Here is a 60948-nt window from a genome sequence, read left to right as displayed (position 1 = left end):
CATTAATTTTTTTAGCATCTTAACGGACTTCAAATGAAAAAACTCAAAACTAAAAAGTTGTAGATCTCATCGAGATCTATAATTTTATATAAAAATTATCTTCATTTAATTCTGCAAAAAAATGATTTGATATGATTAATATATCTTAGAAAAATCATTTTTTTGCGAAATTAAATGAAGATAATTTTTATATGAAAATTATAGATCTCGACGAGATCTACACGAGATCTACAACTTTCGAGTTTTGAGTTTTTTCATTTGAAGTCGTTAAGATGCTCAAAAAATTAATGACATATTTAGACTTAAGGATATTTTTGACTTTTTACACCTGCAGTTTGACAGGGAGCTCAAACTGACGGCAGTGGCATGGATGGCACAAAAAAGTTGGAGCTGTGGCGCTGAAGACCGCTGAACTTTTCTAGAGACACATGGAACATTACGATCTTTTTTAACGATATACGAAGAATTTCCCGAAACAAATTTAGTTTCACTACTAGTCCGTACATCTAAGCATCTGTTACGGCACGATCCTTCTTTTCTTTTTATTGTTCTTTTTACAAAGAACAAGAAATGTCAGCTGCTCCATGTTCATGTGACGTGGAATAGCATTCTTTGGGAGGTAGGATGAGACTGAGGCTGAGGCAGAGGCAAATGCAGTCAGGGGCGGAGCATAGGGCTCATATGCCCCCCTCCCACAAATTGTTAGAAATTTAGGTATTTTATGGTTCATTTAATCTAGAAATATAACATCAGCAGGTTTGTGATGGCATATATGTGCTTGTGTATATTTTTAATGAACGCTACAGCATGCAGACATGACATACAGATCGATACAGTAAGAACGCAAAGTACAGTAATCACAGAGATTAGATTGTACCCAGCGGAGGGTCACATGCCGAGGGCATCGGATGCTCTATTCGCACTAGTCGACAGAGTGCGTTGCTCAAAGTCGTGGACCGCAGTCGATGCAGGAAGGTGTTCGCAGTGCAATCCCACGAACGGTCACTAGAAAGAAGACGCTTTGCTGTTCCGCAAGCAATCACCGGGAAGAGGATGGGTTTCGAGAGCGATCACCACCAGGAAGAAGATGTACGTGGACGAGCAGTCGCGGATCACTCCTAAAAAACCTAATTGCCGCTCACCCCATGCAAGGTTCTCAGGCGGACGAGGGTTCCGGAGGCACCTGCTCTCCCGCTACTCTGTGCGCCAGAGGTACGGGACGGGGAAGCCAGAGGGCTGCTAAGATGTGGTCTCTCTTGGGAGCGGTTGCGGATTAGGGAAGGCCTGACGGAGGACTGCAGATATATGGCTGCGACGGGAAGGAAGAAAGACAGCGGAGAATCCCAGGAGACGGAAAGCGGAAGGGACGGTAACTGGCGCAATCAATTCGTCTCCACCATCAAGGAGAGAAACTACCATGATTATGTGGATTTAAGTGGTAAAAGACTGGCCACGCCCGCCCGCCCGCTCGCCGCCCGCCTGCCTCGCCATGGCCTCGGCCCGTGCCCACACCCATGCCCACGGCCCGGCCCGGCCGACGGCGGCGCACGCGCGCGTGTGGCACGCCTTTGTCCTTTTCTCAGCTTCTCAATTAAGATGGATAATTTTTAACCATATAAGCTGAGTGAACGTTCAGTCAAAATCTCATTCAGTATTAAACCATACAACGCTTAATGTTATGTACCATAGAGTTTTGTTTGATTTATTAAATATTATACGGGCCATGCCCATAATATATCCAACAATCCCCACCAAACTCTAGGGTTTGTAACAAAGTAGTCTCAGAACCATATTTCTTTTATATACCAGTGTTTCGATGGAGACTGTTAAGTTTAACATCCATCTAGAGCAATAGTTTCATTCAGTCACAACTGAACAATGGACTAAGTCTTAAATTGACAGTTTTATGTGGGGTGAATGTCACTAAAGTCCTTAGCTGATACTTAGCTGCAAAAGACATTCCCTCTATTTGAAGCATATAAGTCATACTTCAGTGTCTTTCATGAGTATTTAGAGATCACTCAAATCTCATAGACTGTGACCAGCAGTTTGACTCATATAGGTGTGCTCCTCAAAAGATGTTCTGTAGGACAACATCTTTCCTTTAACAAGCCACTTAGAACACATTAAGATAAAAACCAACATGCCTTACAGAAAGGAAAGATATGCATCAGAAATGAGTCTTACTAAGAATCTTTCCTCATAATTTGCTACTAGCTTGTTTCACCATCATATTTCATGGGATCTCCGATCACATAAAACAGGTTATCATTATAGTAAATTTCAAGTGGGTCTCAAACCCATCTCTCTCGATGCACTTTCTATCACATTGCGTGACACATCTTTAGTGAATTGATCTGTCAAATTGTTAGACGTATGAACATAGTCCAACGCTATTACTCTAGAGTTTCTCAATTTTCTGATAGACTTTAGTCGTCTTTTAACATGTCTTGTGGACTTCATGTTATCCTTAAAATTGTTAACCTTCCTAATCATAGTCTGGTTATCACAGTTCATAGAAATAGCCGGTATAGGTTTTTCAACAACCGGTAAATCCATAAGGAGATCACGAAGCCACTCAGCCTCAGCGCCAGCGGTGTCTAATGCTGTGAGTTATGCTTCCATTGTAGACTTCGTTAAGATAGTCTGCTTGCAAGACTTTTAGGAAACAGCGCCACCTCCAAGCGAAAACACATATCCACTTGTGGCATAAAGCTCATCAGCATCAGAGATCCAGTTGGCATCACAATAGCCTTCCAACACCTTTGGGTGTCTGGTATAACGAATACCGTAGCTCATAGTGCCCTTTAGATAGCGCATCACTCTCTTAAGAGCATGTAAGTTATCATCTTCCGGGTTTGACACAAACCGGCTCAGCTTGCACACAGCAAATGAGATGATAGGCCTTGTTGCACTAGCAAGATACATGAATGAACCAATGATCTAGGAATATCTCAACTGATCCCTTGCTATTCTTTGATTTTTCCTCAATAGCACACTAGGGTCATAAGGTGTAGGAGCAGGCGTATAGTCACTAAACTCAAAGCAACTCAGCACCTTTTCTACATAGTGGGATTGTAACAGAGTTACCCCACCATCACCTTCTCTCAGAAGCTTGATATTAAGAATAACATCAGCCTTTCCGAAATCTTTCATCTCAAAATTTTTAGATCAAAATTCCTTTCACCTCCTCAATCACTTTGAGGCTGGATCCAAAGATCAGTATGTCATCAACATATAAGCACAAAATAACTGCATCACCCCTACCATACCGATAGTACACACATTTATCAGCTTCATTCACAACAAAGCCAGCAGATGTTAAAGTTCTGTCGAACTTCTCATGCCACTACTTAGGAGCTTGTTTCAGGCCATATAATGACTTTAATAATTTACACACCTTGTCTTCTTGACCATTTGCTACAAATCTATCTGGCTGATCCATATAGATCTCCTCCTCTAACTCTCTATTTAGGAAAGCTGTCTTAACGTCCATTTGATGAACGATGAGACCATAAGAGGCTGCTAGAAAAAGCAAAACTCAAATTGTGGTCAATCGGGCAACCGGTGAATAAGTATCGAAGAAATCCTCACCTTCCTTTTGAGTATAACCATTGGCCACAAGCCTTGCCTTGTACCTCTTGATAGTACCATCAGGCCTAAGCTTTTTCTTGAACACCCATTTGCACCGTATAGGCTTGTACCCATAGGGACGATCAGCTATTTCCCATGTTCCATTAGACATAACAGAATCCATCTCACTCCGTACTGCTTCATTCCATAAGTCAGTATCAGGAGAGGAATATGCCTCTTCAATGATCATTGGTGTATCATCCACAAGGTATACAATATAGTCATCACCAAAAGACTTTGTGGTCCTCTGTCTCTTACTATTTCTAGTGACTATAGTGTCATCCTCCTAAGGATTTTGCATATAGGATTCCTCAATTTGTTCTATTGGAGTAAAATTTCTATGCTCATGGGGAATTATAAATTCATGACCAGTCATGCTAGGTGCATTTTTTATGGGAAACTCATTCTCAAAAAATATAGCGTCTCTAAATTCCATGATTGTATCAACAGCCATCTCAGGAACACTAGAATTTATAATTAAAAATCTATAACCCACGCTGTGAATAGCATAACAAAAAAACATAATCAATAGTCTTTGGTCCAAGCTTTTGCTTTTTGTTTATTGGCACATTCACCTTTGCCAAACAACCCCAAGTTTGCAGGTAAGAGAGATTTAATCTCTTCTTCTCCCATTCCTTTAATGGTGTAATTTTTTTATTCTTTGTGGGCACTCTATTCAGGACATGGCATGCTGTTAATATAGCCTCACCCCACTATTCCTTAGATAGTCTTATAGTCTCTAACATGGCATTAACCAAATCAGTTAGAGTGCGGTTCTTTCTCTCTGTAATCCCATTAGACTGTGGTGAGTATGGTGGCGTCCTCTCATGAATAATTCCATGCACCGCGTAAAACTCAGAAAAATCATTTGAGAAATATTCTCTCCCGCGATCCGACCGCAAACACTTGATTTTCTTCTCAAATTGATTTTCTACCTCAGCTTTATAGACTTTAAAATAATGCAACGCTTCATCTTTAGTTTTCAATAAATACACGTAGCAAGATCTAGTACAATCATCTATAAATGTCATGAAGTACCGTCTACCGCCTTTAGTCAATTCACCATTTATTTTGCATAAATCAGAATGAGCGAGTTCTAATGGTGCCAAGTTCCTCGCCTCAACAGCCTTGTGAGGCTTGCGTGGTTGCTTCGATTGCACACACACCTGGCACTTAGAATCTTTGACTAAGTTAAATTTTAGAATTAAATTCGGATTTGCAAGCCACGTGAGACAGCCAAAATTAATGTGACAAAGTCGTGAATGTCATATATTCGACTCATCTGAAATATTAACATTGTTCACCACTTTATTACACACATCATCAAGCAAAGATAAGCGGAACAAGCCTCCACAATCATAATATTTTCCGATAAATGTTCCATGTCTCGACACAACACACTTATTGGACTCAAGCACAATTTTAAAGTCATCGCGACACATCTGAGAACAACTAACAAGATTCTTCTTGATGGAGGAAACATGCTGCACGTTCTTTAATAGCACCATCTTTCCCAAAGTAAACTTCAGAACGACCATACCAGCACCAAGAACACGCACATGCGAACCGTTTCTCATCAGCAAGGCTCCAATCCTGACGGCCCAGATGTTCCTCCTCCAGTCTCGCTAATCACCACGTTTGTTGATTTTTTTTCTTGCTTATATTTGCGGTCTAGGCACGCACTTGCCCAATGCTCATCACTCCCACAATCAAAGCAACCTCCACATTTCTTGTTGTTTTTCTTCTCAAACTGTGCAGTTTGCTTAGGCTTTGCATTGTTGTTCTCTTGCATGTTCTTCTTCTTTTTATTATGAGATGCAAATGAGTTTTTCTTCTGCACCATATTGGCAGCGAAAGACTCAACTCATTTTCCACCGTTGTCTTTTGCTCTCACCCTCTCCTCAACATCAAGAGATCCAATAAGTTCAGCCACGCTAAACTGTTGTCTCTCGTGTTTTAGAGAAGTAGCAAAATCCTTTCAAGAAGGTGGCAGCTTAGCGATTATACCGCCGGCCATAAACTTGTCGGGCAACAAACATGGGAAACGTTCTAGTTCCTTTGCTAGCACATGTATCTCATGAGCCTGTTCGACTACATAACGGTTTTCAACCATTTTATAGTCATACAGCTGCTCTATAAGGTATAGCTCACTACCAGCATTAGAAACTCCAAACTTTGCCTCAAGAGCATCCCATAACTCTTTGCCTGATGTGCAAGATATGTAGTTTTTCTCATACTTAGGATAAAATGCACTATTCACGACGCTTCGAAACAGGTTATCGGCAGCCAAGAACTTTTGCTCCTCAGGAGTAAACTGTTCAGGCTTTCCCTGTGCAGGATGATAGCAGTTCATCACAGTCAACCACAATAGCATCTTGGCACGCCATATCATGAAATTCTTGCCATCAAAATTATTTGACTTCAAAGCAGCAGCAAAACCACCAACAGAAAATTATCTAAAATTAGGTTTTTGGATTGTTAGAAATTTAGGCATTTTCATAGTTAATTGAATCCAGAAATATAACATCAGCAGGTTCGTGATGGCATATATGTACATGTGTATATCTCTAATGAATGCTACAACATGCAGACATGACATACAGATCGATACAGTAAGAACGCAAAGTACAGTAATCGCAGAGATTAGATTGTACCCAGCGAAGGGTCCCATGACGAGGGCATCGGGGGCTCTATTCGCACTAGTCGACATAGTGCGTTGCTCAAAGTCGTGGACCGCAGTCGATGCAGAAAGATGTTCGTAGTGCAGTCCCACGAACGATCACTAGGAAGAAGACGCTTTGCTGTTCCGCAAGCAATCACTTGGAAGAGGATGGGTTCCGAGAGCGATCACCACCAGGAAGAAGACGTACGTGGACGAGCAGTTACGGATTGCTCCCCAAAAACCTAATCGCCGCTCACCCCGTGTAAGGTTCTCAGGCGGACGAGGGTTTCGGAGGCACCTGCTCTCCCGCTACTCCGTGCGCGCAGAGGTACGGGACGGAAAAGCCAGAGGGCTGCTGAGATGTGGTCTCTCTAGGGAGCGGTTGCGGATTAGGGAAGGACTGACGGAGGACTATGGATATATGGCTGCGACGGGAAGGGAGAAAGGCAGCGGAGAATCCCAAGAGACGGAAAGCGGAAAATGGATTTAAGTGGCAAAAGACTGGCCACGCCCGCCTCGGCCCCGCCGGCGGCGGCGCGTGCGTGTGTCACCCCTCTGTCATTTTCTCAGCTTCTCAATTAAGATGGATAATTTCTAACCATATAAGCTGAGTAAACGTTCAGTCAAAATCTCATACGGTATTAAACCATACAACGCTTAATGTTATGTACCATAGAATTTTATTTGATTTATTAAATATTATACGGGCCAAGCCCATAATATATCCAATAAATAAACATAATTTTCTACTTAATATATAATTTAATATCTATATTTATATCAAGAAAAATACAAATAATAAAATCTCCAAAACACATTAGAATAAAATATTTTGTTTAATCTAAACTTGATTGCCTATCGTATTGGAACACATTTATTAAAATTTAGGTTTTGCTAAATACATACTTACATTTCTTTATATTTTATATTACTGAACGCTGTACTTAACTAGTAATAACAACTTGGGTGCGAGGTTTCTAAGGAAGGTCCCCTTCAAGATTTGGCCATGAGTGCAGAAAAATGAATGAAAGAGGTAGTCTTAACAAAGCCCACACTAGCAGTGTTGGCCGCAAACCAAGGTCAAGCACGGCCAGCTTCCATATATTTTCCTCCCCTCTATTTTCTTCTTCCCATTGGGCTATAGTCTCTGTGTGTGTGTGAAGTGATATGTCTGTGTAGTTGAAACTCACCTTTTACCAGCTGTAGGCAAACGTGTGTCGTAGTGTAGTGGGAGGGGAGGGGCTTAAACCCTCGAGCTGTTCTAGTGGATGCACTCGTGGCTCATGTTGACAATGGATGAGAGCGCGCGGTTTTGTTTTTCGGGTGCGCCTAGAGCGCCCCTGACGGTGAACATACTTTTCGCTTCAGGTCTCGCATACGCGTCAGGGAACACGTAGCGCCCGTGACGGGAGGGCGGGACCGAGAGGAGTACTCAAGGCCGTAGGGAGAAAATTGATTTGGGGTAGTGACAGTGTGGCTGACTGTGCCATCGTGACGGAAAACTAGTTGAAGAATGGATAGTGTGTGCTGATAAAAGCAGGGGCCCGCTATCGTCGAAGCATGGAGCCCTACAAATTCATTCCTATGGAAGCATGGAAGGAGGAGCTAGAGATGAAAGACAATGGGAGAAGACCCTCCTAACTTATTTTTTCTAGATCCACCACTGGACAAAAGCCATGATGTAATCTCATTGATGATGGGTAGGATAACAAAAGAAAAAAAATAAAGATGAATGGGTAGAGCCAAAAAGAAAAGAAAGAAAAAGAGGAATGATGACTAGGGCCCTGTTTGGAACTGGTAAGACTCGAATTCTCGGTTGCCCCACCGTGAGAATTGGAAAAATCTTACCAAACGCCTCGCGGTATCGATGACTCTGTTCACCGTGCAAGACTTACCCACCGTAAGAATGAACTAAGTTCGATTTCTCATACCACAGGTCTCGGACCGCGACTCCACTATCGCATCGTGTAGTCACAGAATGTGTATCCAGCAGGGCCTAGAGCCCTTGATATAGGAATAATGGGAAATACTACAATAGCTTGAACATAAAATCAATTTGCAGTGACCAAACTTCAGAGTCTGGCCTCAGTTTGATTATGTATATTTATTCCTTCTGCCACTTTATAATGATAGTGTTTTCCATCTTCCGTTTTTCACCATCACTCTTCCTAACCTACCACAGTTTTCGCATCCGCTGCCGTCGGCAATGTCCAATGGCTTCTTCCCATGACCACCTGCAAGTTGGTGGCAGCTTGCCTCATTTGCCATGCTCGACGTCTACCATCCCAAAGATCGCTTAAACCCACGAAAGCACATCAGCATCTCTGGTAATCCCACCCTAGAGCGACATTCAAACCTCAGTCCATAGTTCAAAATTTCAGCGAAATTTCGTGAATTTCGATATTTTCATGGGTGGCTGAAAAGGAAAAAAATCTGAAATTTCGTATTACACTAATTCACATGCTATATAATATAACTCTAGACTTATATTTTACACTCCCTTCATTTTAAATTATAAGAAGTTTTAGCTTTTTTTAAATACATAGCTTTATGCTATGCACTCAAATACACACTATTCTAGATATATAGTAAAAGCATTGTATCTAAAAAAATTGTCTTATAATTTGAAACAGAGAGAGTATTATAATTTGGAACAGAAGAAGTATTGTTTATGTTGCACATAGATGTATAGTCATAGATCATTCTAATATTTTGTTTAGATTTAATTTTTAGAAAAATATACTTTGGAAATTCTGGTGACTTCATGGGTGGTCGAATTTTTTTTATAATACCGAAATTAAAAACCCCGCCTCCAGTCAATTAAAAACTTCTTCGGCTCCATTCGACTTACCCAGAAACTGGCTTGTTTGACTTGTTTTTTCAATCAGAACAGTATTTTTCTCTCACAATAATTCAGTCAGAACAATGTTTTTTAGCCGGTTTCAGCCAAGATTCAGCGAGCAGAATAGGGCCTTCGTTTTTATTCGAGTCAGCTATACATAGGAGATTAGGTGTGGATGGCCACATCAAAATGTCTAGAACTTTAGTTTAAAAAATGGCTAGATTTAGTATTTCCCACTGCAGACTTTAATAGATTTTTGTTTGCATTCGAGAACAAAATAAAGACACGCTGACCATTCATATAGTAGTATCTTTATGTTTTTTTTCACACAGGACTCCAGACAGACACCGAGGTCAAAGGCCTAGATTTCCAGCACAACGCAAGCCTGCCCTCGCCATGGACAACCCCAAACCCTCTGCTGAAGAGCCCAGCCAGCATCCTGCCCTGCGCGACGCTGAAGCTGCTCATCTCGCAAGCCCTAAACCCCGCCAGCTCCACGCTGCAGGCCCCACCTGTCACAGGCCCGCACAGGTACTGCCCCACGGCGTCCTGGATCCTCGGCCCCAGCGCCTCCTTCTCCACGAGCGCCAGGCACGCGCCGTAGCCGCCGTCGCGGAAGCAGCTCGCCAGGGACTCCAGCACCGCGCCAAAGTGGAGCAGCGCCTCCCGGAAGAACTCCGTGAAGGAGGCGGGGTTTCGGCCCATCCTGAAGAGCTCCTCCTCTGTCGTGATCACCAGCTTTGGCCGGAGGATCCTGGCGACGCTGCCGGCGAGCAGCAGCTGCAGCCTGGTCAGCGAGCTGTAAGGCTGATCCGTCATGTCGCACGAGACGATCACTGAGGACGAGGCGCCACCGTTGCAGCAGCTCGTCGCGAAGCCGTGCAGGTCCTCGTCGCTGCGTACGTGGAGGGAGCTGTACTGGAAGGGGACGCCGAGCGACGCGGCGAACTCCGAGAGCCGCCGTGCGGTGGCCGCCATGCGGTGCGCGCCGGCGCCGGCGTCGGCCGTGACGAAAGCTTCCGTGAGGCGGAACGGCTTTGCGGCTGCCGTGGCCGGCGAGGTCCGACATGAGCGACGCCCACTGGACGCCCTCGCCGACGTTGAGGTCCACCACGTGGACGGCCGGGTCGTCCGCGGTGGCTTCCAGGATGGCCTGGTTGGCGGTGAAGTGCGCGAACTTGATGAACGGCGACAGCTCCTGCAGCATCCGGTACGCCGGCATCCGGTTCCCCGGCGCTGGTGCATCAAGAGTCGGCCGGCATTCGATGGAGATCCGGGACCGCAGGCCCCGGGCGAAGTAGCAAGCCAGATGGTCAGATGAGCTGACCGGTGCTGCATCGATCCTCGACAAGATGGCAGAGGCGCTGATCGAGTCCCTGGACTCGACTGCCCTGGCCCCGGCGACGAGAAGGTCGCCTAAACTGCTCTCCTCCATGAACTCCTCCTGGACTCCCAACAGCAAGCTGCCATTTTCTTGCCGTCCCAGCCTCTGATCGGAACCGTCCAATGATGGATCACCATTGGAGAACTCATCTTGAAGCAGCAAGACATTGGCTTCTTGGATCAGCATGTTCATTAGCTCATGATCTTGCTGCTGATGATGATCAGGGGAAGGATCGGCATCGGTATTGCACATGTTGCCATTCTCAAGGGGGATCAGTACCTGAGGAGACCACAGGAGGTAGCTGCTCTCCTCATGATGTGTGGGGAAGGGGATGAGAGGTGAGCAAAGGTATGAGTATGACATGGTCTCCATCTGGTTGCTGTCCTCAGGAAGAACTCCTGTGGTTTCATACAGCTTATGTACACAATGAGGACAGAAGAGGGTTAGGACCATTTCTCAAGAGGATGGAATTTTATATGTGGACCTTCATGGATTGTGTAAGCTAATTTGTCTCACCTTGGAACCCCCCAAATTGGGGCATTGATCTACACAAGATGTGTGGTTTTTGTACAACTCTGTAGCGACTGTTGGAGGTAACACAGACTTGATTAGCCAGAGGCCTCACGCCCCAGGCCGTCTCCTTGATTATATATAGAGATAGACATTGCATTGATTACAAACAGCTCACTAGAGCATAGCTAAACAGATAGGTGCCTTGGCAGCTGTACACACCTCTTGGGCTGCCCAAGGTCTTTAATGACTGTAATTAACTAGCATAGTTATCTAGAAAGTGCTTAGGAAGCAGGGCTTATTAACTACATTTCTCCCCCTAAGACCTGCTTCAACTAATCTTGATCTCCTTGATCCCAATCCTGCTCCTCATCTCTTCCAGCTTGGTTTTGCCCAAGGCTTTAGTCAGTATATCAGCGAGCTGATCTGCAGTGGGAATGAACTCTGTCTTGATGCTACCTTCCTCCACACAATCTCTGATGAAATGATGCTTGATTCTAATATGCTTGCTCCTGTCATGGAAAACATGATTCTTTGCCAAAGCCAGAGCAGACTTATTGTCTACTCTGAGTTCCACTACTTCAACTTTTCTTCCCAACAAATCTGCAAACAGTCTTGACAACCACAAAGCTTGGGTTGCAGGTGTTGTCATCGCCACATATTCAGCCTCACAGCTAGACGGAGCAACAACTCTCTGTTTGACAGACTGCCAGCTGACCAGGCTGGTTCCAAGGAAGAACAAACATCCAGTTGTGCTTTTGCTTGAATCAACATCTCTAGCCAAATCTGAATCACTGTAACCTACAAACCTTGCTTTGCCTGTTGTTCTGGTGTAGCAGAGCCCATGATCTAGAGTACCAGCCAGGTATCTCAAGATCCTCTTCACAGCCTGAAGATGTTCAGTTGTTGGCTTCTCTAGAAATCTGCTAACATACCCTACAGCAAAAGCCAAATCTGGTCTTGTGTGCACTAGGTATCTCAAACTGCCAACCAGTCTTCTGTACTGAGTTGGATTTACTTCCTTTGCTATGCTTTCCTTGCTCAATTTCAGCCTTTCTTCCATGGGTGTGGTGGCTGGATTACAACCTGCCATACCACCAAGCTCAAGTATCTTCTTAGCATAATGGGTTTGCTTCAGAGTGATGCTCCCCTCTGATTGCCTCACCTCTTCTTCGTGCACGCCGAGATAGGCGCGAGCACGTGGCTGGAAAAGTTCAACGTGCTGCGCCGTGTAGCTGTGCGCCGGCGTGCTCTGTTCCAGGCTGATGAAACCATGTGCCAGAAACAGAGCGCCATCTTCATCGCACTCGGCGTACTGGGCGCGCGCCTCATGCCTTCCTTGGTTCCCACCACGCTGCCCAGCCTGATTTCCACCGCCACGGCCTCCACCACGGCTGCCACCGCCGCGGCCAGCACAATTTCCACCTCTACCGCCGCGCTCTGCACCTTCACGACGCGGCTGGGGACACTCACGATGCCCAGTGGCCCTCCTAGTTGCAGTTGAGGCAGGTGTTAGGGCCGACGCGGCCAGCAACATTGCCATCTCCTCGTCCGCCACCACGTCCACCGCCTCTGCCTCGTCCTCGTCCACCACCGCGGCTACGTCCATCACCACCGCGCTGGTTCCTGAAACTAGAACCACCGGCATCATCTCCCTTCTTCTCCTTCCTCCAGCGCGCTCTCCACTGCTCCTCGGTGTACAGCAGCTTGCCGTTGATGGCCACCGGCTCGGTCAGCGCTTGTTCCTTGCGATTATCCACCGCCTTGAGCCTTCCAGTCACCTCCTCGAGAGTGAGCGCCTCGAAGTCGAGGAACTGCTCAATGGCGACAACAATCTGCGCGTACTTGGCTGGCACCGTGCGCAGAAACTTCTCCACCACTCGCTCTTCAGTGATGTCCTTGTCACCATGAATGACAAGTTGCTGGTGCAGAGTTGACAGACACAGGGCGAAATCCTCCACTTGCTCGCCGGGGTTGACGCCGATGTTCTCCCAATCGCGGCGTAGGCGCTGTAGCGTTGCTCGATGGACCCGGTCCACGCCGATGCGAGTCGCAGTGATGGCGTCCCACGCCTCCTTCGCCGTAGCCTTGTCGAGGAGTGGGATGCCCATCTCCTTGGGCACGGCCCCGATAATCACCTCCAGTGCGCGCCTGTCATCGTGAAACTGGACAGGGCCGCCCTCGATGGCGTCCCAGAGATCGCGCGCCTACATCCTCAGCTTCATGGTCTGACTCCACTCGTAGTAGTTTGACTTGTCCACCATCGGCCACGACGTGCTGCTATCGGAGTCGCGGTACACCACTCTGCCTTGCGGTGATTCGTAGCGACCGCCGCCGCGGCCGCGCCTCCGGTCCCGCAGTGGTGACTGCGAGCGCCTCCTGTCTCGCGACGGAGTCCGCAGCCCTCGATTCCTGCTCTCCGCCTCCTCTTCCTCCTCCTCTGCATCCTCTTCTTCTCCCTTCTTAGCAGCAATTTCGGCCCGTAGCTCCTGCGCCGTCCTTGCTGCCGCCTCTGCAGCAGCCGCCGCCTGCTTTGCTGCCTGGACTGCCAGCGCTGCTACTTCCTCTGCAGCCTTCAAGCGCGCGGCCCGGCTGGAGGGGTCGCCCAGCTCTCCATCGCCGGTTCCCTTGGCTTTGAGCCTGGCAGCGCGCTCAGCAGAGGTCGACATGGGATGGAGGAGGTGAGAAGTTGGCCTCGTGGCTCTTTGGTGTCTAACAAGGCTCTAGTACCAAATGTTGGAGGTAACACAGACTTGATTAGCCAGAGGCCTCACGCCCCAGGCCGTCTCCTTGATTATATATAGAGATAGACATTGCATTGATTACAAACAGCTCACTAGAGCATAGCTAAACAGATAGGTGCCTTGGCAGCCGTACACACCTCTTGGGCTGCCCAAGGTCTTTAATGACTGTAATTAACTAGCATAGTTATCTAGGAAGTGCTTAGGAAGCAAGGCTTATTAACTACAGCGACTTCAGATGATGGATGATGTGTCACTACCGTGTCATTTTCCTGTTCAATCAGAGTGAAACAGAAATAAGTTCCTGGAATGCTTCCTGCATCATATGAAGGATGTATTCCATGTGATAAGGTTCTGAATCATATGCAGGATGTATTCCATGCATCTTGCAACAGCCATGACAAGTGGTAATGTTGATAATTATCCAAAGCAAACCAAAGTTGCAACCATAAGAAGAGACTTGTGATCTAGACATCTAGTTAAACTCCACACATGCCATTGCAGATTTTACCAGTCTGGTATGGAGTCTGGGGTTTTGGAGAACTGCAATGACTAAGGCCCCGTTTAAATGCGAAAATTTTTGGCTTTTGGCTACTGTAGCACTTTCGTTTGTATTTGGCAAAAAATGTCCCATTATGGACTATTTAGGCTTAAAAGATTCGTCTCGCCAATTACGGATAAACTGTGCAATTAGTTATTCTTTTTACCTACATTTAATGTTCCATGCATGTGCCGTAAGATTTGATGTGACGGGGAATCTTGAAAAATTTTGGATTTTGGGTGGGATCTAAACAGGGCCTAAGTAGATATTCTTCGGTCAGCTCCAGAATTAATGTTCTAGTCTAGAAGACAGCAAATTTACTTAAGGCTAGATTTTTATGGAGAAAATACTTACGATCAGGCCAAGCACATTTACTTTCTTATGCCTCTGGCTGTGTCCAGTTTATACTGATTGGCCAATAAGCGAAAGACACGAACCGGCTTCCATGCCCAATTCTTTTATGTGCAAGTGTCACCAGCCATACAGTACTGATGTTGCAAATTAATATTAAACTCTTTGCAGTTACATAATGTAGTTGGTACAGCATTGATTCTAACACCACATCAATTTTTAAGAGAGATGCAGGAGAGGTAGCCAATAGAATGTAACTGGAAGGGAACAATGCTGTTTGTCTGCAGGGGTAGAGTTGATGCAGAAAGGGAACTCACGCAGAACAAATGTGGGCCACTGAGATATTCTTGGTTCCAAGCTAGCTACCTCTCGTTTTTCACATCAATCTGCACTGGAACTCTTCTCCCTGGTAACAATTACAGTTAGCTCCAAACGTTAGTGATGACTGAAAATCTGCAATATAATTTACATGCTGAGATTATTGTGAGCAGTATACCGAGGTAAGATCGAATAAAGAGGCCCAGTTGTAAAAACCACAAACGACGTTAGTGATGATTGTAAACTGGAACAATAAAAGAACAGTTTCTTGCTTACTTAACGAGCGGCACAGAAATGGATGCCATTAGAGGACAAGCTGAGATGTCATCATCCAAGACGTCAACAAGGGGTACCTTGTGATTAGCCCTGTGTCAGTACTCCCATGCATTGTTTATCACCATGTATTAGCTTTGTTGCCATGATTAACCAGAACAATAGGGATATCAAAGTACAATAAAACAAACATGAACAGTTGGAAAGGGAAGTATTTATTCTTTTATAACAAAACATTCTTGGCAGCTTAGAACATATGCAAGTTATGCACATGAATTTCATAATTTGTTTTGTCAGTGAAGAAGGGAAGAATCTTACTGCAGTTGCCACAGCCATTAACCAAACCAGGAGGAAATCATGTTGCCCAGAGGAACACCGGTTCAGGTGAGTGAACCATTCACCAGTCTTGTCGAGCACCCGCTAGTGTTGCTGAGCACTCACTAGCCGTGCCGACCACGAATAAGCGTTGTCCGTCCCCACGCACTATGGCTAGAGCTTGAAGAAGAAGAGAGAACAGAGCATACACACACAGTACAAGACACCAGCGTTGGCCGAAGCCCTGTATGGGAGATGGCAAATCTGAACTCTCTTTACTGAGTTGCCGTAGTAGTTTATTTATACAACTCTATCCATCTAGTCCCAATACAGCTGCCCTGCTGCAACAGTGACTAGATAACATACAGGACTGACTCTGCGCCGGCCTCTGCATGTGGCTACAGTGCTGCAGGTGAGCCGTACGGCGCCTGCACCTACAGCGGCTACAGTATCATAGCAGGGGGCCTTTCGGCGCCACCTTCCCTTGTTGTGTTCACAAAAGGTAGCAGTAGATTATCTAACAATCTTCCCCTAATCCTACTGCTAACCCTTGTACCCCCTCCATGCTGATCATCTCCTTCAACTCCGTGAGTCAAAGACGTCCGAGCGGCTTGGTGAGGACGTCCGCGAGTTGCCGACTAGTTTCGACGAACTTGATGATGATCTGCCCTCCATCGACATAGTCTCTGAGGAAGTGGAACTTCACGTCGATGTGTTTACTCTGGTCGTGTAGAATTGGATTCTTCGTGAGGGCGATGGCGGGCTGGTTGTCCACCATCAGTGCGGGTGGGTGAGCTTCCACACCGATCAGCTCGCCCAGCAGCCGGCGCAGCCACACAACTTGGCACGCCGTTGTGGCCGCCGCTACGTACTCTGCCTCGCACGTAGATAGCGCCACCACCTTCTGTTTCAGCGACGGCCATGAAATTGAGTCCGACCCAAGGAAGACGAGCACGCCAGAGGTGTTCCGTCGTCCGTCGATGTCCCCCGCCATGTCTGCATTGCTGAACACAGTGAGCTGCTGCCCACTCCCACCAGCCTTTGGGAAGATGATCCCATGATCCACCATCCCCTTGACGTAGTGCAGTAGCCGCTTCACCATAGCCCAGTGATCCTCTCTGGGATCCTCCATGAAGCGACTGACGTAGCCCACGGCGAACGCAATGTCCGGCCTCGTGTGGACTAGATAGCGCAGACCGCCGATGATGCTCCGATAGAGTGTTGCATCCACCTTCGCTACGGTGGTGGCCTTCATCAGTTTCAGCTGCTCCTCCATTAGAGTCACGCATGGCTTGCACTCAGCCACGCCGCTTCTCTCCAACAGCTTGGAGGCATACGTGCTCTGACCGAGCGTGAGTTCCTCCTTCTCCTGTCTCACCTCGATGCCGAGGTAGTAGGAGAGTGCGCCGAGATCGCTCATTCGAAAACGAGCCGCCATCTCGCGCTTGAAGCTATTGATGTCCTCCGTGTGCACGCCGGTGATGATCAAGTCATCCACATACACGCCAATGCCGATCTCCTCCTTCCCCTGTCACCGCGTGTAGAGCGTGTGCTCGATTACACACCTTTGAAACCCAAGCTCGCCCAGCGTGGCGTCAAGCTTGGCGTTCCATGCTCGAGGGGCCTGTCGTAGCCCGTACAGCGCCTTGTGCAGTCGGAGCACCCTGTGGTCCTTTCCCTTGACGGCAAAACCTGGAGGTTGCCTGATGAAGACCGTCTCTACCAGTTCGCCATGGAGAAAGGCCGATTTAACGTCCAAGTGATGGACACGCCAGTCCTTTGCTGCTGCCAAGGTTAGTAGCAAATGGACCGACTCTATGCGCGCTACTGGTGCAAAGACCTCCTCGAAGTCTATGCCCTCATGCTATACAAAGCCTCGGGCGACGAGACATGCCTTGTGCTTGACAATGGTGCCGAGCTCGTCCTATTTGACCTTGTACACCCACTTCAGACTGATCGGACGGTATCCTGGAGGTGGATCGACGAGCTGCCATATCTCGTTTTCCTCGATCGCCTTCATCTCCTCCAGCATCGCTCGTCGTCAGTTTTCGTCCCGCTCGGCTAGCATGAACATGGGTGGTTCCTCTACACTAACAAGCAGCAGCTCTACGTCATTGAGCAGCCGACCAGCCAGTCCTGAGGGTCCTATGTCACCGACGATGTTGTCTGGCCTGCGGAACCACACCTCCTCACCTTCGTGGAAGGCATCCACGAACTCAGTGATGTCACTTGGAGGTGAGGCGAACTCAATCAGTGTTGACGGAGTTCCCTATTCTACCAGAGTACTTGGCATAGCACCTTGAGTGCTCGGCATCCTGGTTGTAGTGCTCAGCACTACTTCTGGACAGCTCGTCATTACTCCTACAGTGTTTGGCCACACTGTAGGAGTGCCCAGCCTCAGTCTTGAAGTGGTCGGCACCATTGCAAGACGTCTTGGCTCCGTCATGGGAGTGCTCGGCATCCGTCCTAAAGTGGTCGCCACCACTGCAGAATCTCCCGACACCACTCCTGGCATGCTCGGCATCCCTCTAGGAGTGCTCGGCACTCTTCTCTGAGTGCTCGGCATCCCTCCCGAAGTGCTTGGCACTGCCCTAGGAGTGCTTGGCTCTATCGATGGAGTGCTCGGAGCTCCTCTCAGAGTGCTCGACACCTCTTCCCCAGCGTCTCCACCACCATGGATGACCAAGTACTCGACGACGAAGGTGTTGGTGAAGCTGCCAGCTTCCCCCATGCTCGAACTAGTCTAGTCCCAAGCTACCTCTTCGTCGAACATGACGTCGTGTGAGACAAGCACCTTGTCTTTGCGTGGGTCGTAGAGCCGGTACACCTTGGTACCCTTCACGTAGCCTAGGAACACCATCGGTGTGCTCCTGTCCTCCAGCTTGGTGAGGTTTGGCTTTGTCTTCCTGACGTGCCCGATGCAGCCGAATGTCTGAATGAAGGACACGCTCGGCTTGCGCCCATACCAAGCTTCGAATGGCATCTTGCCCGTCAGGGCTTTGGTCGGAGCGCGATTGAGGATGAACACCGCCGTGGTCACCGCCTCCTCCCAGAACCTTACCGGCATGCCCTTGGCCTTCATCATGGATCGGGCCATGCCGACCACCGTCTGGTTCCGTTGTTTCACCACGCCATTCTGTTGTGGCGAGTACGGCGCGGTGTGGTGTTGCCCCATACCCTGATCCACGCAATACGCAGTGAACTCCACCGAAGTGAATTCACCGCCGCGATCAGTCCTCAGCACGTGGAGCTTCTTGCCGCTCTCGGCCTCCACGCGCGTCTTGAACTTCTTGATCGCCGCCGCCGCTTCGTCCTTGCTCATCAAGAGTTGTAGCCATATGTAGCAACTGCAATCATCTACGAGCAGGAGGAAGTACCGCCGACCACCATTTGTATTAGGCGTGATCGGCCCATAGAGGTCGCCGTGGATGAGCTCAAGAGCGTCCTTCACATGATACTTAGCCGCCTTTGGGAAAGGTAGCCTCCTCTGCTTGCTGACCAGGTAGCTGTCACACAACTCACCTCCGTGCTTGATGTGGGGTAGCCCTTGACCATCTTCTCTAGCCGACCTAGCACGTCGAAGCTAAGATGTCCAAACCGGGCATGCCACATCCATGGTTCCTCGAAGTGCCTTGTCGCTAGGCACACCGGCTGGTCTACCTTCAGGTCGAGCAGGTACAACTAGTTCAGGGACCTCTTCACCTTGGCGAGAAGTCGCTGCTCCTAGTCCCTGATCCTTTGAACTCCGTCCTTGATCAGTACCTCACTACCGCGCTCATCTAGCTGACCAATGCTGATGATGCTGGAATGCAGTTGTAGAATGTAATATACATCCGTTAGCGCGCGGTGCTCCTTGTTCTGGCACCTAAAGATGATGGTGCCGCGCCCTTGGATAGCCACCCTTGAGCCGTCACCACACTTCATCGTACCAGTAACATCATCGTCGAGCTCGGAGAAAGATACCTTAGAGCCCGTCATGTGGTTGTTAGCATTGAAGTCTAGATACCACAACTGCTCCTGGTCGGCGCCCACACGTCCGAGATGGACTTGGGTGTGTGGTTCGTCGAGGTTGACAGTCTTCAGGGCCTTCCTAGGTCCTTCCACCGTCGTCGCCTCTTCCTTCTCCTCGACCTCGACGTCGTGCAGTGCACAGAACGTCGCCATCAGGATAGTGGCCTCATCCTCATCATCAGCTTGCGCCAGATGAGCTTCAGCCTTCTTCTTCTCTTGCTTGCGATTTGGGCACTCCTGTGCCCAATGGCCCATCTTTTCGCAGCACCGACAGGAGTTGGGGTCGACCTGCTTCTTCTTCTCTGAAGAAGCCTTACCGCGGCGCTTGCCATCGCCACTACAGCTGAAGGAGGCTGCCTTCCTAGAGTTTCTCCAAGCAGCCCACTCCTCTTCCGTCAGCATGAGTTTTTCGTTGCTGCCGCCTGCTCCAGGCGCTCGTCCACCGCCTACAGATGGCCTATCACATCCTCAATGGTGAGGGTGGATAAGTCCAGCATCGTCTCTATGGAGAGAGCGATTTGGATGTACTTTGCCGGCACGGAGTGGAGGTACTTGGAGACTGCCTCCTCTTCGTCGATGGTGACGTTGTGGCTCTTCAGCTTGCTGATGAGCGTCTACCAGCAGAGGGAGAAGTCCTCCACTGTTTCACCATCCTTGAACTTGAGGTTGGCGTACTCCTGCTTTAGAAGCTAGGCCGTCGCCTTCTTTGTGCTGTCGGAACCGACGCGCATCGCCGCAATAGCCTGTCACGCCTCCTTAGCCGAGCTCTTCACCCCCAACGGCTCCCTGTACTCCGCCGGTACAACAGCGAGGATAGCCTCCAACGCTGATATGTCATACTCCTCATTGTCGGTGCCCTTGTCAACAACATTCCAGAGCCGTCAGGCTCTGAGCTTGATCTTCATGGTCACCGACCACTCTCCATAGTTGGTGCGAGTCAGCGTTGGTCAACTGGTGCCGCTGACCTCCCGCACCATGCAAACAACGACCTCCGGTCGTGGCTGGGCAGCCATAGCAATGCCACTGCTGTCGCCCATCTCCGAACCGCCTGTCATCGCCAGCGGTTAGTCTGGCGGCGGCATTTGTACGGCTCTGATACCACTTGTTGGCCCACAGGATCACCGGCTCAGGTGAGTGAACCACTCACCAGTCTTGCCGAGCACCCACTAGTGTTGCCGAGCACCCACTAGCCGTGCCGACCACGAATAAGCGTTGTCCGTCCCCACGCACTATGGCTAAGAAGGGAAAAACAGAGCATACACACATAGTACAAGACACCAGCGTTGACCGAAGCTCTGTATGGGAGATGACAAATCTAAACTCTCTTTACTGAGTTGTCGTTGTAGTCTATTTATACAACTTTATCCATCTAGTTCCAGTACAGCTGTCCTGCTACAACAGTGACTAGATAACATACAGGGCTGACTCTGCGCCTGTCTCTGCATGTGGCTACAGTGCTGCAGGTGAGCCATGTGGTGCCTGCACCTGCAGCGGCTACAGTATCACGGTAGGGGGTCTTTCGGCACCGCCTTCCCTTGCTGTGTTCACATAAGGTAATAGTATATTATCTAACAAATCCATGATACAAGTTTATAGAGTAGTAAATTCGGAAGAAAAAGTAATATCGATAACAAAGACTTTCATGATACCATTATTTATAGAGCATGGCAGTAATTATCTTGAAACCGAGAAAAGAAATTTATGACTGCAGACTCCATGTAGTATAGTTTTGACTGTTTACCATGCTTATGAAATACTCTACCACGACATCAAATGAGTCAAGGCCGGCTGATGGAGACCTTGGTTCCATTCTAATGGTACCAGAGAAAGAAGCGAAACATTATTTTAGTGAACCCAAAAAATCATAAATGCAAACCTGGACCAATGATTCCACGAGACCAATGATTCTGATTGAAAGTCATGGAATCATCATATTGAAACAATTTTATATGATATATACAAACCTAGTTGTCTGGTTCTCCCAGGGCAGGCGCCACCATGATGATCACAGGAACAAATAATTAGAAGAATTTAGTAGAGATTTCCATATTAAAAAAAAACATGACTTGATATGGTTCTTCGAACACTTGTCAAAATGTGACTCGCAGAAAATTTTTAGTGGAGAGCTTAGAGTTCTTGAGGGGAAATGCAGGATGCGCCATGTACGAAGGAAAATGTGACGGCACAATAACCTGTTGCCATCTATGGTGCTCATCTCCTTCTAGGAGTGCTAGAGCTTCTGTCAACGTAGCTGGATTTGAGTCCTAGGTCCAGCTCAGTCCGCTCACCTTTTGGAACGGGTACCACACTTCCAATTAATTTTCAAAAGAAGAAAGCCCAAAAAGAATACCTGAAGCATAAATGCGTAATACAGCAATCTGGCACCGTATGATATCTGTACCATTAATCTGAAGGACAGGCACTTAAAGATGCAAAGTATTGAGCAGCAGGCAAGTTGACATAGAAAACAGCAGGAGTATAATGACTTAATGAGCTCTGAAAGTGAAAGACAGTTTCAATCACTCCTTACAGCCACTAGATTCAGAAAGCGAATTCATTAAGATTGCACGAAACAAGAAGGCTAAATTGCAGCAATGGAACTTACAAGAAGCTAATAATACTTAGTAAGCTAGATGATTCTTTTCAATGATCTAGCAAGCTATACAATCGATTCTTAATGAAATGGCACACAGATTTCCAGCATAGCTCGATAAAAAAAAAAGCTAGATGATCGATTTGATCATCCTAACAAATTCAATGCATGAGTAGGAAATAAGGCTTTGGAAGCTGCAAAAGAAAATAGAAAAATGCTATAGTGACATGTTTGCCATAAATACAACATGGCCTTTGCTTCGTACTGCTTTGCCAGCCTAACCTGTGATCCTGCGCCAACATGATGAGGGTCAGTGCACTCATTCTGAACAGCTAAGGCCCAGTTTGGTTGCCAATTTTTTTTGGCAAAACGATGTTATTTGGCAATTAGTGTCCAATCATAGTCTAATTAAGTTTAAAAGATTCGTCTCGTGGATTTCGTCTAAACTGTGTAATTAGTTTTATTTTTTATTTATATTTAATGCTTCATGCATGCGTTTTCGTATTCGATGTGACGGGGAATCTTGAAAAATTTGACGTTTTGGGAGGGAACTAAACAGGCCCTAATGCAATGAAAAGATATTATTAGAGAAAGCATGGACTTTTGTTTACTATATTGCCTTTGATTTCTCCACCTGCACTTCAAAAACAAGTGCCCTCCTTAATGGTGTGCCATCCAGTGTGATAGTGAAATCACATTACTAAGGCCCTGTTTAGTTTTTAAAAATTTTCATCCCAAAATGTCACATCGAATCTTGCGGCACATGCATGGAATATTAAATATAGACGAAAAAAATTAATTGCACAGCTTGGTTGAAAATCGCGAGACGAATGCTTTAAGCCTAATTAGGCCATGATTAGCCATAAGTGCTACAGTAGCCACCATGCGCTAATGATGGCTTAATTATGCTTAATAAATTCGTCTCGCAGTTTCCAGGCGAGCTATGTAATTAGTTTTTTTTATTAGTATCCGAAAACCCCTTCGGACATCTCCCGAAACATCTAATGTGACATCAAAAAATTTTATTTCACGAACTAAATACGCCCTAATAGAAAAAGGAGCCTGTTGTAGTGCTGTTCCTCAAAAGCACATACCTATGGTGAAATTTCAGATCACGCTATGATATTGGTTACTGTGTCATGGCCGATACTAACACAGGGGGAAATTCAGGAATTCCTGTTAGTGCTGGTGCTATATTGAACCTACTAAAGCTGTTAGTCAGTTTCTAGGTTAATTAGCACAAGTAACATGTTCCACACTTTCCTTATGAAACTTTTACTAAGAAACCTTTAAGCAAAAATCATCCAGCATTGGCAAATGGCAATGATACTTTTCACCTAAAAACTAGCAGGCATCAGCTGCTCTTATATGGGGGTGGTAATCCTATATCCAAAAATTCATTGCATAAAAACCTCATTCGAGACACCACTATGGTTTTGTTTTGTAATAAATACAACTTATAAAGTAACATGAGACAAAAGAATGTGGTTACCGATAGCAACCGAAGAACAAACAGAAGTGCCCCCTTTGAGCATGCCCCACCTTGGTGAAAAAAGAATATATATATATATATATATATATATATATATATATATATATATATATATATATATATATATATATATATACACACACACACACGATAATATCAATATATATTTATGATAGTTGGGTTACTCTAACACATGGGGATATTTATCATAACGTTATAGTAAATCGCTTAGTAAAAAGTTACTATAATCTCGTAAATTAACATAGTAATTATCGTAACTCAAAGTGGCTACAGAATAAGATATATCTATATAACACAAGTGCAATTGTTCACTCATTTTGTGAAAATAGATAGTTTTGTCCAAATTCAAGGTTAAAGGTCTACTATCGTTACAGAAAGGTGAGATGTGAGGAGTGTCAAACGAGAAAGAAAGGTGAGATGTGAGAAGGAGCATTGTCATATTCACATCCCATCGACCTCCAGGTCCAGGATGCTGTTTCTGATTTGTCAAATGACTGAGAGAGACAAGCCACCAACCTACCTGAACGGTGAGGTCGGGGCAAAGTAGTATATCTTGCCTTTGAGCTAGTATGCTACTGCCTTAGGTAAAACCGTTTTTTTTATCACTCGCTGGTGTTTAAGAATGGTCAAATCTTTTAAACTCCACTATGTTCGCTTATCTTATAAGTCGTACTTTTTTAGCAAACGAATAATATTTTTCTCTCATAATAAATCAACGAACAGTACTTCCAGCATGACTTTTTAGCCAAGCAAGCGGGTAACATGTGGTTTTACATACAGTGTAATAATATGCAAAACACTTTTCTTTTGTGATTCGGTTTTACCTACAGTGTAATAATATGCAAAACACTTTTCTTTTGTGATTCGAGGGAGCAATCATTGGTGACCTATATGGGCCATCATATTCCAGTCATCGTGTCTCTTGCCACTATTACTTGATCAAGGCTTGACATGCTAGCGCTAATTTCACGCAGTGTTCGCCTAAACGGCCGTGTAGACCGATTACTCGGCGTGTAATCGCTACTCGGTAGCCGAACGTGCAGTTTAGGCCATAAACGGTAGGTTACACGGAAACGCCGTGTACACGGTAAAAAACGGCCGTGTAATCGGTCTACACGGCCGTGTAGGCGAACACTGGGTAATATTTTGAAAATAATTTATCTATGTTATTTTCAAAATATTACAAATGTTTATGATGTGTAATAAGTACCATTAGATTAGTTGTGGAATATACTTTCATAATAAAATTATTTGAATATACAAATATTATCTATGTTATAGGAATATATACACAGGTTATTATAGTTATTTTTACAAATAAAGTAAAAACGAGTAATCCGTGTAAAACCGTGTACACGCCGTGTACACAGTCTAAACGCTACACGAGACCTCGCTGACTGTCTACCGTTTACCGTTTAGGAAAACATTGATTTCACGTTATCGCCTTGCAAACTAACTGAATCCCATGCTACGCTACATAGTAGCTATAGAACGCAGAAACCCGAGACAGTGAAGGGGCACAGTGTAGCACAACAATGAAAGGTAACAACAGCCATCCACCATGAAAAAAAAGCTAAACATTTACATAAATTGTTAAAGGTAGTTAGTTCAGTCTAACACGTTACTCCAGAAATCAACAAAGAAGAAAACAAACAGCATTTTGACATACAGGAGCCACTTTCAGATTAATGATGATACAAAGAAGAGCTAACCACACTACCAATGAGGCATATGCATACATTGTACATTAGCTATCTTTACAGTGCTGAACTGCAGTTGGTATATGGCGTAATATTGGCCCTGATATTGTCCTCAAATGAAATCCATGGAGTCGTTTAGGGACTGACCACTGAGCGACTGCCCCCCATTTGATGGACTCTGGTGACGATGGTTTTGATTGTGATGCTGAGCCTGGTGGCCACCAAAGTACGACATCTGCTGCTGCTGCTGCTGCGCGAAATAGGATGGAATCTGCTGCTGGAGTCCACCATTGAAGGGGTTCCCATACATGTTCCCGACTTGTCCTGCAGCTATCTTAAGTCGCTCGACTTCTTCTCGCAGGGCTTCATTCAAAGCTGTGTGAGGTAGCAAGTGAAATATTTCAGTGAGCTGATTCCCTAAATAACTAGGAAATTAGAACTGTTCTATTTCATTAGTGACAGATAAATAAACTTGTCAGTATAACCAAAGATCTTGGCAGTGAATTTTGTGTTTTAAGAGCAATCAATGATGACAACCAGAACTAAAAATGTTTCGAAGAAAGAACAGAACATACCATCTCGCAGTTTAGCTTGCTCTTCCATGGACTGCAACCGAAGCTTGAGCTCTCTGTTTTCAGTAGTTAAACCAGTTGTATCCCTCTGGGTTTGAAGTAAAACGCAGTATGTCAGACATGACAATGTTATATATGCGGAGAACAAATAAAAGGTTGCATCATAAAATGTTAAAACATATCCAGAAATAGGAAAAGGGTATATAAGTCGTTGGTTGGCAGTCTTCAATAACAATACCCTACCAAATATTCTCAGACATACAAAAGGGAGGTTATGCAACAGCAACATGAAAATATCAATAAAGTAAGAGTGCACGACTATTGGAAACATTACTCCAATACTGCACAAACAGAAATTACTAAAGTGGGAATGTTAAACCTGCAAAAGTATACTATTAAACAAAAGTAGTGATCTATCGGTCCCCAAACAAAATCATACTCTGAAATGGAGCATCAATGGCCCTTTCGTGGTGAGTAGTGACCTATCGGTCCCCAAACATCCGCTTTTACCTCTAAAGACTAATAGGCACATTGAAATATTGAATCCTATCCAACTCCATTTGCCACGACAACTATAATTCCATAGGCAGAAATGCACACAAAGGAAATAAATGCTTAAGCTCTAATTACATCTTAAATATCAATGTATACAAATATGGCCTCCATGCACCCAAATGTAAACACCATGCAAATTTGCATAAAAATTCCTTAAAAGATTTGAGAATCTTAATAGCAAACCAATTTACCATGCCTTTCTAACTTGCCATTAACAGATCAAATTGTAGTGCACACTTGAGTCACGATTTATTCTCCATACACAAACATCGCCTAACAATATGATACATTCAAACACTGTGCACAAGTATAAATGACCATACATAAAATAGGCTGTTTGCAATATCGAGATATTTTCTTTTCAGACATAGGTTGCATACTTACATCTGCATCCTTTTCTGGCACGTGCATTCATTTAGATATGGTCAGTAATTAGGTATATAGTACTTTTCATTGCACTTGCTTCAATCCTAAACAACCATGTTCTGCAGCTAGTGCTTACAAATGCAAACTGAAATGACTAAGTTGTCACAAAAGTACCAAAGCCCAATCACAGTTCCCAGTATCGATTCATGTTACATGGCATGCTACATTCCTTATAAACTGCTGCGCTCTGGCAAAAGTGGAAATAATAAAGCTACTTCAAAGTGATTGTTCGATGAGAATAATTTTCAAACAAACCAACTAATTCAGTCAAAACACCCCCCCCCCCCCCCCCCCCCCCCCCCGGGGGGGCGCGCACACACACACGCAGAGAAGAAATCGGTGTGTTTCTTCACAAGCACACAACCAAAAGCCTATCAGAAAGATAAGCTGCTTTGGTGTAATTCTACACCAATTCTCGTTGAACTTAAATGATTTTGAAACAAAATATAACCCCATACCTGGAGCAGGGTGAGCTGCGCTGACAGCGTAGTGGCCTCCGTCTGCAGAGTCTGGACCTTCCTCTCCAGTTCACTAGTGTACTTGATCTTCCTCTCCTTTGACCTCGCTGCAGACTGCCTGTTCGCCAGAATCCTACACGACAGACCATGGAAAACTTAGCACAAATCAACAAGCCCTGGATAGGCGATAGCTCGGAGGCACCACAGGAACCCAAAAATCGCGCAATCATTGTCATTAAAACGAGGCAGATAGCTCAGATGCCATAACAGATAGCACAATACTAACATTAGAAGCAATCAGTACTAAATTCTCAGTACCCTTGCTCGGCACGCTAAATTACTGTGCTGGATAAGGATTCTCCCTCCGGATCTATCTAGGAAGCATCGAATGCCAGAAATATTCCCCACCTTTTTGCGCGCTTGGGGTCGATGAGCGCGAGCTCGGCGATCCTCTCGGCGGGCATGGCCTTCTTGGCGTAGTCCGGCAGGCCGCCGGAGAGCGCCGACTCGCCCTCGAACGGCGAGGTGGCCCCATCCATGGAGCCGCTCCTCTTGTGCCCGGGCCCACCCGAGGCGCTCCCGCTCCCGCTGGGTCCCTGGAACGAGAGGCCCTCGAAGAAGGCGGCGTCGAGGGAGAGGCTCCGCGTGTGGGCCCCGCCGCCGGGCGGGCGGGGCGCCGGGGCCGGGGCCGCCTGCTGCTGCTGCTGCTGCTGCTGCTGCTGTTGCTGTCGCTGCGGCAGCGGCGGGGGCGGAGGGGTGGGGTCGGAGGCGGCCGGGGAGTCGTCGGAGAGCGAGGGGAAGTCGAGGTCGGAGAAGGAGAAGTCGCCGTCCGGGTCCAGGAGCAGGTCCGCGTCGGGGAACCGGAGGAACGTCTCCGAGAGCGCCCGCCGGTGGTGCCCCCGCGCGAAGCCGCCCCCCGTGGACGGCGCCGGCGCGGCCGGCAGCGCGAAGCGCGGGTCCATCTCAGCCGGCGCCGGCAGCTAGGCTAGAGCTAGCTCGCACCCTCTCGCGGGTCAAGGCGGCGGGCTTTGCGGCGGTGCGGCGCGTGGTCTGGTCTCGCTCGCGTGGGGAGAGGGAGAGGGAGAGGGAGAGAGAGTGGGACTGCCCGCGCTGTGTCTTGTACTTGTCCACACCAACATGCCACGTCATCTACTAACATTAACTTATAATTGTTAATCCATTTGTATAAGTAATTTTAATCTAAATTATCAATAATTTTTGCGGCACGGGGTATTCACCTGGTTGATTATATGCATGGGTTAGCATTAAACTAGTGGAAACCTTCCACCTCCATACTCTACTAGCAGTTAGCAGTTGCCGGGATTCGATTTGATGTCATTGCCTTTAAAAAAAACTAATTAAGCACCATAAAATCAAATTTCAAATTTTCTTTTAACTGAAATTTGGGTTCAACTACATTCTCTAATTTTAAAAACTACTATTTCTCTAAACATGCAAGCCATCCACCTAATCAATCCACTATCGGATGCATTTATGACCAACTAGCATTTGCAATTATGATCTACGTATCAGCAAGACACGTCATTCGCTAACATATACTCCCTCTATTTCAAATTGTAAGACGTTTAACTTTTTTGACCCTAAGTTTGACCACTCATCTTATTTAAAAAATTTATACAAACATAGTCAAATTTAACTCATTCTTGAAGAACTTTTAATAATAAACTAAGCCACGACAAAAGAAGTGATATTTTGCATAAATTTTAGAATAAGACAAGTGGTCAAACTTGGTGTCAAAAAGTCAAACGTCTTATAATTTGGGATCGATTGAGTATATAGTTATTCACATCAGCGTGCCACGTCATTTACTAACATTAACTTATAATTGTTAACCCCTTTGTATAAGTAATTTTATTCCAAATCATCAGCGATTTCCGTGGCAACGCGAGGTGTCGGTGTTTCGGACCAGCGGGTACTCAACCAACTAGTAAATTTGTACTGTGTGTTCCTAATCCGGATGGTGATGCAAAGAGACACAAGGCTTATACTGGTTCGGGTAATGAGCACCCTACGTTCAGTTTGAGAGATCGATCTTGTATTCCTTGCACCGAAGTGCTTGTAGTAGGGGGTTACAAGCAGGGCGAGAGAGGGAGCTAGTCCCAGGTCTCTACGTGGAGTGGCGTGGATTGCTTGAGATGTTGATCTCAGACAGCGGAAAAGCTCGAGCGTTCGTCTATGTGTTCATGCGTGAGTTCGTTGCGTGGGCATAGGCCTCATTCTTCCTCCCTTAGAAACGGCCCTGATCCCTCCCTTTTATAGTTGAAGGGGGGGGACAAGGGTGACACATGCGCTAGCTACACGGCGTCATGCGAACGGAGGCGGCATGTCCAAGCCCTGTAGCCTGTTACTGTGGCAGCGTGGGCAATGGAGTGGTCTATCCTTGAAGTACTGGGGCGACGCGCTGGTCACATCCGATCCTGTGCGTCGTGGGAGCTCCAGTGTTACCTTGAAGCGGGCGTGGCGGTCGGTGTGCTGGTCACTGTGTGTTGACTGCGTGAGAAGCCGAGGCTCAGTTGGTGCCGAGGCCGAGCCATCGTGGGGGTCTCGGCAGACGTGAATCCCGATATTGCCGAGACCCTGTCGTAGATCACCGAGGCTCGGAGGGAACAGTTGATCTCGTACGCTGATTCCGAGGCTATGATGACCCGGACTAGACTCCCCCATGCCGTGTTGTCTCTGGGGCGGGGGTTAGGTGGCACAGTGTAGCGCAGGCGCTGATCGTGGGCACAGCACCGGAGCACAGTGGCCGGTAATCCCCGCCGCGCCCTGTCTGGGACGGTATGGCGTTGACGTGACTTCCCGTCTCGTCGGCCACTCCGCGGTGTCGGGCCGTCGTTCGGCTGATATCACGGGAGTAGTTGGCGCATTAATGGGACGCGACGCGCTGTTGGGGAGACTGGTCGAGGCGGAAGCGACGGGTTGTTGCCGAGCTGGCTTTGAGAGAGGCGAAGAATCGACATCTGGTCCGAGGCTTTACGCGTGGGGCCTCGGGTGAGACGGAGAATCGGTTCCCCGTTGAGGCCCTCTATGCGAGGCCTCGCGTGAGGCGGAGATTTGGCAGGCCGCCGAGACCTCCCGTGCGAGACCCGGAGCGAGGCGGAGAGCTGGTGGGCTTCGACGAAGCCGGGATTTAATAAATGGCTTACCCTTTGGCTTTGTTCTTGATGGGGTTAAGTGATTCTTTTGGTATGCGCTCGGGGTACCCCGTTTTATGGTACCCGACAGTAGCCCCCGAGCCTTAGGGAGAGCGTGAGCGCTCTTCTTGAGGTTTTATCAAGGCTTGACTTGCGGTGGCTCCTGGCGGAACGGTATTTCATATTTCGATGCCTCGGTGGGTGCGCGCGAGCGCACCCACCGGGTGTAGCCCCTGAGGCCCTAGGGGAATGGATTCATTCCTCCAGGGTCTTTTTCTCACGTTGATCGAGGAATGCTATCGTATTTGTCGAGCCCACAAGTGCGAGTTTGGGTCGCGGGGTCTCGGCAAGATCGCAGGAAGAACCCCTGTGCCTCTTCATGGAGCGAGAGGGCGATCAGGAGTCCTCCTAACCTTTTGTGCAACCCTCGCGCCTCCTTTTCGCTCGGAAGGAGGGGTGGAATATGCCCAGCTACCCTCGATGGGCGCGAGCGGTGGCATTTTTCGGTGAGCTGTTATCGGGTGAGTCCGAGTGGAGGCCCATGCCTCATTCGCTAGGGTCGGCTAGCGGTCTAGAGACACACTCCAAAAGTACCAGAGGTTTTCTCTAGTGGGTGCCGAGGCCGTTCGCTAGGCCCCGGTGGCTCGGTGCCTCCCTACGGTGGGATCCCATTCGGAGACCTCCCTACTAGTCTCGGACATGACTTAGGGCGTCCCAAGCGATTTGCTCGCTCAGGCCTTGGCCCCGTATAGGCTCGCCCATAGTCGTCCCTGACTCTGTTGCCCTAGGGCGGCTGTCGAAACCCTTAGGGGCCCAGCCTTTGAACCCCTGGACCGTAACGGGCTTGATGCCCTTTGCAGCGTTTTCTCGAATTTTCAAGTGCGGGCTTGGGTCGCTTGTCTTTGTCTTGGGTGTAGGTGGATCCCCCGAGCCTCTGCACGGAGCGAGAGTGTGGTCAGGCCCCCCCCAACTTTTTTGTTCGACCCTCGCACATCCTTTTTGTTCGGACGGAGGGGTTTTTTGTCGAGCCCACTTGTGTGCGAACCTGGGTCGCTGGGTCTCGGCAAAATTGTAGGGAGAGCCCTCGAGCCTCTGCACGGAGCAAGAGGGCGATCAGGAGTTCCCCTGGCTTTTTGTACACCCCTCGCGCGTGAGGGTTTGTTTGCCGAGCCCCCCTCGGGTGCGAGCCTGGGTCGCGGGGTCTCGGCATATCTACAGGAAGAGCTCCCTAGCCTCTTCACAGAGCAAGAGGGCCGTCAGGAGTTCCCCTGACCTTTTGAATCGACCCTCACGCGTCCTTTTCGTTCGGAAGGAGGGGTTGTTTTGCCGAGCCCCCTCGAATGTGAGCCTGGGTCGCTGGGTCTCGGCAAGGTTGCAGGAGGAGCCCCTTAGCCTCTGCACAGAGCAAGAGGACCGTCAGGGGTTCCCCTGGCTTTTCGTATGACCCTCGTGCTTCCTTTTCGTTCAGAAGGAGGGGTGGAATATGCCAAGCTACCCTCGGTGGGCGCAAGCGGTGGCATTTCCGGTGAGCTATTATCGGGTGAGTCCGAGTGGAGGCCCGTGCCCCATTCGCTAGGGGTCAGCTAGTGGTCCAGAGATGCACTCCAAGAGTACTAGAGGGTTTCTTTAGTGGGTGCCGAGGCCGTTCGCTGGGCCTTGGTGGCTCGGTGCCTCCCTATGGTGGGATCCCATTCGGAGACCTCCCTACCGGTCTTAGACACGACTTTGGGAGTCCCAAGCATTTCACTTGCTTGGGCCTCGGCCCCGTGTGGGCTCGCCCGCGGTCGTCCCTGACTCTGTTGCCCTAGGGCGGCTGTGGGACGCCTCCATTTTGGGGTCGAGGCTCAAGATGGCAATGGGTACCCGAAACTCGAGTACCCGACGGGTTTTACCCGATAAGGAGGCGGGTATGGAAGACATTTTGCACCTGCGGGTACGTTATTGGACGAATTCTTGTACCCATCGGGTATGCGGGTACTGGTGTGGGTGTATACTACCCATACCCGCATACCCGCGGGTAAAAAAACCCGCATAAATAATATCCAACCTCTGCAATTTTAGCCCATATAAGCATATAGCCCATATTTGGCCCATATAAGCATATGAGTATATATATTCCAGAACTCCCTCAAACCCTAATCCTCATCCTCACTCCACTCCACCAGCCCATATTTCTGTTTTGCTGCTCTATTGTTGATTTGTTTTGCTGGAAGCTATTATATTTTGGTGTGTGAACTCAGGTATATTGTCGGGTAAGAATTACCCATCGGGTAAGAATTACTTGTCGGGTGTGGGTATGGAATGAATTTTCTATCCGCCTGCGGGTATGGGTAACCCAACGGGTAAGATTTTGATCTGGCGGGTGTGGGTACGGGTGGCCAGTACCCATCGGGTACGTACCCGTTGCCATCTTGAGTCGAGGCAGTTTGACTCCTTCATGACTTGATCAACGATGAGCTGCGAGTTGCCCCAAACGTCGAGACACCGTACCCCAAGTTCGATGGTGATTTGCATGCCGTTGACGAGGGCTTCGTACTCGGCCACGTTGTTGGAGGCAGGGAAGTGGAGCCAAACCATGTAGCGCATGTGTACTCCGAGGGGCAAGATGAAGAGCAGACCCGCGCCTGCCCCGGTCTTCATCAGGGATCCATCGAAGTACATGGTCCAGCACTCCGTCTAAATTTGAGCAGGTGGCAGTTGGGTGTCGGTCCACTCAGCCACAAAATCAGCCAAAACCTGAGACTTAATCGCTTTCCGAGGTGCAAAAGTCAAGGCTTCCCCCATAAGCTCGATGACCCACTTGGCTATTCTACCTGAGGCCTCCCGGTTATGGATTATCTCTCCCAAGGGGAAAGACGATACCACGGTCACTAGGTGGGACTCGAAGTAGTGACGCAGCTTGCGCCGAGCCAAGACTATGGCGTAGATCAGCTTCTGGATGTGGGGGTAGCGTGTTTTGGTCTCGGAGAGCACTTCGCTGATGAAGTAGACAGGTCGCTGGATGGGTAAAGCGTGCCCCTCTTCCCGCCTCTCCACTACCACGACCGCGCTGACCACTTTGGTCGTTGCAGCGACGTAGAGTAAGAGGGCCTCATCCCTGGCTGGTGGTACTAGGATGAGAGGACCGGTGAGCAGTGCCTTGAGCTTGGCGAGGGCTTCTTCGGCCTCGGCGGTCCAAGAAAAGCGTTCGGATTTTCTCAAGAGGCGGTACAGAGGCAAGCCCTTGTCGCCAAGGCGCGAGATGAAGCGGCTCAGGGCCGCAAGGCATCCCATGACCCTCTACACTCCCTTGAGGTCTCGGATTGGTCCCATGCTGGTTACGGCTGAGACCTTCTCTGGGTTGGCCTCGATGCCACGTTCTAAGACTATGAATCCTAAGAGCATGCCTCGGGGAACCCCGAACACACACTTCTTGGGGTTGAGCTTGATGCCCTTCTCTCTGAGGCCTTTGAAGGCTATCTCCAGGTCATCGACGAGATCCTCGGCCTTTCTGGACTTGACCATGATATCGTCCACATAAGCCTCAATGGTTCACCCAAGGTGCTCGCCAAAGACCTAGGTCTTGCACCGCTGGTATGTGGCTCCTATGTTTCTGAGGCCGAAAGGCATAGTCACATAGCAGTACATGCCGAACGGTGTGATAAAAGAAGTCGTGAGCTGGTCGGACTCTTTCATCTTGATTTGATGGTAACTGGAGTACGCATCAAGGAAAGACAGAGTCTCGCATCCCGTAGTGGAGTCAACGATTTGATCGATTTAGGGTAATGGGAAGGGGACTTTTGGACAGGCTTTATTCAAACCGATGTAATCTACACACATCCTCCACTTCCCATTTTTCTTCTTGACCAACACAGGGTTAGCTAACCACTCTGGATGGGATACCTCCTTGATGAATCTGACCGTCAAGAGCTTCTACAACTCCTCACCAATGGTCTTGCATTTTTCCTCGTCGAATCGGCGTAGGCGCTGCTTCACCGATCTGGAGTCAGCCCAAATGTCCAAGGCGTGCTCGGCAACCTCCCTCGGTATGCCTAGCATGTCCGAGGGACTCCACGTGAACATATCAGCATTCGTGCAGAGAAAGTCAACGAGCACGGCTTCTTATTTGATGTCGAGAGTGGCGCTGATCCTCAGCGCTCGGTCATCGAGGCACGTAGGGTCAATTGGGACGAGTTTGACGGCCTCCGCGGGCTCGAAAGTCCTAGCTCGATGCTTGGGCTCGGGCAGGTGGCTGCCAAGTCAGTCAAGGTCAGCGATGAGGGTCTCGACCTCCACGAGAGCCTCGGTGTACTCGATGCACTGGACGTCGCAATCGTATGCATGTTCGTACGTCGACTCAATCGTGATGACGCCGTTGGGACCCGGCATCTTGAGCTTGAGGTAGGTGTAGTTGGGGACCGCCATGAACTTGGCATAGCACGGCCGCCCTAGGATGGCATGGTAGGTTCCTTTGAACCCAACCACCTCGAAGGTAAGGACCTCCTTGCGGTAGTTGGAGGGGGTGCCGAAGCAAACGAAGAGGTCGATACGCCCGAGGGGTCGCGTGCGTTTCCCCAGCACGATGCCGTGGAAAGGTGCGGCATCACCCTAGAGCCACGACTGGTCGATTTCCAGGAGCTCCAGGGTGTTGGCGTAGAGGATGTTGAGGCCGCTGCCTCTGTCCATCAACACCTTGGTGAGTTAGGTGTTGCTGATGATCGGGTCGACGACAAGTGGGTAGTGCCTAGGGTTCGAGACATGGTTGGAGTGGTCATCCCGACCAAAGGTGATCGCTTCCCAAGACCAGTCGAGGTACTAGGGAGTGGCCACCTTAACCGAGAAGACCTCTCGGTGTTCCCTCTTTCACTGGCGCGCCATAAGGCACGCCGAGGGTCCGCCAAAGATCATGAAGGCGTTGTGCACCTCGGGGAACCCTTCGTCCTTGTCGTTGTCCCAGTCATCGGCGCCCCTCTTCTTGGCATCGTCATTGGGGAGCCCGAGCTTGGCGTAATAACACCGGAGCATGGTGCAATCCTCGAGGGCGTGCCTCACCGGGCCCTAGTGATAAGGGCAGGGCTTCTTCAGCATGTCGTCAAAGAGCCCAAGGCCCCTGGGGCCTCAGGGATTCTTGCGCTCCGCGGCCGCGACTAGATCAGCCTCGAGGATCTCCTGCTTCCCCTGGCGACCCTTTTTCTTTTTCTTGGGGAGGCAGCGAGGTGAGGCCTCGGTGGCCTCGTCCCTCTGCTTCCCCTTGGTGTCGTTGTCGGGGAAGATGGCTCCAACTGCCTCTTCGCCCGAGGCGACGTTGGTGGCGATGTCGAGGAGCACGGCAGCTGAGCGCGGCATGTTCTAGCCTAACTCTCGGACCAAATCTTGGCAGGTGGTGCCGGAGAGGAAAGCCTGGACAATTTCTGAGTTGCTGACGCTGGGCAACTCGGTGCACTATTTGGAGAAGCGCCGAATGAAGTCTTGGAGAGACTTGTCCAGTTTATGGCGACAGCTCTTAAGGTCCCAAGAGTTTCTAGGGCGCACGTATGTGCCCTGGAAGTTCCCGACGAAGACCCTAACCAAGTCACGCCAGTTGTGAATCTATGAGGGAGGAAGGTGTTCGAGCCAGGCTCGTGCTGAGTCTGACAAGAGCAAGGGGAGGTTGCGGATGATGAGCATGTCATCGTCCGTGCCGCCTAGCTAACATGCTAGGCGGTAATCAGCAAGCCAGAGCTCGGGGTTGGTCTCGCTGTTGTACTTCGTGAGGTTGGCTGGTTGCCGAAACTGGGCTAGGAAATGAGCAACGCGGATGGCTCTACTAAAAACTCATAGGCCAGGCGGCTCGGGAGAGGGACTGTGGTCCTCCTCACTGTCGTAGCGGGCGCCTTGATGTGGATGGTAGCCCTGGGTGGGTCCCTCACTATCGTGGCGCCATCGTCGGCCGACCACCTCGTGGTCGCCCTACGCCTCGCGTTGGTTGTCGAGGCGGTCGTGAACTGAGGGGACCCTGTTGATTGTCGGTGCCCGAGCGGGCTCGGGACGAACCGAGGCCTCCCTATGCTACTGATGCGGTGCCGAGGGGAGGTCTGAGGCGGCTTCGTGCCGTCAGGAGGCGGAACTCTCGGCCTGCTGCACCGCAGCGGTCTCGAGGAGATCCTAGAGCTCGCCGCGAACCCATCGCTCCTCTGTGGTAGAGGGCTCGGGCATCGCGCGCACTAGCATCACCGTAGCCATGACATTATGGCTAGCGCGATTGAAGATTGGGGGATGATCGTCCCCTTCATCGTCATTGATGCGGTGGTGGACGTCGCGAGCCCACCGCCGGGCTCCTCTACCGTCATCGCGGCCCTGCTGCTCCTGCTCGAGAGTGTTTCGGAGCTATTGTAGAAGGAGTCGATCTTGCTTGACCTTGGCCTGAAGCTCACGGAGCTGCTCTAGGTCTGGGCGTCGAAGTTGTCCAAGGGCAAGGTTCTCATTCCGCGCTACCGGTGGGACAATGTGTGAGGCCGTGGCATCGCCCATTCCCTAATGAAGCAGAGTACGGTTGCCTGCCCCCTCATCTTCATCGCCCATGCTTGGCATCCCTAGTCCGACGTGGAAGCACTCATGAGTGGGATCATAAGTACCTTCATCGTCAGAGTCGGAGTAGCCAAAGCAATAGTCACTCGCGGCCAGGAAGCGGCGCATGGCTTTAGGGCCGTGAAGCCTGGAGAAATCCTCTCCGACCCACGCCTCGTCCTCCTCTGAGGAGTCGGCGTGGGAGTGAGTCGAAGTCACGGTACCGAAGTCGGGGGTGAAACGTTGGTGGTGTCCGAGGAGTCGCGGTACCGAAGTCGCGTGAATGGAAGCATAGGCATAAGCATAGGAGGCGGCGGCATTTCTCAACCCGAAGGGGTACGGAGATGGTGCCATCGCCAGGTTCTGCTTCGCCGGAGCTAGCTCCTCAGGAGGTGGCGGGGCAAAGCTTAGTGACAGGGCATTGCCGCATGCCACCGACGTCTTTCCCTTGTCTAGGCTCAGGCCAGACAGGTCCCCAACTAGGGACCTTGTGCCAACAGCTGGGCATGGGATACCGATAGAGCGTGGTGTGTCGTCCAGGGTTCGTGTGGTGTCGGCGTGGCCCTGCTCGTGTCATGTCTAGAGAGCGTGACGGGAGCAGCCGCCCAGGCACTACCTGCGCCTGGGCTATGGGTGCGTGATGTCATCGTCGGCAGGCGGGGCTCGGGGTGTGAGGAGTACCATGTCATACTCATGCCCTAGAGACATGAACTCTAGGCTCCCAAACTAGACCACGGTGCCAAGAAGCAGTGGTCGTACGGGGTCTGCCATCCGAAACTTGTTGGGATGACAAAGCTGACATGCAGAGTCCCCTACCTGACGCGCCAACTGTCGGTGTTTCAGACCAGTGGGTCCTCAACCAACTAGTAAATTTGTACTGCGTGTTCCCAATTCTGGATGGTGATGCAAAGAGACACAAGGCTTATACTGGTTCGGGTAATGAGCACCCTATGTCTAGTTTGAGAGATTGATCTTGTATTCCTTGCACCGAAGTGCTCGTAGTAGGGGGTTACAAGCAGGGCAAGAGAGGGAGCTAGTCCTAGGTCTCTACGTGGAGTGGCATGGATTGCTTGAGATGTTGATCTCAGACAGTGGGGAAGCTCGAGCGTTCGTCTATGTGTTCATGCGTGAGTTCGTTGCGTGGGCATAGGCCTCATTCTTCCTCCCTTAGAAATGGCCCTGATCCCTTCCTTTTATAGTTGAAGGGGGGGACAAGGGTGACACATGCGCTAGCTACATGACGTCGTGCGAACGGAGGCAGCATGTCCAAGCCCTATAGCCTGTTACTATGGCGGCGTGGGCGACGGAGTGGTCTGTTCTTGAAGTACTGGGGCGACGTGCTGGTTACATCTAATCCTGTGCGTCGTGGGAGCTCCAGTGTTACCTTGAAGCGGGCGTGGCGGTCGGTGTGCTGGTCACTGTGTGTTGACTACGTGAGAAGCCAAGGCTTAGTTGGTGCCGAGGCCGAGCCATCATGGGGGTCTTGGCAGACGTGAATCCCGAGATTGCCGAGACCCTATCGTAGATCGCTGAGGCTCGGAGGGAACAGTTGATCTTGTACGCTGATTCCGAGGCTATGATGACCCAGACTAGACTCCCCCATGCTGTGTTGTCTCTGGGCCGGGGGTTAGGTGGCACAGTGTAGCGCAGGCGCTGATCGTGGGCACAACACCGGAGCACAGTGACCGGTAATCCCCGCCGCGCCCTGTCTGGGACGGTATGGCATTGACGTGACTTCCCGTCTCGTCAGCCGCTCCGTGGTGTCGGGCCGTCATTCGGCTGATATTGCGGGAGTAGTTGGCGCATTAATGGGATGCGACATGCTGTTGGGGAGACTGGTCGAGGCGGAAGCGACGGGTTGTCCAAGGCTTGTCCAAGGCTTTACGCGTGGGGCCTCGGGAGAGATGGAGAATCGGTTCCCTGTCGAGGCCCTCTGTGCGAGGCCTCGTGCGAGGTGGAGATTTGGCAGGCCACCGAGACCTCCCGTGCGAGACCCGGAGCAATGCGGAGAGTTGGTGGGCTTCGACAAAGCCGGGATTTAACAAATGGCTTACCCTTTGGCTTCGTTCTTGACGGGGTTTAAGTGATTCTTTTGGTATGCGCTCGGGGTATCCTATTTTATGGTACCCGACACGAGGTATTCACCTATGATTTAATTTCTTACCTTCCATTCCATGCTATTAGGATGAACGGACCCGGTTGACAGTTGGCAATGCACTTGGATCTGACCCGGTTCAATTCGGAACAGCAATGGACAAACATCCTAATCTGACGATGGCTCACTTGCTAGGTCCACAGGCCACGGTGGTCATAAGCCCACCGTCTTTTTTATTTTTAGCCCTTTTTCAAAAGATTCTCTCAAATATGACCCTGACGGAATGCTTTCAAAAAATAGATCCTCATCTTGGCGCCATCGGTATTGGCGCCAAGGTCACACGGCATGGCATGAGAGAAGTTGGCACCAAGACCCTTCCGCGTGGAGCTGACATAGCAGGGGTCTTGGCGCCAAGCATGGTGCCATGGGCCCGACTTATTTTCCTCCTTCCTCACCCTTCCTCACTTCGTCCGAGCATCGCCGCTGTCGTGTCTCCTCCTCGGCTTGCCGCGCCGCCTGCCCACCCGCGCCCGCACAGCGCCGTGCCCGCACCGTCGCCCGGCCACCCCAGCCGTCGTCCCCACCCCGTCTAGCCCACCTCGGCCGTGTGTCCATCCTAGCTGTCGCAAGCGCCCATACACCTCCGCATCGTCCCCGGCCGACTGTCGTTTGATAGGTAATTTTTCTATGTATACGATGTAGTTAGTTGTTGATCCAGAGATTAGTTATAACCTTATTACCCTATTTACTTAATTATTTAGCTATATATTTAGTTAGTTATGAGAACTTAATTAGTTAGTGTATTAGTGATTTAGATATGTAGAAGTTAGTTAGTTAGTAAAATAGTTATATAGTTAGTTACATAGTTAGATAGTTACTTGACATAGTTATTTAGTAGTACTTAGCAGTTAGCAGTAGTTATTAGTTAGGAGTACTTGGTGATTAGTAGTACATAGTAGTTACTTTTTACGTATTAGAGACCTTGTACTTAGTATGTTTCATTTATATTGGACTAAAGGAAATGTGCTTCATTATGTTTATGAACTAGATGGACAACCTAGTGAGCATATATCATGGAGGCACTATGGAACGAGATCACTATGGATATGTTGAGTTTATTGACATGCAAAGCGTGCCTGTGTTATTCAATGAGAAGCCATCATTTAGTGAGTTGGTTGCAAGGGCTCGGGAGGAGCTACATTGCCATGGAGATGATGGCATCATAGTTGAGGGTGTACTTCACCTAGGTTCCCCACCCAACATGCTAAGAAAGATGATCCCAATTGGGTGTGCAGATCAGTGGGAGAACTATGTCAGATCGGCTATGAAGAGTCAGTTCCAAAGTTTGGCAGTGGTTGTGCATCTGGTGTTAGTTGATCCCATCCCTAATGGGTTTTCCCCGCTAATGGGTGAGCAGACATACTTGGACCCTTCCATCCTGGAACCTAATATGGATGCGGAGGTTCCGCCTATGGTTCCTGATGCCCCATCCGCCCCCATTGATGTGGCAGATCCTCCTTAGGAGATCCCCTTGACATAGAATCATTGGAGTAAGTGTCAATTATGCAATGTTGTTTGTAGCTTACCCCCTTCTTTTCATCCATTTATCTCATTCTTTCCTCCTATTTGTGCTTATGTTGCAGGAGGCATTCCCGACAATGTGGGTGCTCCTCCTGTTGATGCTCAGGTGCAATGTGGAGATGGATTCTGTGCCTCCAATAGTATTGAAATTATGAATGATTTAGAGCCATATGAGATCACTAGGGCTGTTGATTCTAATGATGATCGTCCTATTGGAGAACTCATGGAGAGTGACATTGAGATGCTGAGGCGTATCTTCTCCGGCTGTCGTGATCCTTTATAGCACCCGGTTTTGAAGACAAAACCAGATACACACTATATGTGAGCCCAGGAAGTCAAATCTCACATATAGCCACAAATAAGGGTAATATCAAAAGACAATACTTATTACATAACGTATTAGTAAAAGAAAAGTACACTCAGAGTAAAGACAGCAGAAAGTTGACTCCGATCTTCTGGCGAAGACTCCAAATTCACAGGGACGACTGACTGGTTGACCACAAGCCTAACTCCTCCAAACCAGCAATCTGGTACCCATCTGGGATTTTTATCCAAGTATAGAAAAATAAAGCAAGTGTAAGTACATGTCATACTTAATAATTATATCATGGGGTTCATGAGGCTCAAAAGGGCTAACACTGGTTTAACTGCGATTAGCTTTAATAGATCATCTTTTTAACAATTGGTTGGCAACAAGTTTATCCATAAGCCCATAAACTCATGATCAAGTAAACATGAATAATGTATAGCATAAACGATTAATTATTAACATCATCATCCGTTAGTGATCATCTCTATTCCATAAGGGTCCAAGGCCGCTCGTGTCCGTGAGCACGGCTGTTATAATAGTTTTATACTCTGTAGAGTTTATACACGTTCACTATGAGTTGTGATTTACCCTTTCGCCCGAGGTAGCTATTCTCTTGACCCACTTCCAAGGAAGGTCAGCAGGGTTCACTATGAAGCCTTTCAAAGAATTCATCTAACATGTTAGGGCCGCCAGGCGTATGTGGCCCATCTCTAGGAGTGGCAAGCGTGGGCATCGCAGCACGGTACACACTTCCCAGCAGCAAAGGAAACATACCCCATGCCTGAAAGGTAACCACTAACAAGCTAGAAAAGATCCTCATACTAAGCTAAAGCCAGAGCCATATGGCCCGCACAGCTGTACTGTAAGTCCCGGATGATCGCTTATAGATAAGTCCTTAGGGAGAGGAATCTGAAGAATATAAATACTCTAGCCCCCTGGTTCCATGTTACTAAGAAGTCATGTTTTAATGTTTATTGCATATATCATTAGTCAAGTTACAAGATCATGGTTTTGATTAAGCACTAGCAAAAACTATCCCAATGCATTATCCCAAAGGTTTCAAGGTGCAAGATATCAAATATCTAGGATATCCTATTTGGCAACAAGGTAGACACATGCAATATGAATGAAGTGTTTAAATGTGAATAGGTAATAAGGATAGTCCCATGCTATACTTGCCTTACACACCGATCCTTCGGTAAGCTTTATTCTTCGATGTCTTTCTTCTTCTTCTTGATCACCACGTGTATCTCACCGACTGGACAATCGTAGAACACCACACAAACATCCATACATATACATGCATAGCATACAGTTGCATATATATCATAACAGTACACCAATCATAGAAAAAATTAAGTAAAAGAGATTGATATACGATTCTACGTATCACTACGATCACACAGTCGTGAGAAGCACGCTAATCGAAACTATGGTTCAAAAGTTACAACTACCGAGAGATTTGCTTAATACGTGGAAAATAAACTATAGGCTTCATTTATGTTAACTATATGAATTCATATACAAAAGATATTTTATAAATAATATAGATTAAATTAAGTCAATTTTAGATTTAAATTATAAAACAAAAGTAAAACAAATCATATTTTATGTATAAAACCTAGTTGCATAATCATTAATCAAGATATGATTTAAACCATGATTTTTATGAAATAGTAATATAGTAAACCTCATTACTAATACGTAGATCTCGTCGTTACGAAACAAACGTAACTTGAACGGACTATTTCAGAGTTTAAATAAATAAGTTATGATTTAAACAAGTTTTACTTTAATTAAATAATAGATTAAATCTACTCATGAATTTCAAGTGTTGAAAACATGCCTAACAGTAGTATAAACACATATGTAACGTAAATACGGTCCTAACGCAATTCGAACGGATCGAATCGGACTTAAAACGCAAAAGTTACGCATGAAATAAGATTCAGTGGCATTCCTATAAATATTTGAACTCAAATTTGAATTAAAACAATTAAAAATCTGAATTTAAATGTATTTTGGACTGGGCATACTATTTCTGGAATTTACAGGGTCTAAAGTGAATAAAAACAGGGCTGATTTGTATTTATTTTGAACTAAATCGGACTGCGGGTTGATTACTTGGAAATTCGGGGGCTAAACTGTAAAATGGCGTGACTTTGACTGGATGTTGACCTAGCTGCTGACCAGGTAGCCATGTGGCAGCATGCTATTGGCGCGGTGTGCCACGCGTGTGGTGGACGCGGTGCGCTGGCGCTGTGGACCACGTCCACGAGTCCATGGTGGACCGAACCATTATATTCTAATCGTGGCCGTCCATCCAAGATCCTATGGCGCAGGTGAGTGCGGGGCAGCGGGTTGCCGGAGAAGAACACATGACGGCAGCGCCATGGGTGCCGGCGTGTCGAACTTGCCGGTGACGTCGGTACGGGGGACTCCGGCCATCCCGAGACAAGACAAACACACGGAAACGCTCTACATGTGCCCGCGAACTCCATAGATGCAAAGCCGAGGGCGGGGAGTGCGCCAAGGTGACGATCCCACGGCGGCGCAATGGCCGGCAGTGGCTGCGTTCTATGCTATGTTGTTCTAGGGCGCCGTTCCACAAAATGGAGACACGGGGAGGTGGAGTGTCTTACCGCGAGTCCCACGGCGGTGGTCACGACATCTGGAAGGCCTCCGAAGGGGCTAGTCGACGGCGGCCGCGATCTGGAGAGAGAGCATGGCCGAGTGAGGTTGAATCCGAGGAGTTGAAGGTCAAAACGCGAAATCGACGATACCTTCTGCTTCGGGGGAACACGGCGGAGGTCACCGGCGCATCAGCGATGAGGTTCGGGCACCGGAGCAACGAATTGCGGCGGCGACCGGTGAGCGTGAGCGCGGATAGAGAAAAGGGGAGAAGACGGGGGCGTGGCTCAGGTTTTATAGATGGGTGGGCACAACGTACAAGGAAGGGGGAGCGGGGCACAGCGATTACCTGCCGTACGGGCGTGGCGGCTTACCTTGTAGGAGCGTCGGCGCGGTGGATTTCCATACGGGCGTGCGCCATCGGTGGGGCAGAGAAGGGAAGGAGCGCGGGGAAGAAGGAAAGGGGACGGTGGTGGCTGACGGGTGGGGCCGGCAGCGCGGTGAGAGGGAGGAGTGACGCCGACGGGCGGGTCTCGACTTGCAGCGAGGGAGAAGGGGCTTGCGGGCGCATGCGGTGCGCGCGCTGACGAGCGGGTCCCACGGCGCAGTGAGGGGAAGGGGAGTAGAGCGTATGCGGCCGTGGGCGTTGGAGCATGCCAAAGCGGAGCGGGCCACCAGCTGGGCCATGGTGCTGAAGCAGAGGCAGGCGCGGAGCAGGCCGACACGGGATGGGCCAATGTGGTGCGGGCGTGCGAGCTGGGCTGATCAGCAGCGGCTGACGCCGGGAAGGGGAGCGGAGCAGGCCAGCAGAGCAGGCTAAGCGGGCCATGCGAAGCAGGCCAGATGGAGGAAAAGGGAGGGGCAGCTGCTGGCTAGGCCGCCAGCAGGCTAGGCCAGAGTCTGGGCTGAAAGTGAAGAATACAACATTTTTTTTCAAATTCCTTCTCTATTTCCCAATTCTTTTTCTTTTCTTAATTCAAAACAATTTCAAATGTGATCCAAACAAGTATAAATATGACTTAAAATTTACTTTCTAATTCCAACATAGATGAACCAATTTTTGGGTATGTTTTCCAAAAATAAATTTTTAAGTTCTTACATTTTCTAATTCCTTTTCTTTTTCTAATCTTCTAATTCTAAGCTAAATTCAAATCCAATTCGAGTATGGTTTTCAAAAATACTTTTCCCATTAAATAAAAATGGTCAATTCCATTAGGCTTTCCAAGATAAACTTTACAACTTTAAAAATACTTTTATTTTCTAATTTTCTTTTCTTTCTTTTCTTTTATTTCAAAGCCATTTTCAAACTCTTTTTCAAAAGCATTTTAACCATTTTGACTTTTAAACTAAAACCACTCAACCAATAAAATTAAATGCAATAGCATGTATGCATCAAACATATTACTACCTTATAATGTATTTTAAATTAATGAAAAATTTTATTTTCCTATATTTTATGTGCACAAAATTCATAAATAAATCATTTTAACTCTACTTTAAAAGAGGCAAATTTTTGGGTGTTACAATTCTACCCCCCTTAAGATGAATCTCGTCCTCGAGATTCAGAAGACGTCAACTAAGATATGGGAATACTCCATCCTTGGATTCTTCTTTGCTTCCTCGTGTAGTTCCATCGTCTTGCGTTGATAAAGATCCACATTACTTTGCATACTTGTTGCTCTTACTCCAAGTAACTTGCCTAACTAATTCCAAAACAGGTGCATTGAACAGCTCTCCGGTAACCCTAATCACTAGGCCATAATTCTTTTTTTTCTCATATGTTCACCATCCAACAAAGCTTCCTTATGTTCTTGGTCTGAAAGATGATCTACAACCAATCTTCAAAACATTGATGATCTTGGTGAAGTTGCTCGAACTGGGAATACAACTCTTAATCCTTAGTGTCACTCGAACCTTCTTAGCACAATTCTCCATTGCTAAGGGCATCGGCCATGACTTCGCTTCTCGAAGTGATAGCACTCTTCCAAGTCACAATCAATCTCATTCCAGCGAGGTTATCACAAGCTCAAAGACTAACTTGGTGAAGATGTCCTATATACTCTTGTGATCCTCCTAGATGTCACTTTTACTTTCAAGAAGAGGGTACTTCCATGCATCGCAATGGATAACTCTAGATAATATGTTAGTTTCACTCATGCTTATAAGGACACATCCTACACCTTCACAAGATACATTATTGTAGATACAAAGCTCTTATCCTGATCTGACAAAGCTAATACCTAGATTTTACGTTAACCTCTTCTTGGATTAAACACTTGCGTGAGGTCTCTTTATCCAAACCAACTTAAAAGATTTTCCAGTAGCTCTCCCAAAATTCTTGATGATCTTGGATAAATCTTTCTTGGACTTGTAACCAAGCCTCATTAACACTCTAAGTTCCTCTTGCATCTTTGGGTACCACCACGCTTCCGCTGCGCACTCTGATTTCCGCTGTGCAAACTCGAACGTATGATACTTCATCTTACCAATTCTTCAACTTGGCTACCCCCCTTAAGATAAGGTAAAGTAGGGGATACCAAAGTATAGCTTGCATCGTCTTGTGATTGAAGTCTACTGTTGTCCAAAAATTCCTCATGACTTTCGATCGTCTAAAATCAAAGATATGAACCGATAATGACAGGATGCTCCGAAGACAGGATAGTAAAAATAGAAGAACGATAACCCAACTATTTATTTCATTAATCCTTATACCTTAGGCCTATAAACTAAATAAAATTGTGGGAACACCCAACAAGATCATTGCAATCATTACAAAGATGCAAAACAAGCATAAACATAATGACAAATCAACAAGACAATAATGATGCACAACTCAATCATTGACTCAACTTGCGATATTATCGTTTTTATTACATCAGGGGCACAAATTCCTATTCCTTAACTAAGGATCTTGGGTAGTCTAGCATGACTTCTTCATTCTTCAATTTCACCAAATGCTTCTTTCGGGTTGGGTATCACTGACACTTTCTGGTAACAGTCCAGTAGTGATCTGACTCTGGCTACTTCCTTGGTGTAATTGTTGATTCTTCTATGGGCAAGATTTAACATAATATCCTTCCTGCTGGCAATGATAACACTTTTGCTTATCTAGATCTTTAGTGATGTCATACTCCACAGAATTGTTGCTTAGGATATTATTAGCTTGCTGACTCTATAAGTTCATCTTTGTTTGACTGGACCGCTTTTTAGCTTGCTTGATCTTTTGGGGTTGAAACTCCGTATAGGTGATTGTCCACCCATCTATGCATACCTCAGGTGGAAAGAGTGGAGTAACCTTAGCTTGAGAAACTTCTAATTCTTTAGAGTCTGAGTTTATCTGACTAGGGATTGGAGTTGGATGTGACAATGTAATAGAACTCGAATGTTGATTTCTTCCTGATTCTGACTCTGGTGAGATCTCCTTTCTCTTCTTATCCACATTGTCCTTAGGTACAGGCTGAATACCTTCATACTCAATTCTTTCTCCTAATAGTGTGGTTAGAAGCACCGAACGCTGGGCATACTTGATCACTCCTTTGCAAGCAGATAGCCATCCTATTCCAAGAATGACATCAATGTCTACTAACTCTAATACAATAAGATTTGCTTCAAATTTTACTCCTTTGATGTTAAGACTAACTCTTGGGCATTTGTGGTTTGCCTTCATTTCTCCTTCTGGGGTCTTAACTATCACTGGTCTCCTCATTGGAAGCATAGTTATCTTATGGTCCTTTACGTATGCACTAGAGATAAATGAATGTGAAGCTCTGGGGTCAAACAACACTGTGGCGGAAGCTGAGTTTACTGAAATGAAACCATACACAACCTCCTTTGCTCCATGAGCGATAGTCATATCCACATTATTCAATCTTCCTTGGATGTAGTTTCTCTTTGCTTTACTTCCTTGCTCCTGTTTCTTCTGGACCTTCTGTTCCTGCTTCTGCTATGGTTGGTCCTGGCATTCATATGCCGTTCTTCCAATATCTTCATTGGACTTCATATTCTTCCAAGCTTCTACTACTTGTCTCTTCACTGGTCCCTTTGGTATGTTGGTTTGACTTTGTGGCTAGCACTGTTGAAAACTCCTAGGTTGGGTCACTCCTTCTGGTGCTTGTTGTTGCACAACTACAAGCTTTTCCTTGTCAAATGCAGTCAAGGGCAACGTAGCTTGGTCCTCCTGACCTTTGATATTGGTGGTCTCCTCATTACGATCCATCTATATAGACAAAGATAGAGGATTGAGAATAGAGACAAAGTTTTCATAACAGACAGAGGCTGAAGTGAGCATAAATTTTAGCAAATAACAAGGTTGGAGAGAAAACAAGAACTAAGCAAGATAAAAGCATGCTAAAACATCCAGTTCTATCTAGGCTTGCGTCCTACAGTCAGCATTGCTCTGATATCACTTTGTAGCACCTAGTTTTAAAGACAAAACCAGATACACACTATATGTGAGCCCAAGAAGTCAAATCTCACATATAGCCACAAATAAGGGTAATATCAAAAGACAATACTTATTACATAACGTATTAGTAAAAGAAAAGTACCCTCAGAGTAAAGACAGTGGAAAGTTGACTCCGATCTTCTGGCGAAGACTCCAAATTCATAGGGACGACTGACTGGTTGACCACATGCCTAACTCCTCCAAACCAGCAATCTGGTACCCATCCGGGATTTTTATCCAAGTATAGAAAAATAAAGCAAGTGTAAGTACATGTCGTACTTAACAATTATATCATGGGGTTCATAAGGCTCAAAAGGGCTGACACTGGTTTAACTGCGATTAGCTTTAATAGATCATCTTTTTAGCAATTGGTTGGCAACAAGTTTATCCATAAGCCCATAAACTCATGATCAAGTAAACATGAATAATGTATAGCATAAACAATTAATTATTAACATCATCATCCATTAGTGATCATCTCTATTCCATAAGGGTCCAAGGCCGCTCGTGTCCATGAGCACGGCTGTTATAACAGTTTTATACTCTGCAGAGTTTGTACACGTTCACTGTGAGTTGTGATTTACCCTTTCGCCCAAGGTAGCTATTCTCTTGACCCACTTTCAAGGAAGGTCAGCAGGGTTCACTATCAAGCCTTTCAAAGAATTCATCTAACATGTTAGGGCCACCAGGCGTATGTGGCCCATCTCTAGGAGTGGCAAGCATGGGCATCGCAGCATGGTACACACTTCCCAGCAGCAAAGGAAACATACCCCGTACCTGAAAGGTAACCACTAACAAGCTAGAAAATATCCTCATACTGAGCTAAAGCCAGAGCCATATGGCCCGCACAGCTGTACTGTAAGTCCCGGATGATCGCTTATAGATAAGTCCTTAGGGAGAGGAATCTGAAGCATATAAATACTCTAGCCCCCTGGTTCCATGTTACTAAGAAGTCATGTTTTAATGTTTATTGCATATATCATTAGTCAAGTTACAAGATCATGGTTTTGATTAAGCACTAGCAAAAACTATCCCAATGCATTATCCCAAAGGTTTCAAGGTGCAAGATATCAAATATCTAGGATATCCTATTTGGCAACAAGGTAAACACATGCAATATGAATGAATGAAGTGTTTAAATGTGAATAGGTAACAAGGATAGTCCCATGCTATACTTGCCTTACACACCGATCCTTCGGTAAGCTTTATTCTTCGATGTCTTTCTTCTTCTTCTTGATCACCACGTGTATCTCACCGACTGGACAATCGTAGAACACCACACAAACATCCATACATATACATGTATAGCATATAGTTGCATATATATTAGAATAGTACACCAATCATAGAAAAAATTAAGTAAAAGAGATTGATATACGATTCTACGTATCACTACGATCACACAGTCGCGAGAAGCACGCTAATCAAAACTATGGTTCAAAGGTTACAACTACCGAGAGATTTGCTTAATATGTGGAAAATAAACTATAGGCTTCATTTATGTTAACTATATGAATTCATATACAAAAGATATTTTATAAATAATATAGATTAAATTAAGTCAATTTTAGATTTAAATTATAAAACAAAAGTAAAACAAATCATATTTTATGTATAAAACCTAGTTGCATAATCATTAATCAAGATATAATTTAAACCATGATTTTTATGAAATAGTAATATAGTAAACATCATTACTAATACGTAGATCTCGTCGTTACGAAACAAACGCAACTTGAACGGACTATTTCGGAGTTTAAATAAATAAGTTACGATTTAAACAAGTTTTACTTTAATTAAATAATAGATTAAATCTACTCATGAATTTGAAGTGTTGAAAACATGCCTAACAGTAGTATAAACATGTAGGTAACGTAAATACGGTCCTAACGCAATTCGAACGGATCAAATCGGACTTAAAACGCAAAAGTTACGCATGAAATAAGATTCAGTGGCATTCCTGTATATATTTGAACTCAAATTTGAATGAAAACAATTAAAAAATCTGAATTTAAATGTATTTTGGACTGGGCATACTATTTTTAGAATTTATAGGGTCTAAAGTGAATAAAAACAGGGCTGATTTGTATTTATTTTGAACTAAATCGGACTGCGGGTTGATTACTTGGAAATCCGGGGGCTAAACTATAAAACAGTGTGGCTTTGACTGGATGTTGACCCAGCTGCTGACCAGGCAGCCACGTGGCAGCATGCTGTTGGCGTGGTGTGCCACGCGTGTGGTGGACGTGGTGCGTTGGCGCTGTGGACCATGTCCACGAGTCCGTGGTGGACCGAACCGTTATATTCTAATCGTGGCCGTCCATCCAAGATCCTATGGCGCAGGTGAGTGCGGGGCAGCGGGTCGCCGGAGAAGAACACATGACGGCGGTGCCATGGGTGTCAGCATGCCGAATTCGCCGGTGACGTCGGTACGGGGGACTCCGGCCATCCTGAGACAAGACAAACACACAGAAACGCTCTACATGTGCCCACGAACTCCATAGATGCAAAGCCGAGGGCGGGGAGTGCGCCAAAGGTGTCGATCCCATGGCGGCGCCATGGCCGGCAGCGGCTGCGTTCTATGCTACGTCGTTCTAGGGCGCCGTTCCACAAAATGGAGACACAGGGAGGTGGAGAGTCTTACCGCTAGTCCCACGGCGGTGGTCACGGCGTCTGGAAGGCCTCCGAAGGGGCTGGTCGACGGTGGCCGCGATCTGGAGAGAGAGCACGACGCGGGTGAGGTTGAATCCGAGGAGTTGAAGGTCAAAACGCGAAATCAACGATACCTACTGCTTCGGGGGAACACGGCGGAGGTCACCGGCGCATCAGCGATGAGGTTCGGGCACCGAAGCAACGAATTGCGGCGGCGACCGGTGAGCGTGAGCGCGGACAGAGAAAAGGGGAGAAGACGGGGGCGTGGCTCGAGTTTTTTAGACGGGTGGGCGTGGCGTACAAGGAAGGGGGAGCGGGGCACGGCGATTACCTGCCGTATAGGCACGGCGGCTTACCTTGTAGGAGCGTTGGCGCGGTGGATTTCCATATGGGCGTGCGCCATCGGCGGGGCAGAGAAGGGAAGGAGCGCGGAGAAGAAGGAAAGGGGACGGTGGTGGCTGATGGGTGGGGCCGGTAGCACGGTGGGAGGGAGGAGTGACGCCGACGGGTGGGTCCCGGCTTGCAGCGAGGGAGAAGGGGCTTGCGGGCGCATGCGGTGCGCGCGCTTACGAGCGGGTCCCTCGGCGCAGTGAGGGGAAGGGGAGCAGAGCGTATGCGGTCGTGGGCACTGGAGCATGCCAAGGCGGAGCGGGCCATCAGCTAGGCTGCGGTGCTGAAGCAGAGGTAGGCGTGGAGCAGGCCAACGCGGGATGGGCCAATGCGGTGCGGGCGTGCGAGCTGGGCTGATCAGCAGCGGCTGACGTCGGGAAGGGGAGCGGAGCAGGCCAGCAGAGTAGGCCGAGCGGGCCATGCGAAGCAGGCCAGAAGGAGGGAAAGGGAGGGGCAGCTGCTGGCTGGGCCACTAGCAGGCCAGGCCAGAGTCTGGGCTGAAAGTGAAGAATACAAGATTTTTTTTCAAATTCCTTCTCTATTTCCCAATTCTTTTTCTTTTCTTAATTCAAAACAATTTCAAATGTGATCCAAACAAGTATAAATATGACTTAAAATATACTGTCTAATTCCAACATAGATGAACCAATTTTTGGGTATGTTTTCCAAAAATAAATTTTTAAGTTCTTACATTTTCTAATTCCTTTTCTTTTTCTAATCTTCTAATTCTAAGCTAAATTCAAATCCAATTCGAGTATGGTTTTCAAAAATACTTTTCCCATTCAATAAAAATGGTCAATTCCATTAGGCTTTCCAAGATAAACTTTACAACTTTAAAAATACTTTTATTTTCTAATTTTCTTTTCTTTCTTTTCTTTTATTTCAAAGCCATTTTCAAACTCTTTTTCAAAAGCATTTTAACCATTTTGACTTTTAAACTAAAACCACTCAACCAATAAAATTAAATGCAATAGCATGTATGCATCAAACATATTGCTACCTTATAATGTATTTTAAATTAATGAAAATTTTTATTTTCCTATATTTCATGTGCACAAAATTCATAAATAAATCATTTTAACTCTACTTTAAAAGAGGCATATTTTTGGGTGTTACATCCTAGTGTTCATGAGTTCAATGATTTTACTCATTCGGATCAGGCATTTGCAGAAGGATGTGATGATGAGTTGTAGGAAGCTCTAGAGGCTGGTCCTAGCATGGAGATTTAGAAGGGGAGAGTTTTCAATGACCTCCCTGCATTAAAGAGGTGGTTGTAGGGGTTTGCAATGATACACAAGAGACCTTACAAGTTCTTGCATTCCTATGCGGAGCGGTGTTACATGGTTGTGTGTGACCAGGAACGTTGTCCATGGAGGGTTTGTGCAAGAAAGTAAAAGGTCACAGGAAAGTGGAAGATCACAAGAGTTGTCGGTTGGATCATAAGAAGAACATGAAGATTTTTTATTGGGACCAACACCACCACAACTTTATTGAAGAGTGGGAGCTCTTCGACGCCAACATGGATGACAACGATGAGCCACACATGAACAATGAGTATAGGCAGTACCAAGCTTGGTACCATGGAGCAACACGTCCGAGGCTTAGGCTATAGTTGTCACAAGTTGACTACACCAACATTGAGTCATCCGAGGACGAAGACATGGCGTACGACCAATCTACTCATGTAGGAAGGTAGGTGGAGACAGGACTGATCTTAGATAGAGTGGTATGTCATTTGCCTTAGTTTTCTATACCGAGTTGCCTACCAACACATTCTAACTTTGAACTTTGTTGTAGGGCAACACCCTTAGAGTGTCGTTCGAAGAAATTGAGCGCTTTCATCCGAGAGTCAGGGACGATGACACGCATAGCTTCCTAGATGTAAGATTCCTCCATTCTTTCAAGTATAGTACTAATACGTTGAATTCTTTCAGTTAACATGATTTTGTGCAATAGAGATTGACACGTCGGCTATGCCGTGTGGCTACTCGTTGTGGTTGCAGGACAGCCACGATGCAAGACATGCATGTGCCTTCTGTAGCTAAAGGAGGCATAGGTTCTTTTAGCCAAGCACCTATAGGGTCTAGAGGCAGTGCCTACGAGGATGAGGATGATGACTACGAGGAGGTAGACCAGAGGCACGAGGAGCTTGGACCGTCTCAGCAATAGGATGCTCCCTCGACTCAGCCTATGCAACAGCTAGGGACCAGGCAACACCGACCACCCGGCCCTTTCACTCCAGGCACCGATGCTCTTGACCACAAGGGTAAGGGTAAGACTAGGAGGCAGTGAGGGCTGTGGTAGAGGCTGTGGTAGATGTTATTATGGACTACTATGGACTTTGTGGACTTTCATTATGCACTATAATGGACTGTATGGACTATTATTATGGACTATTTTGTGGTAGAACTGCCTGAAATAGCACACCTCCGGAGGCGCTCATCTTCCACCGGACACTAAGCACCCTGAGAGCGAGTTACATCGGGCGGGTTCCATCGAGCACACCCCAAGGGAGAACTCGAATAATCCACATTTTTCTCTAGAATCCAATAATGAGAACGAGTTTACAATACTTAGTCCATTTCATACAACCAGAGTTCTTAGAAATACATTATTACAGTACCAAGTTCAGAGTGTGGAAATTAAACAGCAGAATTAAAGTAAACATCTATCGATAATATATAAGGATTCATCTGTGCCCACCAGAAGAATCCTCCACACAACAGCTACTCCTCAAGCTGCACCTACAACAGGGGTAAATAAACTCTGAGTAAACAATGTACTCACAAAACTTACCCGACTAGTGGTAATAATTTCTCGACTCCAAAGGATATGATAAGCTTTATGGCTTGCTGGGTTTTCTTTTGTGGAAAATAATACTAGAAGTGAGTCCTTATGTATGTTTATTATTAGTAGTCATAATTAATTCATTATCTAGCCATTCTAGATAAGCACCTATTCTACTTTCAGGCAAGAGTTGAGCAAACAATTCCATTTCACCATCTTTCATCTTCTAGTTTTTACTACGGTGCTAGACTGTCGACAAGTTGTACCGACACGGCAGCGATTCGCGAATCAATGTGCCCAGCTAGGTACCCCAAAAACACATGCCTCATCTACACCCTAGGAATCAAAAACACATCCCGAGCAGACAAGACCAACCCGTTTCACTCCTGTCAAGGGGTCTAGGTCCCCATCCAAACTAGGACTCCAAGCCCCTACCCTTGAGTCCCGGACATAGTGCGATGCAAGGACATCCACCCCAAAAACCACCATGACAGTTGGGCCAGAAAGAGCCGAAACCCATGACAAGAGAGTAACAAGTTTTCCCTGTGCCCATACACAAGTATGTGCTTGGGATAATAAGTCTGTGACTTGCTTAGAACCCAATGCAACGGCCAGTCCTTAATCAACATAGATAGGGAAATAGTGTAACCAAGCTATGCCCCGATGATCGCAGGACACAACCCCTTACACCCACCGGTACCCATACCTTATCCCTGCCCGGTCTCCATTTTTTCCTTTCACCATTTTTATCATGAGTGATAATAATAATCACTTATTATGAGTAACGATAGGTTACTCACGCTATCGAAATCCTAAGCATAGCAGCTACTTGACCTATGCTAGTAGGACTCATAGGTTGTTATATTTATGCATGTAGTTTCCATAAAATGCCTGTACGTAAATCCACATCACATATATATATATATATATATATATATATATATATATATATATATATATATATATATATATATATATATATATATCTAGTGATCATTCAAAATAAGGGTTATGCACCGGGGCTTACCTTGGGCAGGCGTGGTGTTAGCAAAGTCAGCAACTAATGGCTCTAGGGCTTCCTCTTGTATGAGAATCTCCTCCTCGTACTCCTCGATGACCTCCTCGTACTCCTACTCACCCGCAGGCATGAACTCTACCAACTCGTTATCTATATGCATGAAATGATGATGCAACACTTAGTAATATGGCAACAACAACTCTTAAAATAATAATACATCTATCAAGCAAGCTATACCGACTAAGACGCTAAGTTACTTATTATTAACACTAAACATATATGAAATATTGCATGTATTATCTTAGCAACTAAAGGTATCCCTATTCTTAACATCGATTTACTACATATATGATAAAACAAGGAGTACTAGCTACCCTATTTATCGACCTCTTATAAGGCTACAAAAATTATAGTGAGCACATAATAATACAATGAACCTACTATAAAAATTTAATGGCCAAAGCTATTACCAATTTGCCACAAAAATTCCTACAAACATTAAGTTAAATAATACTAAGCTTTCCTAAATGAATTAATGAGTCTATCATTATCATCGATAACTGTAAACCAATTACACCAACAGATAGATCACATTTTGAGAAACTTAACAGAATTTATTTCATAATTTTTGGATACTTATGTGAATTGATATTAATTTTCAAAGTTCAACTTAGAATGTAAATTATAAAGCTAATTTTATCCTTTATAAAATGGAAAATGGATTATGACCCGCGCGGCCCATGAGCGAGCGGCGTGGCCCACTCCCGCGTAGCATGCGTGCACGCGTGACCCACCGGTGTGGCCCACGCGATCGACCGACATGGGTCAGTCGGAGCAGGGCGGCCCATGCTGTCGATCGACGTGGCCCAGCCACGCGACGACGGCCCGCGACGGGAAAGCCCGCGCGCTCTGGCAAAACCCATCTTGACCACGGCCAGTCCTCGGCTGACCATACGCGTGCCCCTCCTGCATAAGCATTCATCCCTACCCCATCTTTAAGGCATCACAATATACATTAAAAGGTCTGTCAATATCTAGTTGGGCCAGGACAGGAGCAGTGGTAAGAAATTTCTTCAAAGTTTGGAAGGCTTCTTCACAAGCCGGGCTCCATACAAACTTGACATCTTTCTGGAGCAGCTTGGTCATCGGTTGAGCTATCTTGGAGAAGTCAGGAATGAAGCGCAGATAGTATCCAACAAGACCAAGGAACTACGAATCTGGTGCACTGACTTGGGAGATTTCCAATTTAACACATCTTGCACCTTGCTTGGATCTACCAAGATGCCTTCAGGTGTCAGAACATGTCCCAAAAACTGCACTCGATCTAACCAAAACTCACACTTGCTGAACTTAGCATACAGCTTGTATTCTCTCAATTGAGTCAGTACTATCCAAAGGTATTGGGCATGCTCTTCCTTGTTCTTGGAATATATCAAGATATCATCAATGAACACCACTATAAACTTATCTAACTCCAACATAAATACTGAGTTCATGAGATATATGAAGAATGCAGGAGCGTTGGTAAGACCAAAAGACTTGACTAGGTATTCATACAGCCCATACCTAGTAGAAAAGCTATCTTTGGTATATCTTGGGGTCTGATCTAGATTTGATGATAGCCTAAACGGAGATCAATCTTAGATAACACCTTTGCACCAGCCAACTGATTGAACAAAGTATCAATACGAGGTAAGGGATACTTGTTCTTAATGGTTACCGTATTGAGAGGGTAGTAATCCACACACATCTAAAGAGTGTCATCCTTCTTTTTCACAAAAATGACTGGACAACCCCATGGTGAAGAGCTAGGACAGATAAATCCCTTTTCCAAGAACTCCTCTAACTGCTTCTTCATTTTAGCCAATTCCTTCAGGCCATGCAGTACGGGCATCGGGAGATAGGAGCAGTACTAGGCCCTAACTCAATGGAGAACTCCACATCTCTATCTGGTGACAAGCTAGGTAGATCTTCAGGAAAGACATCCAGGAACTCATAGACCACATGAATAGAGGCGAGATCAGAAGAAGCTTCAACATGAGCAGCAACAGGTAAGGCAGGATTAGAGGGCATAAGAAGAGACATTCTATCCTCAGAAGAAGCAAGCAATAACTCAACAACTCTCTACTTTAGATCTAGGACTACCCCATATACCCGCAACTAGTTCATTATCAGAATTGCATCAATGCCTTGCCTAGGCAGCACCATGAACTGGAGACGATAAGTGTGAGTGGCTAGCACTAACCCAACTGTGCTCATCCGAGTATTAATGCACAATTGCACACCCGAAGTACTAATTCTATAGGCAAAAGGTATAGCCATAACAGGAATATTGTGCCTGTGTGCAAACCCCATGCTCATGAACGAATGTGATACACCAGAATCAAACAACACATAAGCTAGATGGGAATCAATGGTAAACATACCATCCATCACCGGTTCATTCTGCAATATTTTCTCAGCCTCAGTGAAGTTAACTTGCCTAGAGCGGCTCATGAGCACCTTCTTCTTGATAATTGTCTGCTTGATCAGACGGGAGTTAGCTAAGGGCTAAGCAGACTATGCAGGCTGGTTTTGCGAACACTCCCGGGCATAGTGGCCTTCCTTGCCACACTTGAAACAAGCGTTAGGCTTGTTCTCCTATCCTTGATGAGGTAGAACATGCTATCCCTAGGGCAGCTGTTGTTGCCACACCTGCTGAGTAGATGCATGATACTAAGTGGAAGGTGCCTAAAAGGTCTGCTAAGGCTGTCGAAATGACTGCCCACCTAAAGATGGATAGGGCACCCGCCTGACAACCTATACCTTCTGCACCTCGGGTGACTAGAAGACCCAGTAGCCACCCACTTGCACTTCCATTCTACCCGAGTCATGCTACAACCCCTCCATGGCAATAGTAGTATTCATCATCACCCCAAAGGTCTGATAGTTTCCTATATACAGCTCCTTCTACAGACTGCAAGAGAGGCCACGATAGAAATGGTCCCTCTTCTTCTCAACCATATTAACATGAGTCCCATCATACTATGACAAGTGAGTGAACTTGTTGACATAGTCCATCATAGACATGCTCCCTTGCCTTAGGTCTAGAAACTCTATCAACTTCCTGTTTAGAACTCTAGCAGGAATGTAATACTCTCTAAAGGCCGCAGTAAGCTCCCGCTAGGTCACCCGATGATCCACTGGCTGCATGGCGTTAAATGTATCCCACCATGCACTAGCAGATCTCAACAGCTATTGTGCTGCAAAGCGCACTTTTTGCTCCCCAGTTACGATGAGTAGCAGAAACTTTTGCTCTAGAATGTGAAGCCAATGCTCCGCATCTAGAGGCTCAGCAGTCGGAGTGAACGTGGGTGGGTGCGTCTTCAAGAAATCCTGGTATGAACAGGGTCCCTCAGGACCATGGGCACCACCCCCGTTCCCTCCATTGCCTCTGTGGCCTCCATGGGCGAAGCCACCGATAGCCTATGCTAATAGCTCCAAGGCGTGGGCTGACTCACGATGAGTAGACAACATCTCCACCATCATCTCTGCATGAGTCATCGGAGGTGGTTGTGGCAAAGGAGGAGCCAGAAGTGGGGCCTCATGGCTCTCCCTGTTGCCGTTCCCATTTCCCTAGCCACTTTCACCTTGGCCCTCGCTAAGACCAGGGCCCGCTCTGGCCCTGGTGCTCCCGCGACCATACCTCAGGTTCATCTGTAAACTGATACAAACCAACCATCAAGATCCACCCTCTAATTAGGAACCATAGACTTAGAGAAACGATAAGGCTTTTATTTAAGCATTCTTTTAGGTTATCCTATCAATTTGCTAATCCAAATTATACATGTAGGGGGAGTTTAGTTTAAGCAAGATTATCTTTTCATGATGTAGCACCTGGTTTTAAAGACAAAACTAGATACACACTATATGTGAGCCCAGGAAGTCAAATCTCACATATAGCTACAAAATAAGGGTAATATTAGAAGACAATACTTATTACATAACGTATCAGTATAAGAAACATAATCTCAGAGTATAGACAACGGAAAGATAACTCTGAGCTTTAGGCGATGACTCCAAATCCACAGGGACGACTGACTGGTTGACCACAAGCCTAACTCCTATAGACTAGCAATCTGGTACCCATCCGAGATTTTTATCCAAAGTATAGAAAAGCAAAGCAAGCGTAAGTACATCTCGTACTCAGCAACATAACATGGGGTTCATGAGGCTCAAAAGACTGATATTAGTTTACTGTGATTAGCTTAAATAGGTCATCTTTTTAAGCAATTGAGTGGCAAAGATTTTATCATTGCCATAAACACTTGATCAGGTAAGCATGAATAATGAATAGCATAAACAATTAATTATTAGTATACAATTGCATTTATATCAGAACAGTACACCAATCATAAAAAAAATAAGTAAAATAGATTGAAATACGATTCTACGCATCGCTACGAACACACAGTTGTGAGAAGCACTCTAATCGGAGCTACGGTTGAAACGATACAACTATCGAGAGATTTGCTTCATACATGGAAAAGAAAACTATAGGCTTCATTTATTTAAACTATATAAATTCATATATATAAGATATTTTATAAATAATATAGATTAAATTAAGTCAATTTTAGATTTGAATTATAAAACTAAAGTAAAACAAATCATATTTTATTTATAAAGTCCAGTAGCATAATCATTAATCAAGATATGATTTAAACCATGTTATTTCAGAAATAACAATATAGTAAACACTATTACTAATGTGTAGATCTCGTCGCTACGAATCTAACACAACTTGAACGGACTATTTCAGAGTTAAAATGAATAAGTTATGATTTAAACATGTTTTTCTATAGTTAAATAATAGATTAAATCTATCCATGAATTTTAAATATTAAAAAAATGCCTAACAGTAGTGTAAACACGTAGAAAATGTAAATACGGTCCTAACGCAAGTCGAACGGGTCAAATCGGATTTAAAACGTAAAAGTTACGTATGAAATAAGGTGCAATGGCATTTCTGTAAATAAACTAAAGTTATTTTTGAATTAAAACAATAAAAATATGAATTTACATGTTTATTAGACTGCGCGTACTATTTTTGGAAAACACAGGGATCTAAACAAATAAAAACAGGACTAATTTGTATTTATTTTGAATTAATCTAGACTGCGGGTTAATTACTTGAAAATCCAGGGGCTAAACTGCAAAACGGCGCGGCTTGACTCCATGTTGACCGTGTCAGCTGACTGGACCGACACGTGGCGCATGGGGACTGGTGCGGTGCACCACGCGTGCGTGATGGACCAGGGATGTGGGTCCTGACGTGGCACCGTGGGCTGAGTCCATAACTTATGGTGGACCGGTTATGATCCAACCGGTATCATCTAATCCTGACCGTCCAGAGGGATCCGACGACGCAAGCATGACAGGTCGACCTCTGGCGGTAGCACAGTGGCTCCGGTGAGCTCTCCATTGCTGGCGGTGAGGCAGCACGGTGGCGGACGCCGGTACGGTGACTCTGTCCACCCTAGACCAAGCTGAATGCATCTACGTGAAGCGTGGAACCTCGCAAACTCACTAGGGTACCTAACAAGGATGGGGATCATGTCAGGGTGGCGTTCCCCATGGTGGCGCCACGACCGATGGCTCAGCAACTTGCCGATACGGTGCTCTAATGCGTTAGCTATGGAGATGGAGGCATGGGGAGAACAAGGAGCTCACTACGAGGTTAGGAGCGACGGTCGCGGCATCCAAGATGCTTCGACGGGTGGGTCAATGATGGCGGCGGCTGGAGAGAGAAAGAGGGGGCAGGTGAAGATGAATCTGGGCAATTGAAGGTCAAATAGAGGAATTAAAGGTACCTACGGCACCAGTGGGTCATGGCGGAGCTCTGAGACACGTAGGCGACAATGATTAGGCACCGGAGCAGCGGGGCTACGGGCGGCAGTGGCGAGTGCTTGAGCACAGAAGG

At 46.9% G+C, this 60948-nt stretch overlaps 1 protein-coding gene and 1 pseudogene across 3 annotated transcripts; both read right to left on the bottom strand.

Annotated features, from left to right (window-relative positions):
* Positions 1–9461: 9461 nt before the first annotated feature.
* LOC136504405 (protein NODULATION SIGNALING PATHWAY 2-like) lies at positions 9462–10893 on the bottom strand (annotated as a pseudogene).
* A 14335-nt stretch (positions 10894–25228) lies between these two features.
* LOC136504249 (transcription factor VIP1-like) lies at positions 25229–28508 on the bottom strand. 3 transcript variants are annotated; one of them, XM_066499108.1, is made up of 4 exons: positions 27807–28508; positions 27399–27531; positions 25963–26047; positions 25229–25762 (listed from the first exon to the last, which is right to left on the bottom strand). In XM_066499108.1, the coding sequence occupies exons 1-4, from the start codon at positions 28358–28360 to the stop codon at positions 25500–25502; spliced, it is 1035 nt and encodes a 344-aa protein (XP_066355205.1). In that variant the 5' UTR covers positions 28361–28508; the 3' UTR covers positions 25229–25499. The 3 variants fall into 3 exon arrangements, with proteins under 3 accessions (XP_066355205.1, XP_066355207.1, XP_066355206.1); XM_066499110.1 differs by having other exon boundaries at positions 25629–25831; XM_066499109.1 differs by having other exon boundaries at positions 25629–25826.
* Positions 28509–60948: the final 32440 nt, after the last annotated feature.

The sequence above is a fragment of the Miscanthus floridulus genome, chromosome 14 (genome assembly GCF_019320115.1).
Source record: "Miscanthus floridulus cultivar M001 chromosome 14, ASM1932011v1, whole genome shotgun sequence".
NCBI lineage: Eukaryota > Viridiplantae > Streptophyta > Magnoliopsida > Poales > Poaceae > Miscanthus > Miscanthus floridulus.
Note: the sequence above shows the minus strand (reverse complement) of the source record. Positions and strands in the feature narration are given on the sequence as shown.

Bases quoted from the DNA above. Each gene is read 5' to 3' on its own strand.
- LOC136504249 (XM_066499108.1), bottom strand. From the start codon at position 28,360: ATGGACCCGCGCTTCGCGCTGCCGGCCGCGCCGGCGCCGTCCACGGGG. The intron at 27,532-27,806 runs GTGGGGAATATT...TCTGTCGTGTAG, and splicing joins GACCCCAAGCGCGCAAAAAG to GATTCTGGCGAACAGGCAGT. The intron at 26,048-27,398 runs GTATGGGGTTAT...CTTCAAACCCAG, and splicing joins CGCAGCTCACCCTGCTCCAG to AGGGATACAACTGGTTTAAC.